Consider the following 72,089-nt stretch of genomic DNA (forward strand, 5'->3'; position numbering starts at 1 on the left):
CGGAGCACACTGGAATTGAATGGGCTTTGATCGTTTAGGTTATGTACCTATTGAATGAATGGGCTTTGTGCTCAAGAGTTTAATTTACCAATTTCATGTTGAATGGGCTTTGTGCTGAAAAGTTTAATTTACCAATTGAAATTGTAAGAGCATCCGTTATAGTGCGATATACTTCCTCCGTCCCAAGATAAGCGAAACATTGTTTTTGGAGACAGTGATATAAGGAATTAATATTTAAATAATTAAAGTGGAGAGAGTAAAGTATGAGAGAGAGAAAAGTATTAGGAGTGAATAAAAAATAAAGTAGAAGGAGGAATATGACTCATTTAAATAAAGTGGGAATACAACTCGCTTATCTTAGAATGGAGGGAGTATAGTTTTTGTTTTTGGTCTCAATGGTGGATACAGATTTTCTTATTTGAGGGTGCGATCAAAATTTAAGTGTTGCATATATTTTTCTGACACTGAGATTTTATATAGTGATGTTTCTATTTTAAGTTATACTATTATGTTATTTAAAGTGGGATATCCTAAAAAGAAAAATAACTCAAGGTGGTACACAAGAGTATTATTTAGAGTTTCAAAATTAGATTAATCTTTAACTTCTTATTAACAGTACATTTCTACAATCATAATCTAAGTCAATTTTCAGTAAGAAATTTCAGGGTATATAAAATATGAGTGACCTTTTAATATTACTATTAGAATTATTATTTAAAAGGATATTTTAGTCTTATGATTAATATTTGAGGTATTTGTGTGTATTTTTTACTTTAGGTATAAATAAAATATTTCAGTAAAAGGAATATATTTGATTAAAGGAAAATATATACAATATGGTAAGTTTAAGTAACAATCTAATTTAGTATAAAAGGAAAATATCTATTTATGTTAAATTTACACTAACGATCTAATTTTGAACATTGACGTAGTAATACTACTTAATAATAGTAGATAGTATAAAAGGGTGGTATTTATTTTAAAAATACTATCAAACTAGAGAAATGTGATTTTGTCACCCAAGCCGCCACAGATTGTAAATTAAGCCGCTGACCTCTTTATAACAACAACACATCTCGTTTTTCTGGAAGGAGATAAGCTCGATATGGATTTATACTTAATCATGACACGAACTATAGGCATCACCATATAAAAATCTTATCCAAATGCTACATTATAATTGAAAGTTATTTTAATAAATGAGGTTATACATGGGAGAAAACTAAAAAGTTACTTTAGAAAAAGATAAATTTTTTTTTTTAAAAATACGCAGGACTTTTGTTAGATTTTAATGGGTCCAACAAGTGTAAAGAATGGTTTGTAGGCCCAATGTGTTATGGTCTCACAATTTTGTTACAAATGCAAATGATATGTAGGAATTGATGAATTGGAGTATGTGTTGGATTAAAGACGATTATTATACACTTCGCATGGAAGAGCTGGAATATTGAGCATTTGTTCTTTTGTTGCAATACAATTAGCAACCTGATAGGGTTTAATTGCCTATCTTGAAGAAAAGGGGTGATTAGCGTGAATTTGAGAGAGATTGAGGGAGATATCGGTTTTCTCCAAGAGGGAGAAACCGTGTTTGAGAGAATGATAAATATTAATTTAATTCATTATGCTTCATAATAATAAAAGACTCCATACATATTTATAATATGCGTGGTACAAAAAGATCTCTATAAACTAGGAAAACAAAAAAGCAAATCAAATCCTAACCACTATGGAAAGTAAATAAAATCATAATAACTAAAAATACTAAAACATAAATAAACTAAATAAATATACGGAGACAATATCAGCTTCCTTCCGGAATAAAATAGAATATCAGGTCCCTATCACAACCTATTATTGCCTAAATCATAGGAAAATCTCACTGTCTTCCCGAAGGACTAAAGACGTGTCTCATTTTCGGGCATGGTGTTGCATTAAAAGGCGTTGACAAACGCATGTAGATTTCTATGTTTTGTCATTTATGTGGTCAATCTGGGATATCAGAAACATATGACATTCTAAAGTTTCAAATTTGACTACGAGTTGGAGGAAAAATTACTTTTTGGCTTATGGCCTATGGGTTCCACGGTGAGGAGGTGGTGCCTGAATTCCCCTTTGCACATGGACTCGTGATGGATAATTTGGGAAACATTAGAGACTCTTTGGGACCAAAGAACGCACGAAGAGGTATGTCATGTTGTCTATCGGCCGAGTTTTGTTTGGGTCAGTTGCTTGGTTTCTTGAAAATTGTTAGGCCTTGTTTAGGGCTTTAGTTTGTTATTTTGTCTTTTGAACTTTTTTTTTCCTTACTATTTGTGGTTATCACGTATATTTAAACTCTCTAAAAATGTCACTACCGTCCTGGATAATCTTTGCTTGCCTATCTTTTCGCCCTTTTTACATTAAAAGAAGGAACTAAACTAAGATTCATTTGATTTTTGCTTAATCTTTGTCGATTGTGTTAAAACAAATGTTAACATACTACTTATAAATTTTGGTTGAGCAATAAAAAAGATTTTTTAAAAAATTTGAAAAACAGTTGTTGACATAGCATTGCCAAAATTTATCCTAGGTTGTTCCAACTTCCAAGCTATAAAATTCATACATCAATCGAACAGATCTTATTATAAAAACCTCAAAAGATTAGCAATAAATTGAACATTGTTGTTTTTGCTCGTTATAGTTAAATAATTACTAGTTAATAATTAGGTTTAGAAGAAGCGGCGCCCCATTCTTTAGCTTTATAAGAAGCAACGCTTGCCCACTTTTTTTGTAACTCTTTTATTCATCCTACTCTCATGATCTCATCTTGTTCATTCTTGTTCTATCTACCATTTTATTTTATTTTATTTTTCTCTATTGTTCTAATGGAATTAATGCAATCTCTAATGTTCAAATGGTTGAATATGAAATATCTATTGTTGTCTTTCATGTCACTATTGTTCAAATGGTTGCTTTCAGTGTAATGGATGCAATCTCTATTATTCAAATAGGTGCATTCAATCCAAATGGATGCATCTCTATTGTTAAAATGGATTGCATCTGATCCAATGGATGCAATCTCTATTGTTTAAATGTTTGTATTCAATCCAATCTAATGGAATGGATGCAATATTGCATTAAATCCAATATAATCGAATGGATGCACTCTCAAATGGTTGGATTCAATTCAATTGACCCAATATCTATTGTACAAATGTTGCATTCAATCCAATGGATGGAATCTCCATTTTTCAAATGTTGCATTCTATCCAATCTAATGGAATCGGTGCAATCTCTATTGTTCAAATGTGGATTCTTCATCCATTGAATGCTTAATCCAATGGATGCAGTTTTTATTTCTTTTTTCCATATTGTTAATACTATTTTTCCATTTCATTACCGTATTATTAATACTAAATAGTCTAGTTATCTGTAAACATACATTTCTCCTTATTGGGCCGCAACTTATTTTTTCTTTTTTCATTATTTCTACATTTTCTATTGATAAATAAATTTTGTAAGAGTTTAAATCAATATGATTTTTATATTTAGTAGTAGGAAAGTTTTTGCTTAATGAGACTTGCTTGCATGACATTTCAAAAAAGAAAACCAGGGTGAATATTGCTTGAGCCCGGCCCAGACTATGTTTATATATTAATATAGGAAATAGAGAAAGGTTTTAAACTTTTAATCGTCAATTCCAGGTACAATGCAAATTAGGTCTGCCAGTTGTGTAATAATTTGATTTTATTCTCTTTTTTTTTTTATTGTGTGTTGAGGTTGTAGAGTCAACAACCAAAGTATGTTGACCAAGTGAGAAGTGTAGGTGTAGAAGAAATATTTTTCATGTTTGTCGGTGAAAGTGTTAGTAACAACCTCCGGCTTGTGCAAGATACTGTTACATTTAATATGCTTATCCTATTAAATTTCCTAAAAGGTTATTTACATTTTCTGTGCCCTGATCATTCATAAGGATGATCAATCCATAATTCTAGAATTGAAGGGGACCCGACTAAGTTTACTTTAACAATAATAGAGGAATGAGGTGATAATGAAGATATTCTGTTTGCATTTTTGGCCAACTGCTTGCAGGCCCTAGAGGTGGAAGATGACTTATAGGATTGCTTATGCAATATTCTCAGAATTTTCATTGAGAAATCTCCTTGACATTTATATCCAGTTGTCCATATTATCACGAGGAGTTTCGTCGATGAGGAAGGGTCTATTGTAGTGGAGGCTTCAAAAGCTAACATCATAGATGCAATTTTGTGGAAAGTTGTAGATGTTTTAAAGTATGAGATGCAACACCTAGCTAACTTAGCATCTCTTGCTGAATCTAATGCACCAGCTTGCCTTGAGATGGGTCGAAGACCACATACCATTGAGTATCTGTTTTCAAAGATCATTGCATTAGCAAAGTTAACAACCATTCTTATTTTAGTATTATGTAAAAACTATTCTAATATATTGTATATCTTCTTAAAACAGGATAGTGTCAGATAGGTGGGTTGCAGAAATAAAGGTCGGACTAAAAAACTTAGGAGGACATTGCTTGTTATGTTCGTTGCAGCTTCAAAATTACTTTTCCATTATGCATCATGACTTATGAAGGAAATGTAATGTATTGCAGACTGTTAGACGCCATTTGAGATGACAATGGATGGAACATATGAGAAATAGTTTATGAGAGGTTATGTGGGGAAATTAAGAAACTCTTTATTTCTCAAACTTTTCAAGTTGTACGAAATGGTACATCTTTCCCATATTTGTAGGCATCCACTTCTTATTCTAGAATTCTCCACTTCATTCTTTTATATTCTAATTATCTACATTTTTCTATAAAAATTTAGATATTTTTAGATAATATATATTCCATATTCTAAAGAATTTTACGTCTAGTTAAAAAATTCGTGCATTATCTCTCCCAAAAGCAGGTAAAACTGCCAAAAGTCAAGGCATGAAATGAGGCCCATCACTCGTTCATTATAGATTAATGTTGGATTGATGACATACATAAATTTTGAGCAATTAATTTGATTTTCATTTTTGTTTAATTTTAATAAAAGAATTTTACGTACCATATAAAATGTTGATCAAAAGTAAAAACCTGACGGATCACTAAACCCTATTTCACACCCCTCCATCTTCATTCTTCACTCGTAATCTCCCTCTCCAATCTTCTTGTGTTTGTTTTTAGAATCGTAATCTTCATCTTGCGTTTGTTTCACTTGATTGTGTATCAGATTGCCGAAATCTTATATACCTTCTCATATTGGCATCGGAGTTACCTAATCGGTGAAAGTGTCCGGGGAAAGTGGTCAACAAATTGGTTTGGTGTTTAGTTGGATGAGCCGTCAAACATATTCTTAGAATTCCTACCTGTAATGAAAAGTGAGTTAAAAACGTTAGTAAAGAGTTTGTCCTACTTTTATATGTTAGTTTTATAATAAAATGTGAATCGGAGTGAATTGTGGTTATTCCAATTCCCTTTTCCACTATCCTGAAAAATATTATAAACAGTTTCAGCATACATAACTTTTAAAATATACCAAGGATCTAAATAAATTAAAATAGGTTTTATACACAATTTCAACATAATATAAATTGATACCTTAGCAAACACATCAACTTTAATGAAGACATGTTCAACGGTCAACGATTCATGAGGGATAATCAACATTGGCCTATTGAGTTCAGCAACTAAGGCTATATAATCGATCTCTTTCAAATGTTGTTTTATACTCCCTCCGCCCGTGAAATGTTGTCCAGTTTTTCCATTTCGGCTCGTCCGCGAAATGTTGTTCACTTTGCTTTTTTTTTTTTTCTTTTTTTTGGTAAATGGTCCCCACATTCCATTAATTCATTACACTCACATTTTATTATAAAATCAATATATAAATGTGGGACCTACATTCCATTAACTTTTTCCACTCATAATAATGTTGCCAATAGTAATATTTAAATGAAAACTTAATTTCGAATTCATAATATTTTCAATCATCCTTTGTGAGTCTTACTTTGAAGATTGAACTAAAAAAACAGAGGTGTCAAAATAACGGGTTTGATCTTTTGAGTCACAATATGCTCGGCTAGACCAACCGACTTACATATCTAAAGCATATGAGGTTTAGAAACAAAATACTAATATTAAAAATGGAGTTTTGATTCATCAATTGTCTTCCTCACGTACATAACGATGTCTTTAGGTGATGCTCAAAACAACGTTGTTTCATTAAATTGAAAAAGATAAACAAGTGGAAAAATATTTATTTTAATGAACTACGTCGTTTTGAATATTGCCAATATATGATGTACTGTACAGAGATGGCAATTGAAAAAGCCGAAACCTCGCAATTTAATACTCCCTTCGCCCTGGAATATGAGTCCTATTTAGTTATGGCACAGATTTTAAAAAATGTAAAGAAAAGTGGATGAATAAGTTAGTGGAATACGGGTCTCACTTATACTCCCTCCGTCCCACGTTACTTGAGTCGTAATCCATTTTTTGTTGTCCCAAGTTACTTGAGTCATTTCTCTTTTTGGCTAAAAAAAAAAGATCTAATCACACCCACTTTATTCTTTCTTTTACTTTATTCTCACTAAATACTAGTACTTTCATAAATCTTGTGCCAAAAAGAAACGCCTCAAATAACGTGGGACGGATGGAGTATATATTAGTTTTATAATAAAACGTGAGTGAAATAAGTTAGTGGAATATAGGGCCTATTTACCGTTTATGATAAAAAGTGAAATATCACTCTTATTGTGGAACGGATGGGGTATTTCATTTCAAGTTTTACATGATCGATAATAATTTAACCAAATTTTATAATTGAAATAACCAAATTTTATACTAAGATTGAATTTTTTTTTTTCAAAGTTTATATTAATATATTTGGAACCTATTAAAATTGATGCCCTTAGACAAACCGAGTTAAATTTGATATTATAAATGGGACAAATATATAAAGTTGCTATTAAAAACAATAATGAAAGGATCAAGAAATACTACCAACAGAAAGCAACGCACTAGTAAGATATATGGAGTAGAGATTACAGAAGAATGAAAAACTAACAATTTACAAGATGCAATTTTTGTTAGCTAACAATCCCAACCATTCTAATATAATGTGGAAATATGTTAAATAACAAACGATGACAAATTTTATATAGCAAAGAAGTTTACACGATTATGCAAATAACAATCATATAACTAAAAATACATAAGTACAAACTATTTATATGTTTAACTAATAGTACAAAAAATTTAACGGCTGAACATTATGACACCCAATGGTGGTGAGCGAAATTAAGCTTGGGGTATAAGCAGCAATATTGGATGAAATATTTTGTTCCAAATCAACATGTCTTATATGTCACCGGAGCTTCAGCGTTTTTGGGGTTGATGAAAAATAGTCGATCACGAGTTGTGCGCATATATAAACCTGGTATTGCTATCAACAATTCACCTTTCACCAAGACTTTGAGCCCGCGCATTCTTGAATACTGTACGGGCATATCAAAGCTATATTCCTTTATCCAAGAATTATCATCTCCATACCTGTTCATCATCCAAATATCGATATGACGCAAATCAAAAACACGACATAAGCATAGCCGACCCTCAAAAATATATATCCGCTTGAAGATATATGCACCGCTACTATACTCACGAGGAAGAGAAAAACGGGTAAAGAGCTCAGTTTCCAAATCAAAGCAGCAAATAAAGTGATTTTCTTTCGAATCATATGTCAACCAGTGAAGATTTTCATTAAAAAATGCAGCACAATCGAAACCCAGTGAAAAAATGCCTGGATCAATTGCTTCAATGCTTCTCCACGGCCCTGTTCCTAGAGTGTATACCCAACAACTATCTTTATCAACATATACAATCTTATATTGGCCACTTGTTTTGCTCACTCCAAATCCCCAAAACGAACCATTTTTATTGTACTTAGATAGAGGAGGGAGCTCGACATGCTCACGAGTCATTGGATTGCATATAAATAGAATGTTATCCCATTGATCCCAGACTGAAAGCAAACCATTAGCTGAAGCAACTACAACACGATAGTGAGCAGTAGAAAATTGATTACGAGAAGGCGAACCGAATCGAAAAAGTGGCTTTAAGGCCTCATCGCAGACAACGTACCACATTTCCATGTCTCCATACACGAAAAACAGGCTTGGCTTCGGAGTATACGACATCCCAAAGCCATCCTCCTCAATTAGATGGCGCCATGATTTAAGAACACACTTGCACGTCATAACGCTCCTAATTGTGAGTCTTCGTAAGATCTCTACCGTAATCTCTTCCGGTATATTTTCAAACAAAACATCTCTCAATTTCGTTTCTTTTCCAGATAAACGATTCTTTTTGGCAATATTACTCATTATGCCAATTGAGTAATCAAATCTACACAAGAAAGGGATGCAATTGAGTCAATCAAATCTACACAAGAAAAGGAAACAGGCGAGGCAATAAGCACAAATTAGAATACACTATCAACAAAAAAAAATCAAATCTTTAATAGTGTAAACCATTACAAAACAAGCATTGGATTAAAAAAAAGGTGAAATCTTTAATACTTTTCATAATCAAAATAAAATGTTAAACGATTCGTTTGCCCTAATCTGCACTTTTTCATAAATCTTTGAAAAATAGATTTGTGTGAAATTATTGATGGAAAGATGATGGCTTTCAAAATAAGATTCAAAATCTCTACAAATACCAACCCTAAACTCAGAAACGAAATTAGAATACTTAAATCATATTAAATCAACTAAAAAAGAGAAGTGCCGGAGCTCACCGGAAGCCGCCGATTGAGAGAGGGAGGGAGGGAGTGGAGCGCCGATTGGGAGAGAGAAAGTAAGGCGTCTCTTTTCGTTTAGGCTAAGTAGATATTGAATAGGCTTTGTGATCAAGAGATTAATTTCATTGTTAAATTAATCTCTCCGAGCACAAAGCCCTCATTCAATATGTACATAAATCTAGGGGGAGTATTTAGATTTCGGTTTGATTTTTTGCCTAAATTAAATTAAAATTGAAAAATCGAAACTGAAAATCAAACTTCAAAAACTGAACTAAGCTGAAAAACCGAAATTAATTTCAAAAATCCAAAAAATTGAAAAAAATAAATAAATATATTAATATATGTATGTAATATATTTTATTTTATATATACTACTAATAAAAAATATATACAAAAATATAAATTAATAAAAAATATATTTAATACATATTATATAAAATATATTAAAAGAATATATAAAATATATGTAAAATATAGTATTAAAATAATTATAATATATATATAATTAGGTTTTTCAAGGTTTTTTTTCGCCGAACCGAACCGAAAACCCGAATTTTTATATTTCTAAAACCGAACCGAAACGAAAAACTGAAAAAATCGAATATTCAGTTTCCGGTTTTTTTTCTCACCCCTATTTAACAATTTAAGGGCTTTGCGTTGAAAAGTTTAATTTACTTTGTGAGAGCATTGCGATAATCCTCAAGTGTTGGGTATATTTTTTTTTCCAAAGCCTCTATCCTAGTAGCAAGGAGCTTAGAAGTATATGAGATGCCGAGTTCGAGTCCTGTTGATCTCAGTTTGTAATTTCCTCCTTCATATTGAAGTTAATTTTTAAGGAAAAAAAAAATGTTGCGTATATTTTTCGACACCGATAATTTATGCAGGGATATTGCTGTAATTGAATATTTTAATCTGATTTTGGCTTTAAAAATAAAAAAATATTAGAAAAGGAGGGGGAAAAAAAGGAAAATGGAGATAAAAAAACCAAACCTGCGTTTCATGCCAAGACTTTTGCGTTTTATGCGGAGTGGTGTGCTGTGCTAAATATAGGACTGGGGAAAAATACCGAAAAAAATGATATATCGCCCATATCGTATTGAAAAATATCGAAAAATTATCGAATTTTCGATACGATACGATATCGTATCGTAAGTTTTCGATACGATAACGATATAAATTTCCTTATATCGTGATATATCGTTTTATATCGAAAATTTTCGATATATATCAATATATATCGATATTTTATTTTCGATATATATCGATATATATCGAAATTTTCGATATATATCGATATTTAACGATATATCGAATTTCGATATATCGAAACTTTAGATACGATATTTTCGATACGATACACGATACAACGTTTTCAATACGATATATCGTATCGACCCACCCCTAGCTAAATAGAACAATTCACCACGCCGCATTGAATTTGCATCTCTTGTTGTGACTCCAAACCCTCCGGTGACCGGCCAGTTTCTCTCCGGTTCCAAATACAAGGTAATTGAATTTGAGATGTTAAAGAATTGATTTTTTTTTTGTAGAAATTTGAATTGAATTTGAGATCTATCAAATTTGATGTTAATAATTTGATTTTTGTGATTTGATCTGTTAGATGTTGGGCTATGTTTGTTTTAGTTGAATATAAGCAACTCACTGTGAATTAGGGCAAACGAGTTATTTAACCTTTCTATTTTGATTATGAATCAATGTTAAATATTTGATTTTTTTGTCCCTATGATTGTTTTGATTTGGCCAAAGACTCTGAACTTCTTGTCATGCCTATTTTTCTTTTCTTGTGAAGATTTTGATAGATTCAATTGATCCCTTTCAGATTAGGATTAATTCGCTATAAATAATAGAGTAGCTCTCCTACTATTGTTTTAAGGTATTAATGAAGATTTTGGAAGGGGATTCTGCTGAATGTGTGTCTGATTGTGGCATATCACTCAGAAGAAGTAATCGACTTGTTGCCAAAAATGATCGTTTATCGGTAAGAAAAGAGCAGAAACGGAAAGATAGGCGTGTAGCCGTAAGAGAAGAACGGAAACAAAGAGATATTTTGTTAACAACCGAGGAAGATCTGTTTGCGAATCTACCGGAAGAGATGACGATAGAGATCTTAGGAAGACTCCCCATTAGGAGTGTTATGACGTGCAAGTGTGTTCTTAAATCATGGCGCCATCTGATTGAGGGGGATGAGTTTGGGATGTTGTATACTCCCAAACCAGGCCTGACTTTCATTCATCGGGACATGAAAATGAGGTACACTGTCCGCGATGAGGCATTAAAGCCACTTTTCCGATTTGGTTTGCCTTATAAAGTTTGCCGGCCTGTTCAAATTGTTTCAGCTAATGGTTTGCTTTCGGTGTGGGAAACATACCTTACAACTATATTTATATGCAATCCAATGACTCGTGAGTATGTCGAGCTCCCTCCACTATCTAAGGACACGAATACTCGCTTTTTGGGTGGATTTGGAGTGAGCAAAACAAGTGGCCAGTATATGATTTTGTTTGTTAATGACCGTAGTTGTCATGTATACACTCTAGGAAGAGGTGCAGGGTTGTGGAGAAGCATCGTAGCACCGGCACCAGTACCAACACCAGGCATTGGTTCCCGGTATAGTGGTTATGCTGCATTTTTGAATGGAAATCTTCACTACTGGTTGGCATTTGATTCGCAAGAAAATTTCTTTATTTGTTGCTTTGATTTGGAAACTGAGCTCTCTACCGGTTTATCAGTTCCTAGTGATTATAGTGGCAATAGACATGGCAAAAGGGGGGTTTTTATTTTGGACGGTCATCTATGTTTATATTGTATTTTAGATTTGCGTACTGTCGTTATTTGGAAGATGAACATCTACGGGGATGATAATTCTTGGATTAAGGAATATAGCTTCAACTTACCCATAAAATATTCAAGCGTGTACCTGCTCAAAGTCTTGGCAAATGGTGACTTGTTGGCAGCATCTCCGGATCGACAATATTTCATCAACCCCAAAAAGAATGGAGCTCTTTCGAATGAGACATATTATCATTCTGAACGTCGTTATTCTTCCAACATTGATGTTTATACCCCAAGCTTAATTTCGCTCGCGACCATGGGGTTTCATAATGTCCAGTCGCTAAGTTTTAATTAGTCAAACATAAACTTTTCCGTTTATCTATATAATTTGTCATTATTTGTTATTTAACGAATTTTCTCATTTATATCCATTGGATTCTTGATGACGAGTTATTTCATCATTGTTGTTCGAAAAGAGTTTGAGATGAAGTTAGAGGGAATAGAAGGATCCGTGGTTTTGATCAAGCAAGGCGTTGGAAAAGGAGGGAAGTAGTGTGTCCTTGAATGGAACATTTCTTTTTAAATTTTACAAAATGGTGCTATGCATTTAACTAAGTAGAGATTTAAGAGATTTGTTTATAACCGTGATTTTTTGTATTTCATTTATAATATAAATAAAGAGACAAAATAATGGATATTACTTCGAATTTGTTTATATTCTTGAATTAGTGTGTGTGAAATTTAAAGAAGAGTTTTTGCAACTTACTAAGATATCGAGGCACATCAAGGGTATAGATATTTGTGTGTATTTTAATTTACTTTAGGTATAAATAAAATATTTTTGACAAAAGGAAAATATATATACTACCTATATTCACAAAATTTGAAAAAGGAAAATATAGTACTCCAATATGGTAATTAAGTTTGAGTAACAATCTAATTTTGTATAAAAGGAAAATGTCTATGCATGGTACACAATTGCCTTACTAAAAAAAAAGCCGTCTTAATTGATGCATTCATGTATAAACTATAAAACAACCATTGATTATTAAAACAACGTTGTTTCATTAAATTTAGAAAAGAAATAAAGGAAAAAATATTTTAATGAAACTATCTCATTTTAAGAATCATTGAAAGACTGACATTTTATAAACGGATGATACAATTGTCAGAACTTAAAACTGTGATTGAATATTCCGTTCTCAAATCTTATAAGATTTTATTATATTCGATCAAATTTATGATCTAAATTATAATTATTATATCAAAGTTTTTATCTTGAATGAGCTGCTTCGTGCAAGCCCATCAGGCTAGTTTGTGTCTTAAGTCGGGCCGGGCCGGGCCGTCCATTTTCTTTGTCCTATGAATAAATAACTCTCTACGAGAATCACAACATTTTATAAAGCAATATTTCACATTTGAATAAATACGAATTAATTTGCAATTCCATTTCATAGATTGAAATTGAACATTATGCACTAATATGCTTATTGAGAACTATAGTACTATACATACAAATTTATGATTAGTTTCTTATTAACTAAGTTCACGATTAAAAGCAGCATATACCACAACTAATATTGCAATTAGAAATGCAATTTTCTTCATAGACTTTTGTCATTTATTGTGTGATTGAGAACTATAGTACTATACATACAAATTTATGATTAGTTTCTTATTAACTAAGTTCACGATTAAAAGCAGCATATACCACAACTAATATTGCAATTAGAAATGCAATTTTCTTCATAGACTTTTGTCATTTATTGTGTGTTATTAATTGGGGATGGATGCAACTGGGGATGTCAATTCAACCCGAAACCCGTGGCCGGCCCGAACAACCCGGTAAAAATGAGCGGGTTAGGGTTGTAATTTTATTACTCGAATACAAAACGGGCTAAACGGGTTGGCCCGAACGGGTTGCGGGTCGGCCCGATGGGTTGCAACTTTTTTATTAAAAATTATATTAAGTTTTAGGTTTTTTTTTTTTATATTTTTGAATCTTCAATCTTTCTACATAATCATTATACTTTTCCACTCGATCCCACAATATCAGCTTTCAAGTTCCATCTCAATTCATTATTCCACCGTCCCATCATCTGCCACTAGTGTCTTACCACCACCAAAGCCAATCAAGACAAAATTAAGAAATAATTCATCAAAATATTAATATATTTATCATTTTAATAATGATTCATGTAAGATATGATTTTTAATTTTCACAAAGAATTAGTTACGAACAATGCCAAAATAATGACACGAACACAAGCTTTAATTTATGTTGTTGTTGATCGAGATGAAATGCTTCTTCCCAAGTATTATTGTAGAATACTATGACAATATGAAGATTTTATATGATTCTAACTAAAAAGAAAAAAAGGTATCTAAAATTTTAAAATCATTTATAGAAGAAAATTTCGATACAAGAAATTATTTTCGAAAGCTTTTAGGCCCGGATAGCCCGATGGGTTAGCCCAAAACCCGGCGGTTTAGGGTTAGGGTTGAAAATTTATAACCCGAAAAATCCATAACCCGAATAGCCCGCATCCAAATAACCCGGCAACCCGAGTGGGTTGGCCCGAACCCGAACGAGTTAGCCCAATTGACATCCCTAGATGCAACGTTAATTAACTGAGGAACAAATTATTAATTTGGTAATTACAAATGAATTTTAAAGATTCTATGCAAAACCATAATTTGATTAAAGTTTAGAAATTTAAAAAGCATATATCCCTGATAAGAAAAATATCATACTATTATAGTATCAAACATTTGTCATGTTTATTATTCGATACGAGTGCATTTGTAAAGAATAACAACATAATCTTTCCATGTAAAACAAATAGAAAGTTAGTTAAAAAATGGGATTAGAAGAAGATTTATTACTTTATTCTTAAAAAAAATGGAAAGTTGTTATAAAACGTGACTTAAATAAGATGTACTGTTTTTCTTCAATTTGTGCAACTCTCCACTCTATAAAAAGGCAACGAATGTAATCGTATCAAATATCAACCTAAAAATCCTAATCTTAAAATGGCTAAACAATTCTCAATTTTCTCTCTCTTCTTCTTTGCCTTTTAGCTCCTCGTAAGTTTACACTCTTTCTTCTTTTTTGGATAATAACATGTAATTATTGCACTTTTGTCAAGTTCTTGTTTTCCAGATTATAAATTTTAGCTAAGTATATATTGAATTATTTTAAGTTTTGCAATTATAAACTATACAGAGTAAATTATTGCATATTGGTCAAGTCTCTCGACAATGTTACTCCGCCTCGTAGGCTAATGTTTATTCTCTTTTACTTAAAAAAATTATCACTTTTTACCATATATACTAACAAAAAATTCTCTTTTCATTTACATATATTATCTCATAGCACATCATTTTCAATTAACATTGTCTTATAAAATATTATCATCAACATATTACTCTAACTGTTTTTTATTTAATGTATTGCAACGAGTGTAAAAAAATTTGTGGACAAAACATATGTCGAGCCAATCACAGTTGTGATTGACTGGACACAGCACGTGAAAAAATTGTCTGAACAGCTAAAGCTATACTGATTACGCCCATTTGGATTAATTTTTGTTGAAATTAGATGTAATCCATACTAAATATATCGATTTCATGTTTATCCATACTAACTGTTGGGAAATTTCAATGTACAGAACAGAAACAATAAGGATAATCTATCTGAAAGTCGTGATGAATCACTTTCGGATCAAATCAATTTCGGTGGTTCTACCAAACTATTTTGATCGGATAAAATTCAGAGAAATCAAAACTTTCATGTGTATTCGAGATTAGATTGAACCAAAATAATTGATCAATTCATAAACAAGATGAAGGGTTGCATCTGTTAATTTCGAAAGGTTGCATCTGTTAAATTCTTAACCGAATTTAACTGATTTTCAAACGTTTTCGAAATTTGCAAACTAGTCCTTTGACTTTCAGAAATTACATTTTCGGATGAATTTCTTATAAAGCAGCTCGACCCCAGCCAGGGACTCTGCCCCTTGGACCCCCGTTCATCTGTTATCATAATGAGTTCAAATAAGCGTGCACTCCGCACCTCCATACTTATATGATGTATCATTATGATAGTACTGATCAATCAAGTTTATTCAATTACACTAAAATATCCAACACTAACTAATTTCATTTGCAGAGGAGATCATGATGACTGACGTAGATTATTGCAAAGTATTACTATTAAGCAAAAGGTATTATGCGGTTTGCGCAGAAACACCTGGTAATAGTGACCTGTGCAACGCAAGTTGTCATGACGAAGGCAATTCGTTCGGTTACTGCCATTTCTCAAAATGTGTTTGTTATTACCAATGTTAGAATTGTAACTTCGATTTTGTAAGCCTATTTTAGGTATCATGATTTATGTACTTTGATAATAATGTTGCCAATCGTAATGTTGAAATGGAAACTTAGTTTCGAATTTCTATGTTTTCAATCACCATTTATGAGTCTTACTTGGAAGATAGGAACTAAAAAAAAGAGGTGTCAAATTGACTGGGTTCAATCTTTTGAGTCACAATATGCTCGGGCATGATTGGGTAAGACAATTTTATTTGTCTTTTTATAGTTGCGACATTTCCTACACGAAACTACAATCACATTTATTTCATAACAACAACCATTTTTACTCACGACCACTATGATGCCACATAATTGCTGATTGTGTGAGAGTGAAGAGATGTGCCATTCTTTTAATTTTGTAAATCCACGTCAAAATGTTATGTCATTAAATAATACTTCCTCCGTCCCTTACTAAGTGAGACATTTTTTTGAATGATATATACTTTTTTGAATAACTTTTTTTAAAAAAATCTTTAGATGCTGAATCAGGTATCACTCAAAGAATTTTGTGAATATTAGGGAAGATGCAAGCTGAATTAAGATGCTTGGACATTAGTAGAGGGGTGTGATAATTTCGAAATTAAGTATTATACCTCATTGCCCTCTATATGTCAAATAATAAAAAAAAAATCATGAACTCAATCTTATCATTCCTTTGATCGCAAAGCAACGTAGTATCATATTTTTACATCTAAGATGCCCATCATCTCATCTTCCATTTCATTAAAATTAGACATTAGTTTAAAATAGAAAATTTTAAACTAATACTAACCTTACACGTCATTTTATAATATGGACTCACAAATCCACTAACGCTACTTCACCGCCTTTTCCTAATCTCTTTTTTTACTTTACCAGTTATGCATTCAAACTCGTGTCATTTATATCTTTTATACTACTTTCATTCACTATAATAGTATCAAATTGATAGTATATAAAAAGCAAAATTCATATTATACTAATTTTTTATCCATATACTTTTTCATATGTTTTAAAAACCTATATGAAGTAAAGGGATATTTTTATTTTAAAGAGAATAGAATAATAAACACGATATATTTCCTTTCTTTTTTGGAGTGGAAAAAAAAACTAATTCTATTTCTTTTTTCAATTTCCCAAATTCATTCCCTATTCCATCAAAAAGGGCAAATGTCGTCATTTGTGTTGGGCCACTGGTGGGCCCACGGCATACATAACTGGCCCACCCTTCAATCCTACATTTAATGTTAATCTCTTTCAAAACAACAGACTGGAATTTATATGACAGATCAGTGGGCCCATTTAATCATTGAATGATGCTTCACAACTCCAATTTACACTCTACATAAAAATCCACGTTCTCTTTTCATCTTTTTGCTATCCCACTACATCAATTTCTTCTTTTTAAGGTGTCCAAACACCGACACTAAAAGCATATTTTAATTCATGTATTTTGATATCTTAATAGTTGAAATTGAGGTTGTATACTCAAATTAGGATCTACTTACCATCTATCTTAAAAAGTACAAGCGGAGAATAAATAGAGGACGGACAAAAATGATAAAAGTGAATAATTAATGGGGAATGAGGTTATTGCTTAATGATCAATGCTAATAACCTATTCTATGAGATTTAATACCACTTAATCGTAGCCTAGTTTTCACCGACTCATTTCACTCACATTTAATTATAAAATTAGTGAGATCTATATTTCACATACTATTTCAATCCACTTTCCTTTATCTTTTTTAAAAATTAAAATACATGTAACCAAAGTGGATAATCAATGATAGAAAGAGGGAGTTACTAATTTGGACCAGCCATCTAAAAATAAATGATGGAACGAAGACAACCGATAAAAAGTCGAAAATGATAACCTGATCTATATTAATAACGAGAAATAAACTTGATTAAAATAATACTCCTATATTAACTACAAATGGGTACTATGAATTTGAACTCAATCCAATCCAAAATTATTACATTTTTAATGGATTAACTTGACAAAAACATAAAATATAATCAGATTTAACTCAAACTTATTAATTTTGTACGTATTTTGTGTCGGTATTGAAAATTATCAGTCTTACAAAACCTCTGATTGTGTCAACATACATCTATTTATACTCCAATTGAAGAAAATGAAAGTATAGCGAATGAATTGAGAAACAAGAAATAAAATTAAACACAATAAGGAATTTTAATTGCAAGCAAATTTATGAGGCAAATAAAAGACTCTATTTAAATGGTTATTGGTGGGTCCCACTCCTGTCCTAAAATAAAACTGCTTCACCACTCTTCGACTGCTGCAGCCACTTTGCTTAGCTCTTGGATTCCAATCAAACTTATAAACTAGATTTGATGATTCTCATTGGCATCCTAAGATTCCTATTTTGGCGGGTGTAATTACACATTTAATCCTCCCGCTAATATTTCCCTCTTTTCTCCTATTCTTGATTAAATTATACCCCCTAATTAATGCTATACAGTTTAATTAAATAGCTCTGTTAAAACGTGATGTTACAAAAAGGGTATGAAATAAAACAAAATTAATGTGCTGAGCTTCCCCACTTATCCTTTTGGAGCGAGAAAGTGATTGCTTTCTTTGGTGAAGGATTAAAAAGTTGTAAAAAGATTACCTTTTTGTGTTTCACTTTCATTAAGCCTCTCTCACACTTGTTGTGAGTGTTTTTCTTGTGTAATTTGCCATAAAGCTCTAATCTTTTGCTCCCCAAGTTGTTAGGGTTTTGAAATTGCATTTGTTGTGGAATGATTTGAACACCCTTTTTGCCTTTCTTTCCAAGAACCCGGCTTGTGAGAGCTACATTGAGAGTAGAAAGTGTGAAATTGTTGCCCTTTTTAGGTACATTGTTGTGTTTTGGGAGCTATCCATTTTTTGCTCTCAAGGAAGGAGGGAGCTGCCATGGTGGTAAAACGGTGACGTTTCATTTGTTTAGATCTCCGTTTTGGCTCTGTGTTTGTTCTAGTAGTGAAAGAACACATTTTTAGTGGAATTCATTTGGGCGTATTTTGTTTTGGTAGATTACAAGATTGCTTTTTTTGGTTGTTTAGAATGAGGATATTTAGGCTTCTTGTTGTGAGTCTTTGCTGTGTCTCCTGCTTAGGGCAGCTCCCATCTCAGGACACCTTAGCACTGCTTGAGTTCAAGAAAGGAATCAAACATGATCCAACTGGTTTTGTAGTCAATTCATGGAATGATGAGTCAATTGAAAACAATGGCTGCCCTTCCTCTTGGAATGGAATCATGTGTAATGGGAATAACATTGCTGCTGTTGTTCTTGACAATTTGGGATTGTCTGCAGATGTGGATTTGGGTGTTTTCTCTAATCTCACAATGCTCGTGAAGCTTTCGATTGCGAACAATTCCATCTCCGGCAAGTTAGATCAAAGCCTAGGCGATTTCAAGCGCCTCGAGTATCTTGATGTTTCTGATAACTTGTTATCCTCTTCGTTGCCATCTGAGATTGGCAAACTTGCTAGTTTAAAGAATCTGTCTTTGGCTGGAAACAACTTCTCTGGTGCTGTTCCGGACTCAATCTCTGGCCTTGCCTCGATTAGGGTTCTAGACATGAGCCGGAATTCCCTATCCGGGCCCATACCTTCATCCTTGACGAGGCTGGAGAGTTTGGTGTATCTCAATCTGTCGTTGAACGGGTTCACAAAGGGCATCCCGAAGGGTTTGGAGCTGATGAATAAACTTGATGTGCTCGACTTACATGGGAACATGCTCGATGGCAGGGTCGATCCTCTGTTCTTGATGCTCACTAATGCTAGTCATGTTGATCTTAGTGGGAATTTACTAGTTAATGCTGCTGAGGATCAGAAGAAGTTTCTAGGAGGCATCTCACCGTCTCTTAAGTATTTGAATCTCAGCCACAACCAGATGGTAGGATCGCTCGTTGGTGGTGGCGATGCACAGGCTTTTGGGAGCTTGAAGGTCTTGGATTTGAGTTATAATCAGCTGTTTGGGGAGTTGCCTGGCTTCAACTTCGTTTACGATCTTGAAATCCTTAAACTTGGCAACAACGGGTTTTCTGGCCCCATCCCGAACAACCTTCTGAAAGGAGATTCTTTGGTTCTAATTGAGCTGGACCTAAGTGGGAATAACCTCTCAGGTACATTGTCCATCAAAGCTCGTCTTTTTTCTTTGAGAAAATTGTGAATTTTTATATGTTCATAACTTAGGTATGAATTAGTATTGTTAATTATTGTTAGATTGCAAACGAAGTAGGATATGATATTTAGGGATCTTATAACTATGTTTTGAGCTTATAAGGATCTTTTTCTTGACAAACTATTGTTTGCTTTTCGTGTTTTAGTAACTGTTTATGTTCCTATGTGTATCTAATGTTTTAGGTATGAATTTGTTGTGTTGATTATTGTTGGATTTCCAGTGAAGTAGGATATGATGTTTAAGGCTCGTTTGGTTTGCTTGATTTGATATGATAAGTTAAGATATCGTCTAGATTTTATAACTATGTTTAGAGCTTTAGGTTCTTATGTTTTATCTAATGTTTGTGTTTGCTTTTCTTGTTTAAGCAAACTGTTTATGATCTTATCCATTTAGGAAGTGATGCAAAAGCTATTGTTAATACCTTGTTTTACTTGACAGGGCCTATAAGTTTCATTACTTCGACGACATTGCACACTCTCAACCTGTCGTCTAATCACCTCTCTGGTGAGCTTCCACTGCTGACGGGAAGCTGTGCTGTGATCGACGTGTCGAGAAACAACTTCCAAGGAAATTTGACTAGGTTGGCTAAATGGGAGAACGTCGAGATCCTTGATCTGAGCCAAAACCAATTGACCGGGCCTATTCCAGAGGCGACGGCTCAGTTTCTGCGTCTGAATTACCTCAACCTGTCGCGCAATTCCCTGAATGGTTCGCTTCCTAAAGCCATCGCGCATTTTCCAAAGCTCGCCACTCTCGATCTCAGCTTCAACGGATTAGGAGGGCCTCTTTTGCCTTCCCTTTTGATGTCTGAGACTCTCGCGGAACTCCACCTGCAGGGCAATGCCTTCTCTGGAACGATCGAGTTCTCGCCTCTCTTTAACATTACTAATCTTCTTGCTATTGATCTCTCTGACAATGGGCTCAGTGGTGAGTTGCCTGATGGATTCAGTTTGATCACTGGGCTTGAAAGGCTCAACGTCGGAAGAAACAACTTCTCGGGGTCGTTGCCTAGCTCGTTTGCTAATCTCACGAGGCTAAGCTCGTTGGACATCTCCGGGAACCATTTCACCGGGCATCTGCCAGAGAACTTGTCTGATAGTCTCGTGAGCTTCAATGCTTCGTACAATGATCTCTCGGGCGTTGTCCCGGATAATCTGAGGAGGTTCCCGTTGTCTTCGTTCTACCCTGGCAACTCCGCCTTGCAGTTCCCGAATCCTCCTTCGGGACCGAGACAAGGCCAAGCTGGAAATAATCATCCGAGAACTATCGTTATCGTGGCAATCGTGGTTTCTTGTGTGGCGGCCTTGGCTATTCTGATCCTGCTCGTCGTTTTCATCCGTCACAAGCGAAAATCCAAGAGGCCGTCCCCTGTTACGACGACGAAAGACATCAGCCGCACTTCAACGAATCCATCAAGCGTAGGTGGCAGGGACCGCTCCAGTGGCTTGCTCGTTTTGGCTGGGGATCTGGCGAGATCGAGGAAAGGGTCGTCGTCGGAGATACTCGACCCTGAGGAGAAACTGGCGGCAGTAACCGGTTTCTCCCCATCGAAGACCAGCCCCTTCTCGTGGTCCCCTGAATCCGGTGATTCGTACACTATGGAGAGCCTCTCGAAATTAGAAGCCGGATCTCCCGACCGCCTGGCGGGAGAGCTGTACTTTCTCGACGACACTGTCTCGTTCACTGCTGAGGAGCTGTCCCGAGCCCCAGCGGAAGTCCTTGGACGGAGCAGCCACGGGACGTCCTACAAAGCGACTCTCGAGAACGGGATGCTCTTGACCGTGAAGTGGTTGAGGGAAGGAGTTGCTAAGCAGAGGAAGGAGTTTGCTAGAGAAGCAAAGAAGTTTTCCAACATCAGACATCCAAATGTGGTGGGGCTGAGAGGGTACTACTGGGGCCCCACGCAACACGAAAAGCTCATCCTTTCAGACTACATTTCCCCCGGAGGCCTCGCGAGCTTCCTCTACGGTATCTCCTAGCCTCGATTTTCAATGAATTTACTGTCTTATGTATTCGTAATGTGTGTTTGGCGTGGATGTGGTTCGTGTGGTTGCATCGTAAATTTATGAACCACACTAGATTTTATGCAGTGTTATTTTGTGTGTTAAATGGAGATAGAATGAAGTAATTTTTTTTCAGAAAATGGGGTATCTTCGTTAGGACAAAAGTGGACTATCTTCGTTGGAACAATCTTTGTTGGGACGGTGGGAGTAATTTTTTTTTCATAATTGTAATGGAATGAATGAGCATAGAATTTTAAAACATCATTGAATCATCATATATTTTGGCTGATTTTTGGACATTTGATTGTTGCTTATGCACAATGTGAAGTAGTAATTCTCTGTCTGTGTTTCCAACTGTTATACGTTTTCAACGAACCGACCATTTGCAGATCGGCCGGGAAGGAAGGGGCCGCCCTTGACGTGGGCTCAGAGGCTCAAGATAGCAGTAGACGTTGCACGTGGCCTGAACTATCTCCATTTCGACCGAGCCATGCCTCACGGCAACCTCAAAGCAGCAAACGTATTACTCGAAGGGCCCGACCTCAACGCCCGTGTAGCCGACTTCTGCCTGCACCGTCTCATGACCCAATCGGGCACCATTGAGCAGATCCTCGATGCCGGTGTTCTAGGTTACCGGGCGCCAGAGCTCGTCGCATCAAAGAAGCCCCTCCCGTCGTTCAAATCAGACGTCTATGCGTTCGGAGTCATAATGCTGGAACTCCTAACCGGGAAGTGCGCTGGCGATGTCGCCTCCGGTGCGGATGGGGGAGTCGGGCTGACGGATTGGGTCCGGTTCAAGGTGGCGGAAGGGCGGGGATCGGACTGCTTCGATGCAGCACTGGTGGCGGAGATGAGCATCCCGGCTACGGATAAAGGGATGAAAGAGTTGCTCGGGATCGCCCTCCGGTGCATCAGGCCAGTGTCGGAGAGGCCGGGTATCAAGACAGTGTATGAAGATCTCTCCTCCATTTAGGTTTTGGTAGTTCTTGTTTTAGTTATCAAGTGTGAATTAAGTATCTCATTTTTATCTCTTTTTTGAATAGTGGAAGTAGAAAAGTAGTGTTATTTTTGCTTCTTTTGCAGCCATTATCGTATATTGGGACATATCTTGATGTATACCGGCCTTTTTTCGAATTCCGACGGCTCGTCGGGAAATTCCGTGATCGAATTTTAAAAAATTATTTGACTTTATAATGAAAATGAGTGAAAAAATTAGGCCAAACGTGTGTTCTATTTTTATACTCTATAATTTAATATGTTAACTTAAAGGGTATGGAATTAGATATGTTTCAATGATTACGTGGATGATACTTTTGTGATCTCGAATAAAAATTATAGGACAATTGTAGTAATTTCATGCATTTATCTACATTTACGTTATCTCCCTCTAGCACATCTCAATTTATCTAGTTTTCTCCATTTTCTAAGTTCGATTTTTCTAATTTCTCTCACATCATTTTATTCCACGCATCCATTTATTTGGATTTATTTTATCTTATGATTAACATATTAGCAAAATTAGCTTTATTTTGACAAAATTTTACATACATTGTTATATATAGATAATCATGCAATGCAATAACACCATACCACCATTCCTAGTCAATCATTTGTACACATGGAGGGGTTGTCATTTTAACACAAACCTATATACAGATAATTATGCAATGCCATTATTTATCTATATTTATGTATTATTAATAATAATAATAATAATAATAATAATAATAATAATAATAATAATAATAATAATAATAATAATAATAATAAATATGAGACTAACAATATCAAGAAAAACACGAAAAATATTATATATTATAATAGTATCAAACTTTTGTCATGTTTATACGTTTGTAACGAAGAACAACATAATCTCTCCAGGTAAAACAAAACAGAAAGTTGTTAAAAGAAGAAGATTTATTACTTTATTTTTCCATGTAAAAAAAATGGAAAGTTGTTATGAAACGTGACTAAAATAAGCATCATTGTTTTTCTTCAATTTGTGCAATTCTTCACTCTATAAAAAAGCTAAGAATGTAACCATATCAAATATCAACCTAAAAATCATATCAAATATCAACCTAAAAATCCTACTCTCAAAATGGCTAAACAATTCTCAATTCTCTCTCTCTTTCTTCTCTGCCTTTTAGCTTCTCGTAAGTTTACACTCTTTCTTCTTTTTTGGATAATAGTAACATGTAACTATTGCATTTTTGTCAAGTTCTATTATAAATTTTAATCAAGTAGTATATCTTGAATTTATTCTGAATTTTGCAATTATAAATTATTGCATATTGGTCAAGTCTCTCGACAATTTTGTTCCGTCTCGTAGATTAATGTATATTCTCTTTTACTCAAAATAATTATCAATTTTTACCATATATACTCACAAAAAATTCTCTTTTCATTTACATATATTATCTCAATAACACATCATTTTCAATTTACAAACATTATCTCATAAAGTATTACTATCAACATATTTCTATAACTGAGTTTTTTATTTAAAGTATTGCAACGAGTGTCGAACCAATCACAGTTTTAATTGATTGGACACACCACGAGACAAAATTTGTCTGAATACTGAGCATGCCCATTTGGACAATTTTTGAAGGAATTAGACGTAACCCAAATACAATATGACTAGATATATCGATTTCATGTTTATCTATGCTAACTAATTTCATTTGCAGAGGAGATCATGATGATTGAAGCAGCTAATTACTGCCAAGTATTAAGCAAGTTGTATCAGGGGGTTTGCGCTGAAGTACTTGCTACTAGGGACCTGTGTGCGGCAGAGTGTCATGAAGAAGGCTATTTTTATGGTGACTGCGTTGACTCAAAATGTATTTGTTTTTACGAATGTTAGAATTGCAACTTCGATTTTATAAGCCAACTTTAGGCATCATGATTTATGTACTTTGATATAATCATGTTGCCAATAATAATGTTGAAATGGAAACTTAATTTCGAATTTATGATATTTTTATTGGACGCACGGAAAATGAAAGTGTCCTTATTTTTTGGGACGGAGAGAGTAATTTATGAAATAATATTCCCTCCATCCCATAAAAACAATGACATTTTTCATTTTGAGATGTCCCATAAGAATATCCTCTTCTATTTTAATACTCCCTCCGTTTCGCCATAGTTGAGGCGAAACTTTTCGGCACGGAGTTTTAGAAATGAATCTTGGGTGTGTAAAATAAATAGATAAAAAAGTAAGAGAGAAGAAAAGATAGAGAGAATAAAGTATAAAGTGAATAAAATAGAGAGAATAAAATAAGAGAGAATAAAGTAAGATAGAGAAAAAAGTTACCATATAAGGAAATGACTCAATTATGAAGAAACTTTCCGAAATAGTAAAATGACTCAACTATAGTGAAACTGAGGGAGTAACTATTTTCACTTTATAAGATGTATACCATTCTCCACTAACAATACTATAGTTACTTTTTCTTGTTATTTCTCTCTTACTTTACCATTTGTGTTTTAATTCCCGTGCCATCCCATATTTCCATATTTTTGTGGGATAGAGAGAGTGATAATTATTATTAATTATTATTATGTGATTCATAATTTAAATAACTATATATGAATTATTTAATAAATTAATGATAATAATTTTGATATTCATAATAACAATTATAAATAATATAATTGTTACTATTAAGTCTTATTTATAGTTATTTTTATATCTAAATTAAGTATGATTCATAATTTTAAATTATTTAAAAAAATTAGTAATTAATTATTATTAATAATAATAGTTGTATAAAGTTATCTACATCCCATTAAATATCTAATCATACAACAAAGAAAAAGAATATCTAAGATTATGATTACTTTTCTAATTTGATTAAAATTCAAAATAAATATAAAATTTTAAATTTAAGGAATCAAATTTCTTTTCTTCACAAATTTAGCAATTAAACATAACCACAATGATTGTGTGATGCTCATTTAATGAGATGATATCAATGTGGATTAAAGTAGAGCCCAAGTCGGTTTTCATGTCGCAGGGATTTGCGAATCGCATTTTGGACATTTACATTATTTCTCTCTCATCTCAATTTATCTATAATTTTTATCCCTTCTTCTTTTCTCCATTTTCTAAATTTAATTTCTCACATTATTTTATTCCACGCATCCATTTTATTTGGATTTATTTTATCTAATCATAAATATATCAACAAAATTAGCTTTATTTTACAAAATTTTACACACATTATTATATATAGATAATCACGCAACGCGATATTTTGTTACGTTTACATCATTTTTTTAGAATTCTTCTATTCTCTGTTTTCTCCATATTTTTATTTTTGATTCCTCTAATTCCTTCCTCATCATTTATTCGATGCATCTATTTTATTTAGATTTATTTTATCTTATCAATAATATATCAACCGAATTAGTTTTATTTTTCAAAATTTTACATACATTATAATAAAATTTTATATACATTATGATATACAGATAATTATGCAATGACATATTATAACTATATTTATGCATTATTATTATATATGAGACTAACAATATTATAAATTCCACCAAAGAGTCGCGGCTTTTGGAAACGGCAACATACATAACGGCTATTCCCACACTTTTTGACGATCATCAAATTAATATTTCAATCTTTTTAATCTCTCTACTTTCATAGTTTTCTGAATCATCCAAGAATTCATTGAAAGAAACCAATTTTGTTGATATTATTGAGTGAAAAAGGGTGTCAAGAACTACTTATTGAAGGAAATGGCGATGTCGAGTAGCAGTTGCGTTGATCGTCACAACAACGCTGACTCTTTTCACCCGAGAGGCTTCTTGACGCCGCCACCGACATGGAAGAATAGCCGGCTGTGGCCGGAGATGACGAGGTCGGAGCCACAACAGAAGAGAGATCTGTTTCATGTCATTCACAAGATCCCGGCCGGCGACTCGCCTTATGTTAGAGCCAAACATGTTCAGGTTGGTTGATTTTGTTGTTTTCTGGCTTCTTATTATGTTTTGTTTATTTATCTTCGTTACCGAAAATAAACAGTGAAATTTTACTGTGGAAATTATGGTGATAAGAATTTTTCTGAAATGGCTTCTGTAATTGCAGCTTGTGGACAAGGATCCTTGCAGGGCGATTTCGCTGTTCTGGCAAGCGATAAACGCTGGTGATCGAGTCGACAGTGCTCTCAAAGACATGGCGGTTGTCATGAAACAGTTGAATCGCTCGGATGAAGCCATCGAGGCCATCAAGTCCTTTCGCCACCTATCTCCTCCCGACTCTCAGGAGGCGCTCGACAACATATTGGTTGAACTCTACAAGGTAAACTGTTATACAAGTGTACTTTTTTTCTTCTGAAATTTGGAAATTGGTAGTCTGAGCATCAAAGTCTCGTAAACGCAGCAAGCCAGAAGGGTGGAGGAAGAGATCGAACTGCTACAGTATAAACTGAAGCAACTGGAAGAGGGAATGGCCTTTTCTGGGAGGAAAACAAAGATTGCAAGGTCTCAAGGAAAGAAGAAGGTTCTGGTCACAGTTCAGAAGGAGTATTCGAGGTTTGTATGTTCTTCGATTCTTTAGTTCGTGAACATGCTCGTACGATTCTTCTTCACTACCTTGTAACTTTGACAACATAACTGCAGGTTGCTGGGAAATTTAGCTTGGGCCTACATGCAAAAGAAAGATTTCAAGTCTGCTGAAGAAAATTACAGGTAATGTGTATCGAGTTTTCGTATTTAGATCTTGCAGACCGCTGAGGGTGTATCGTGTAAAACTGTAAACGTGTATGCAGAAAAGCACTATCGTTTGATGCGGACAAGAATAAGCAGTGTAACTTGGCAGTATGCTTGATGCACACGAACAAGTTGGCAGAAGCCAGGTTTCTCCTCGAAGGGATACCATCCGAGAATGGCGCTGTCGATGAATCTCACGTTAAGTCAATGGAGCGTGCCTCTGAGATTCTGGTCGAGTTTGAGTCACAGCACGTTACAAAACAGATGGAGCAGTGGGGCGGTAGGTTCGTTTCTCAGAGACGTTCAAATGATAGCAATGGAACGATGTCGTCTCTACTGCCTTCATCAGGGGATATGAGCAAAGGAGCATCTACTGGTTTTGCTTACGAGAAGAGGGCGAACCATTATGAGCCTAAAGTTTCACTCACTCAGCCAAGAAGATGCGAGGGAGATGGAGATCAAGGAAAGGCCGTTTTGGTAGAAAATGTGAAGGGAAACTATTGCCGGAAACTGTCATTCGGATCATCCCCCAGTAGTGAATCAGTGCTGTCATTTGCAAGCCCGGATATGTTGCCACAGGTTCTGGAAGATAATGGAAAAGTAGAAGATATCTCAGTCAAGAATCGAGCGCCTGAGATTTCAAGACGCGAGCAGCAGCACGGGAAGAGCTGGGCTAATGTGGCGGAAGAAATCTATCAGAAAACTTCATCATCAGATGAGTTTTCTGTTTCTGCTGCTTCAGTGGATCAAGAAGGGTTCAGTGATGAGAATGTTTACTCCAACATAATTTCCAAGGCGCGTGAATTGATGGGAGCGATAGAACTTGGAGAGGGATATCGGACTCAGCCAGAGAAAACCACAATGTCAAAGAACCAACCACTGAGGCGTTCTCTGTGTTTCGATCAGAACCACAACCCCGACTCACCAAATGTCCGGTGTGCTTCACCATTGACTACCAAAGCCGGATATCTCGGTTTTGGGAATTCCCAAAACCGGAGGAGGCTGCAGGTTTTCCAGGATATAACGGCTGTTCCTAGTCACTGAGATCATGTTCGAAAAAGGGCCTAGTTTTGAATTCTCTTCTGAGTTTTATTCAGCAGCAAATACTTGTACTATAGTTGTAAAACATGTGAAAATAGTAGTAGTAACATTTTTTTAATTGAAAAATGAACAGAAATTTAAAGGCCGTTCACTTGAGCCCGACAAATTGCGTCCCACGTGATTATGCAAGAAAGAAATATTCCAAGAAACAAAAAAGAGAGAACTGTACACAGGAACAGCAAAAAACATTCATAAAATCACACACAACATGAAGAAACACAAATCATATCATATACATATGGACAAATAAATCTAGGCATATTCCTAAGGTTTAGTAAACAACAATCAAGCCACACTAATAAAAATTCAAGGACCATGAGATTTGGACATACCATGGGAACTCATGAAACACATCAAGCAACATCCTCCTCCTCTTCTTCATCTTCGTACTCCTCATCATCGGCCGTTGCATCCTGGTACTGCTGATACTCTGCCACGAGATCGTTCATGTTGCTTTCAGCCTCGGTAAACTCCATTTCATCCATCCCTTCGCCAGTGTACCAATGCAAGAAAGCCTTGCGCCTGAACATTGCTGTGAACTGCTCGCTCACGCGCCTGAACATCTCCTGGATCGAGGTGGAGTTGCCAATGAAGGTGGAAGCCATTTTCAGACCCGTGGGAGGGATGTCGCAGACGCTGGACTTTACGTTGTTGGGGATCCACTCGACAAAATAGGACGAGTTCTTGTTCTGCACGTTGATCATCTGCTCGTCGACTTCTTTGGTGCTCATCTTGCCACGGAACATGGCTGAGGCGGTCAAGTAACGCCCGTGGCGTGGGTCTGCAGCGCACATCATGTTCTTTGCGTCCCACATCTGCTGAGTGAGTTCGGGTACTGTGAGAGCCCTGTACTGCTGGGAGCCTCGGGAGGTCAATGGTGCAAATCCAACCATGAAGAAGTGAAGCCGTGGGAAGGGGATAAGGTTGACAGCCAGTTTCCTGAGATCAGAATTGAGTTGGCCTGGGAAACGGAGACAGCATGTGATGCCACTCATGGTGGCGGAGATAAGGTGGTTGAGGTCGCCAACTGCAATACAACGGCCATAATCACTTGCATCAGAAATACTGCCTGCTAAATCATACTTCTACACATTAAATGATCACCAAAATAAGCAAACTTACAGGAAGGAGTGGAAAGCTTAAGGGTACGGAAGCAGATATCGTAGAGAGCCTCGTTATCCAAAACCATACACTCATCTGCATTCTCAACGAGCTGATGAACAGACAACGTGGCATTGTATGGCTCCACAACCGTGTCGGATACCTTTGGAGATGGAAACACGGAGAATGTCAACATCATCCTGTCCGGATACTCCTCCCTGATTTTGGAGATGAGAAGTGTTCCCATTCCGGATCCCGTGCCCCCACCCAACGAATGACACACTTGAAATCCTATTGAGGAAATATCATAGCAATGTCACAATCCAACAGAATATCATTGAATTTGGAATTTGTTGCAATTGATACAATATTATGGTGAAATCTGGCATATTCAAAATTATATATGAAGTTCAATTAAATGCTACCTATATCTCTGCATCACTGAGTGTATGTAAATTCAGATCAGCAAAATACGGAATTCCATAGCAACAAATCAACACACTACACTAAAATTAGGCAAAATCAACCATCAAAACCAGACTTAATACAACAATTAATTACTTCTAAACAGAGACAAACAGCAGATCTAAAGAAGAAATATGGAATTCCATAGCAACAAATCCACACACTACACTGAAATTAGGCAAAACCAAACATCAAAACAGACTGAATACAACAATTATATACTGGCAAACATGATTTAATGAGAAAAACAGCAGATCTAACGAAGAAATATTGGAATTCCATAGCAACAAATCCACACACTACACTAAAATTAGGCAAAATCAAACATCATAACAGACTGAATACAACAATTAATCACTGTTAAACATGATTTAACGAGAAAAACAACAGATCTAACTAAGAAAAAAAAATCGAGAAGCAAACCTTGCAAGCAGTCACAATTCTCGGCCTCCTTGCGCACGACGTCGAGAACGGAGTCGATGAGCTCGGCTCCCTCGGTATAGTGACCTTTCGCCCAATTATTTCCGGCGCCGGACTGGCCGAAGACGAAATTGTCGGGGCGGAAGATCTGGCCGTAGGGGCCGGATCTGACGGAATCCATGGTGCCGGGCTCGAGGTCCATGAGGACGGCGCGTGGGACGTAGCGGCCGCCGCTGGCCTCGTTGAAGTAGACGTTGACGCGCTCGAGCTGGAGGTCGGATTCGCCGCTGTAGCGGCCGGTTTGGTCGATGCCGTGCTCGGCGCAGATCACCTCCCAGAATTTGGCGCCGATCTGGTTGCCGCATTGGCCGCCCTGGATGTGGAGGATTTCTCTCATTTTTGCTTGATTTGAGATTTAGGGGGTGGATTTGCTTCCTTTCTTAGAATTTTGAGCTGAATTCGACTTTGAATGGAAATGGTGGAACAGTGGAACTGAAAATGGAGGTTGCTGGAAATAGACTGACTGAGCCATTTGGATTTTAATATTTTAATATTCATTTTATCCTAGAAAATTCTAGTATTCACTTTTATCAAGAAGAATGTTTTGTTTTGATTTTCAAGAAATGTTTTGTTTATTCAAGAAATGAGGATTGAAAAATATAGAAAATTAGTTTTGTTTTTATATGTATTTATTAGTGAAATAAGCTGATATTACTTAGTTTTGTTTTTACATGTATTTATTAGGGAAATAAGGTGAGACTTAATAGGTTAGATTGTTATTCCCTCCGTCCCCGATTAAGAGTCACACTTTTACATTTTGGTCTGTCCCTAATAAAAAGTCACATTTCATTTTTACTATAAATAGTAAGTAGGTCTCACATTCCACTAATTCAATTCACTCATATTTTATTATAAAATCAATATAAAAAATAGATCTCACATTGCACTAACTTTTTCAACCAACTTTTCTTTACATTTCTTAAAACTCGTGTCCGGTCAAAGTGTGACTCCTAATCGGAGACGAATGGAGTATTTGATATGTACCTATATAAGCACCGGTGTTCTTAGAGCTTTTGGCTCTCTTTTTCTTAGAAAAAAGTGAAATGTGAATATTATTGACATATAAATTGAAATGAAAGAGCCAAACTCTTAGATCTTCTAGCTTCTTATTATTGAATTTTATTTGGATCCTAATATTATTTGAATCGTTTACGGAATAATATCCACATTTACCTTTTTTTTTCATTTTGGATGATTAGTCACCCTGCACTACACTATCATTATTCTCAGGTTTGTGTTAAAATGACAACCCCTCTTAAAGTGACACCGTGATACCACTTATACAACAATATTATAAACGTTACACAACAATTTTACAAACACTACACAACAATCTATCTTATTCTCGTATTCTAAAAGTATTAAACAAATATACTATAAAAACGATATGCGCAAATACACTTAATTTTTCACATATTATTCTAAAATTCTCACCAATGCATTACTACGTCATTGAACTTCTCAATTTTGGAACTTGTGAAAATTCCCATTTAATTGAAAACTATTCATTTATAATCAATTGCAACAATGTAACTTCATCATCTTATTATGTACCAAATCTTACAACAATAGTCTCATTCCTCATTCATTTCATAACAAATGTAACTTCCCTAAAATAAATTAGGAGCCCAATGGGCTCAAATCAAATTCGGGCTGTGGCTAGATTTGGGCCTGATTAAAACGGGCCCAATCTCACCCGACCCAAATACCCCATGACGTGCGTGTATTCACACCTGTCAAAATATTAACAACGCAATTAGCCTTAAATATCACCAAATAAAAATTTTCTCAATCCCATCCATTTTTGAAGCAGAAAGGGGGAAATCAAAGATTCAAAGTTTCTCCCTTTCTGCAAAAACTCATCATCAAATCTCTCCATTTCAAATCAAGGGTTTTTGGATGATTTATGCAGACATCATCTGCATTTCCGAATCAATTCATTGAATAAAAATTCGGAATCCAAATCCGATCGATTTCGCCTGCAACGATGCCTTTCCCATGGAAGAAGGTGAAGAGCTCCCGAATTTCCCGATTGGTTAAGATTCCACCGGAGATTCCGCCGGAGATGGAGATCGCCTCCGCCTCCGCCAAGAGGAAATCGAGGAAGGCGAAGATCAAATCGAAGATGAGGAAAATCGTGCCGAAGAAGCTCAGGAGCGGGAAAAGGGATCATGATTTCGGCATTGCTTGCGACGAGGAGGGCGAGGCGATGATCGACGTTAACGGAAGCGCGTCATCGTCGGCTTCCGACAACGGAGAAAGAGAAGGAGAAGGAGACGGGGGCGGCTCGGTTTGCTCTGATCGAGAATTGATCGAGGAATCGGATGGCAATGGCTGCAGCGAGATCTCCGAGCCTGTGGCGGCTCGGAGATCGAACATGATGCTCTGTCTCGTCGCTCTGGCCGGCCTCGTTGGAGGCCGGCCGTTCGCGCTTGTCCTAACGTTGTTTTGCCTCTTGGTGTTCAAGTTAGGACAAGGTGTTCCTGTGATGGTGAGGAACAAGGTGTGAAGCTTTGTTTGTTTTTGACTTTTTTCTTTGATTGATACTCTATTTTTTTATTTTTATCTTCGTTGACTTTTTTTTTAATGATAAATAAATATAAATTTAAAGGATGGTTGAGCTAACTCATGCATATGATGCATCTCTATTGACTTTTTTGTTTCTTGTGGAGAAGACCCTCACTAATTGGAGTAAGATATGGGTATTAGTACTTTTGTACAAGAAAATTAATTTTTTACAGGAGAATTCTAGTTTTAAAATTTATAAAATAATAAAAATAGAAAGAAATAGTGAGAAATATTATTAGTAATGAGACACGTCTTATTAGAAAGAGAAACATTTTTCGTGGATATAGTTAGTATTTCTATCTACTAATTATGGATATGCGTTCTTGTTTGTGTTAATGAAGGGAGTAGTACTTACAATACTTTCTGCATCCTATAAGAGTACGCACTATTCTTTTTAACTAAGTTTCACAAGAGTATGCAATTTTTTAATTTTGAAAACTATTGAGTTGAGATCAATTCTCCATTAATAATTTCTTTATTACTTTCTTTTTCTTTATGTATCGCATACTTTACTAATTGTGCATTAAAATTCGTGCACAACTAACCGTGTACACTCTTGTGGGGTAGAGAGTAATACTCCCTCCGTCCCAAGATAAGTGAACACAAACTTTTTGGCACGGAATTTAAGAAAATGAGGTTTTGTTAGTAAAGTGGAAAGTGAATAAAACAAGAGAGTTAATAAAGTAGAGAGAATTCCAAAAAACGAAATGCCTCACTTATCTTGGGACGTCCCAAAAAAGAATGTGAGTCGTTTATCTTGGGACAAAGGAAGTATTTACTATGCTTCTATGCATTCATATGATTGTTAATTTGCTGATAAGAATTTTGTGGCTTTGTGTTCAACTAGCTATGAATCTAATATAAGAGTATGGTTAGTACTGCCAGAGTGTTGTGGCTATTGAATTTGTGGAAAGAGTGGTCATAGTTTGATACATCAAAGCAATGTCTTTTTATGTGATTGACCTACTTTTGTGCTTAATTTATTTTGCATTCTAATTTAGCATAATTAATTTTCTATTATTCAAATTTATTGTTTTACCACCTCTTGTTCGATCCCAAAATATACAATTGTCACTGTATGTTTCCATGGTAATTGAATATTAGGGACAATAATAAATTTGCTGTGTTTATAAAATAATATGAACATCGATCATGCTTTAATTTACACATGAGTGCTCAAAGTTTTTGCATATAATTACTTGTTGTTTACAGTCAATACCAATAATATATTATTTATCTACTCAAAAAACGTAGTGCGTTTAATTTGGTGAAATATGATGATCTTCAACGATTTCCAGCATCATTGTCTACACAATCTTCAATTAATAACATGAACCTCAAACCCATTTTTATATACATCACATTAGAAATTAGTTTTGCTCTAACCATTAAATTCAAACTTTACACAATTTTTGAATATGTCATAAATTTTTTGCGGCAGCACCATAACTAGTAGTAGTATTATTCCATAGAAAAAATCCAAAAATAAATTAGATTTGACATGGGATTAGATAAGTTTTGTATACTAAAACTCATTTTTGGTGTTATATCATTTAACTAAAAATTGGGCTAAATAGCTTTTTCATATGAAAGCCCAACTCATTTTGGATTATAAATATTTAAATACCCTAATTTTTCCATATAAAATGCGCAACTCATTCTTCACTCTCTACCGAATCAAGCAATTATTATTTCGATTTCGACAGATCGCTAGCTGAGTTAGCTGAATTCGAGCAATTATTTAATTTGCAGGATTTAAATTTCGAGAATTAATTAGGTAGGTGCTGATGAATTTCGATCAATTCGACTACTATTTCAATTTACTTGTCTTTTTATATTGATTACTAATAGTTCTTCATTTATGTTGTGACAACTCTTATTCTTATATTTGTTTATTTGTGCTGAATCCCCTTACTTAAATGACTGCTTGTTTATGTAATGTGTTGATTCAATAGATAATTGATTAAATTTCTTGAGAAAAAGTTGTTCTTTTTTTTATAGATATAAATTGATGAAGGTTACTAAACATTAGTATAGGATGATGAATAAAAGCGCCCCTACTGCCGTGAGAAGAAGTAAAAGAATATTGCTGCAGAAGGAAGGCTTTTTGACAAATATACCACAAGATATCATTAGAAAGATCTTGGGAAGACTTCCGATTATACGCATTATGAGGTGCAAGTGTGTTTGTAAATCATGGCGCAGTCTGATTGAAGGGGGTGACTTTGCGTTGGAGTATACTCCACAACCAGGCCTGGCTTTCGTTCATCGAGAAACGGGGTATGTAGTTTGCGATGAAGGCTGCAAGCCACTTTGCCAGTTCGACTTTCGCCCCCCTCAGAATCAAGATTTATCTCGTACAGTAGTTGGTTCAGTTAATGGTTTGATTTTGGTGCAGTATGGCAGTGTTGTTAGTTTTTGCGTATGCAATCCAATCACAAGTGAATATATCGAGCTCCCTCGTCAGCCTATACGTAGCTGCATATTTGGATTTGGCGTGAGCAAATTAAGTGGGCAATACAAGATTTTGTGTAGCGATAAATATGGATCATGTCATGTATACACTCTAGGAAGAGGAGTAGGGTCGTGGAGGAGCATTGGAACCGCAATAGGCAGCCCTAGACTACCTCCGGAAAATGCTGCATTTTTAAATGGAAATCTTCACTGGTTGACATGGGATCCGAAGGGGAGTCCCTTGGTTTGTTGCTTGGATCTTGAAACCGAGCTCTTTACTAGCTTTTCTGTCCCTCCCTGTGAACACATTAATTATGATGATAGATTCTGGCTATACAAAATTGGCGAATATCGGCTATGTGTTTTGGAGGGTCAGCTATGTTTATGCGATATTTTTCATCGCAGTGTTGTAATCTGGCAGATGAACAACTACAGGGATGCGAATTCTTGGATAAATGTATATACCATCAGTCATATCCATGACGCTATTTTACCGCTCAAAGTTTTTGCAAATGGTAACTTGTTATTTATCGAGTGTAGAAATGGTCGACTATATATCCACTCCAAAAACAGCGATAGTCTTGTGAGAAATGCTTATCTTCGGCGATCTAAGTATTATTTTTCCAACATCATCACCTATTTCCCAAGCTTTCTCTCGTTTACAGCTATGGGGATTAGCGATGTTCAGTCATTAATTTTTTATTAAGCTACATGTATAGATTCCTATTAAGTACACTACTTTATCTCTCTTCTACTTTATTCTTTATTTATCTTTTACTATTTACAGTACAATTTAATTCAATAAACACATCTCATTAAAAGATAAATTCATGTTTTGACAGGGGACAATATATGTTATAATGTAAAATTGAATGAAAAATAGTCAGAATATTATTAGTACAAAAATATGACACATCTCATTAAAAGAGAAATTTACTGTCTAGATAGAGATAAGTTTTGGTGGATGAACCGAAAATGGAGATATTTTTTAACTGTGGATATAATCATCTATTAGTTCGTGCTTAATTTAATTTGCATTCTAATTCAGCATAAATTAATAGTTTACTACTCTCTTATACCATAAAAATAGTCTTATACGTGGATAACACGAGTTTTAAGAGAATTTAATAAAGAAAGGGAGATTGAAGAAAAGTGAATTAATATAAGAGAGATGTCAGAAATTAAATGTGAATAAAGTATGATAGAAACTTTTCATTATGAGAAATACCACTATTTTTTGTACACATTTCAAAATGACAGAAGGAGACTATTTTCTATGAAGAGTATTATTCAATAAACTTGATTAATTTACTATTCCTTCCGGCCCAATTTAGGAGTCCCGGTAACTTTTGCACACCCATTTTGTAAAAATCATAATAAATAGTTAAAGTGGAGAAATGGTAAAAATAAGAGAGAATAATGTTGTTAAGACTCTACTCAGCATTATTCTCTCTCTAATTTTACCATTTCTTTATTTTAACTATTTATTATAATTTTTACAAAACGTGTGTGCAAAAGTGACCTGGACTCCTAAAGTGGGACGGTGGGAGTATTATTAAATTTATTGCTTCACCTCCTGTGTTTCGATTCTAAAATATACAATTGTCAGTTTCAAAAACTCTACTTTTTTTTATCAAACTATTTATATTTATTTATTCCACAAACACTGCGCTTTATTTCCAATATATCATTAATATTAGAATTGTCGACCGGATATTAGTTTAATATTATCTATTTTGGATCAAGCCCGTACGTGTACGAGTAACCCAACAAACATGTTAACTCATATGAAAGCCCAACTAATTTCGGATTATAAACAAACATGTTAACTCATATGAAAGCCCAACTAATTTCGGATTATAAATACAATAGTCTAATCCTTATGAATATCCCAACTTCTTATTCTCTCTACCGAATCTTAATTAGGTCATGAGTGCTAAGTTTGCTGAATTCGAGCAATTCTTTTGCCGATTTCGAAAATTAATTAGGTAAGTGCTGATGAATTTCGAGCAATTTTCTATTTTTTTTTGTTAAAATAGTCTTTTTTTGGGTTCTTCATTTATGTCTTGTTAAATTTGTTTATTTGTGCTGAATCCCCCAACTAAATTGACTGGTTGTTTATGTTATGTCTTGATTCATTAGATAAATGATTTAATTTGTTTTCAATTTTTTGTTATAGATATAGATTGGGGATGTATTCATGTCCTTACACTAAATATTTATAAAACACAAAATACTTGTCGTTCATTGGCTCTTGTGATCTAACAGTTAGATTAATGCAACGTGTCATCCAATAATGTAGATTTTTAGCCTAATAATGTAGCTCGGATAATAATGCACTTAGTATTTTAGTCTGATAATGTAGATTGGTAAGTGGAAACAAATGTTCTTACGTAGCTTCCCTACTGCAGTTATGTATGGATGAAGATCTCCACAACTGCCCTCAGAAGGAGGAGTAAAAGATTGCTGCATGAGCAAGATTTGTTGACAAATCTACCGCAAGAGATGACGAGAGAGATCTTTAGAAGACTTCCGATTAAATGCATTATGAAGTGCAATTGTGTTTGCAAATCATGGCGCAATTTGATAAAAGGTGGCGACTTTGAGATGTGGTATACTCCGCAACCAGGCCTGGCTTTTGTTCATCGAGACATCGGGTTTGCAGTCTGCGACGAGGCCTACAAGCCACTTTGCCACTTCAGCTTTCCTCCTCTCAAAGAAGATTCAACTACTAGTCTCCTTTGTGTCGTAGTTGGTTCAGCTAATGGTTTGATTTTGGTTTGGAATGGAACTGATGCTAGGCTTTTCGTATGCAATCCAATTACAAGTGAATATATCAAGCTCCCTCTTCCGTATATGACTAGCCACATATTTGGATTTGGCGTGAGCAAATTAAGTGGACAATACAAGATTTTATGTGGCGCTCATGTATACACTCTAGGAAGAGAAGGAGGGTGTTGGAGAAGCATTGCTGCGGCAATAGGCCGCCCTCGACTGCCGTGGGAAAATGCAGTATTTTTCAATGGAAATCTTCACTGGTTGACAATTGATTATAAGGAGAATGGAATTCCCTTGGTTTGTTGCTTTGATCTTGAAACCGAGTTGTTTACCAGCTTTTTTCTTCCTCCTCGAGATCACATTACTAATTATGATGATGGATACTTGTTATATTTGAATGGCGAATATCGGCTATGTGTCTTGGATGGTCGGTTATGTTTATGCGATAAATTACGACGTGGTCACACTGTTATCTGGAAGATGGACACCTACGGGGATGCGAATTCTTGGGTAAAGGCATACACGGTTAGTGATATCCATGGAATTATTTTCCCGCTCAAAGTTTTTGCAAATGGTGACTTGTTGTTTTCCGCCTGAAAATGATCAACTATATATCTACTCCAAAAACACCGAGCGTTATGTGAAAAATGCTCATCTTCGCCTATATAAAACTTATTTATCCAACATCATCACTTATATCCCAAGCTTTCTCTCGCTCACAGCTATGGGGATTCCTAATGTTCAATCGTTAAGTGTTTGTTAATCAACATGTATAGATATTTATATTTTCAAAGATTCTGGTACAATTTTTTATTAGATCGTTATTTACTAAATGATTAATTTTACGTTTACCATTTTTTCATCTTATCGTAAATTTGTGTGCACATTGGTTGATATTGAAACTTATTTAATTTTATGTTTGGTTACATTTGTTGTTTTTAAACTCCATATAATGCTATTGTTTCTCATTTCATAAAAAATTAATGTGAAGAAAATAAAATAAGCCATGATCGAACAGATGTGTAACTAGTAGTACTCCCTTCGTTCATGAATAGAAGTCCTATTTTTTTATTTTGATCCGTCCATAAATAGAAGTTCTGGTTCATAATAACTACTACTATAAATAAGAAAGATGCCCCATATTCCACTGACTAATTCCACTTAAATACTTAAATAAAATAAATATATATATAAAGTGGAGCCCATATTCCGCTATCATTCTTCTAATCCACGTCTCTAAATATTTCGTTAAAAAGAAATGAGACTCCTATTCGCGGACAGGGAGGAGTCGTTGATCGTGTGATTGAGACTGAACCGAAATTGGGCTAAATAATTTTCCATATGAAAGCCCAACTCATTCTTTTTAGTTTTTACCATAGCCTACTCATGCCGAATCATGCAATTATTTGGATTTCGACCGAATCTTAATTAGATTCATTAGATAAATATGCAAATTTCTTTAGATAAAGTTGTTCGTTTTGTTAAAGATATAGATTGGTAGGAATAAATAAATATTCTTACACAGTTTAGCTTGCCTCCTCCTCACAAACAAGATTCAACTACTGCTTGTGAACGTTCAGTAGTTGGTTCAATTAATGGTTTGCTCTTGGTGCGGGATGGATGGGAAAAATTGAATGAAATTCTCGTATATGCAATCCAATTACAAGTGAATATATCGAGCTCCCATGTCGGCCTACACATTGCTGCGTATATGGATTTGGAGTTAGCAAATTAAGTGGGCAGTACAAGATTTTATGTGGCGATTATTGTGCATCGTGTTACGTATACATTCTAGGAAGAGGAGGAGGGTCGTGGAGAAGCATTGGAGCGGCAATAGGCCGCCCTAGATTTCCCCGGGAAAATGCTGTATTTCTGAATGGAAATCCTCACTGGTTGACATCTGATCCGGAGGGAAATCCCTTGATTTGTTGCTTTGATCTTGAAACTGAATTATTCACCAGTTATTCCCTACCTCCTCGTTATTATAGTAATAATCATAGATATCTATTATATATGAATGGGGAATATCGGTTATGTGTTTTGGAGAGTCGGCTATGTTTATGTGATATTATAGTACTACCTCCGTCCCTCAAAATTTGCTACACTTTGATCCGACACGGGTTTTAAGAAATGTAATGGAAAGTGAGTTGAAAATGTTGGTGGGATGTGGGTCCTACTTTTAAAGTACTCCCTCCGTCCGCGAATAGGAGTCCCGGTTGAGTTGGGTGTGAGTTTTAAGAAAAGTTTGAGTGTAATAATTAAAGTGTGTGATAGTGGAATGTGGGACCCATTTATATTATTATTTGCTTTATTCTTTGGAATAATGAAATCTAACATCAAGAGAGAGAGTGAGAAATTGCAATCAAAGTGGATTAAAATTAATTGCAGCTTCTAAATTAAGGGAACAATGAGATCATTTTTTATACTCCCAAGATAAAATGTCTAACCGGGACTCCTAATGGCGGACAGATGAAAATCGCCAACCGGGACTCCTATTCGCGGACGGAGGGAGTATTAGTTTTATAATAAAATGTGAGTAGGAATGAGTTAGTGGAATATGGGGTCCACTACCAAAAATGGTAAAAGTGAAGTGTATCAAATTTTTAGGGACGGACCAAAATGGCAATATGTATCAAATTTTCAGGGACAGAGGTAGTAACTCGTTTTATTATAATCTAGAGGATGAACAACTACGGGGATGCAAATTCTTGGGTAAATGCATTTGTTATCCGACCAGATATTTGTGAAGTTGTTTTTCCACTCAAAGTTTCTGCAAATGGTGACTTGTTGTTTACGGTGAATATATATAACAAACTATTTACCTACTCTGTGAACACTAGGCGTATTGTGAGATGTGGTCTTCTTCACCGATCTCCCTTTTATTCTTCCAACATCGTCTGTAATATCCCAAGCTTTCTCTCGCTCAAAAATATGAGGATTCACAATGTTTAGACGTTACGTTTTTATTAGGAAAACATATACTCCCTCCGTCGTCCCCGAATAAGTGTTACTAATTTTCATATTGGTCCGTCCCCAATTAAGAGTATCACTTCATTTTTATCATAAATGGTAAGTAGGTCCTACATTTCACTAACTCATTTCACTCATATTTTATTATAAAACCAATATAAAAAGTGGGTCCCACATTCCACTAACTTTTTCAACCAACTTTTCTTTAAATTTCTTAAAACTCGTGTTCGGTCAAAGTGTTACTCCTAATGCGGGAGGAGTTTATTATATTCTTGTAATATTTTTAGTTGTGACAGTGACGTTATATTATAATACTATTAATTTTTATTTCAATATATCCTTATTCGTAAAATGATTAAATTTTATGTTAATCACATGTTATTTAACCATATTTTTAAGTGAACCTCCAATAAAATCATTATATATATGCAAGATTTGGTTCAAAAAGGCAATGAACGTAGTTTCTTGTATAAATATTCGACAGAGTATCCATATTTTTAAAAAAAGACACGTCATTAGAAATTGTATCTAAATTTTTTCTCATGAATACTATTCCCTCTGTACCATGGTAGTGGAGACGCTTCTTTTCGGTACACAATTTAAAAGAAATTGTGTTAAATGAGTTATGTAAAGAAAAAATAAAGTAAGAAATAAAAAGATAGAGAGATGAAAAAAGAATAAAGTAAGGAAGAACCAACGGGTCGCAGCGTGACAGTGCTGAGCTATGGTGACCTTGAGGTCACGAATTCAAACCAAAAAAATATGGATAAAGCAAGAGAGAAGTAAAGTAAAAGTGAAGAAATGATAAAATGACGCCACTATTGTTGAAACCAGGGTGTATATACTATCAAGATATTTTTCCAAATAACATTAGAATCATCAATAATTTGGAAAACAAATTCATCAAATGAAACAGAGTTAGAGTAATAAAGTATGAATAAAGTTATTCTTAATTAATCTTTAATTAATTTAAACTATTTAATCAAATAAACCTATCAGTATTTAGTTCAAAAAGTAAACTAGTTTAATAAAGGGGCAATGCCAAAATCTTTTTTTTTCCATGAAATTTTAAAAATGGTCTATAAAATCATAAACTTTATGAGCGAATTACCCATGCCAGTCTTAATCGTGGCATACAATTATAAAAACAAATTCGTAATTCTTATAAATATTATAACCAATCTTTTCCGGAGCAGCAATCAGTAAGACTGAATCAGATTGAGTTGCCGTAGAGTTGCAGCAATCTTTTGTTGATTTTGAAGCCCAATTATTTAATAATTTAAATATTAAAGGTGATTGCGAAAATGACATATGAGAGGGCAGAGAGGCACTTTGACAAAATTTTAATTGATCACTTGATGTATTGTTTCATTATTTTTAGACAGTTTTTCCCTTCTTTTACTTTTTTGTATTAAGGGGTATTTTGGTATATCTAAACTATTTATTTCTCATTTTTTAAATTTATGTATGAATAGGTTATTTAGCATTGAGCGAACTGAAAAAATGTTATCTAGATAATATAAATGCCTAATGGGAACAGAATATATTTGTGTGCATATAATTTATGAACTCAATATAACAATAACCATTTTATAAAAAGAGAAGCATTGGGCTTTGCTAAGACCATCTCCAATCATATTCCAAAAATGAGTTTTGGTGTAGAAATATTCTCCAACCATACACTAAACTCAAACCTATTTTTTATATATTTTTTTTGAAACAATGCCAAATATGGTGTTACTGCAAAAATTTTGTGAAACAAAAACTCAAAAATGGTGTAAATTTTGAAATTAATGTAAATAGTTGGAATAAACTACTTTTTGGTGTGACGTACACTCAAAAATGAGTTTGAGTTTGATGTAAATAGTTGGAGATGGTCTGATGTCTTACTAAATTGGGCTAATTAATATTTTGCATGAAAGCCCATTGGATCCTAATTACCTAAATTGCCTCTGTTTTCATATTAAAGCCCAACTCATTCTTCACCCTACCCCATGCCGAATTAACAATTATTTAGATTCAAACCAAATTTTAATTAGATTCATCATATAAATTAGCAAACTTGTTTCTATTAGTTATAAATATCGATCGGTAATAGGAAACATTTGTTCTTACACCGTTTCCCAATCGAAATAGGACTAATCGGTAGTTATAAATACAATTAGAAGAATAACTTTTTTCTTATTTCTTCTTATTGATCATGAAGGCCATTAAGTCTGATTGTCGAATGATGAATCAAAGCGCCCCTATTGCTCTCAGAAGAAGTAAAAGGTTGATGCAGAAGAAAGATTTCTTGACAAATCTACCGCAAGAGATTACGATAGAGATCTTGCAAAGACTCTCTATTAGTAACATTATAACGTGCACGCGTGTTTGTAAATCATGGTGTGATCTGATAGAAGGGAGTGACTTTGCAACGTCGTATACTGTGAAACCAGGCTTCGCTTTCGTGCATCGAACCAAGGGGTACGCTGTCTGCGACGAGGCTTGCAAGCCACTTCGCCGGTTCAACTTCCCTCCTCAAATTGAAGCTAAAACCCTCGGTTGCTATCGCGCAGTAGTTGGTTCAATTAATGGTTTGCTTTTGGTGTGGGATGGATCGAGTAGATGTAACGAAATTCTTTTCGTATGCAATCCAATTACTGGTGAATATATTGAGCTTCCTAGTCTGCATTTGCAAGGCAGCGTATTCGGATTTGGAGTTAGCAGATTAAGTGGGCAATACAAGATTTTATGTTGTAATTACTATAGGTCTTGTCATGTGTACACTCTAGGACAAGGAGGAGGGTCGTGGAGAAGCGTTGGAGCGGCGATAGGACACCCTAAACTCCCTCAGGATAATGCTGCATTTCTTAACGGAAATCTTCACTGGTTGACATGTGATAATGTCGAGGGGAATCCCTTGGTATGTTGCTTTGATCTTGAAACCGAACTGTTTACCAGTTTTTCTCTTCCTCCTCGTAATTATGTTGGCCAACTTAGTTATTTTGTGTATACGCATGGTGAATATCGGTTATGTGTTTTGGAAGGTCGACTATGTTTATGCGACATTTTAGTAAGTGGTAGTGTTGTTATCTGGTGGATGAACAGCTATGGAGATGCAAATTCTTGGGTAAAGGCATTTATTGTCAACCGACCAGATATCCGTGATGTTGTTTTTCCGCTTAAAGTTTTTGCAGATGGTGACTTGTTGTTTACGGCGAAAACAGATAATAAACTTTTTACCTATTCCAGTAACACTAGGAATCTTGTGAGATATGGTATTCTTCGCCGATATACATTTTATTCTTCCAACATTATCAGTTATACCCCAAGCTTTCTCTCTCTCACAAAAATGGGGATTTACAATGTTCAGTCATTATATTTTTATTAGGCAAACATATATATGTAGGTTCTTATAATTTCATAGATTCTTGTACCTTCTTTTGTTCCAATAGTGGTGTTACATGTTTTTAATTTGTATTTCATTGGATCCTTATTTATAAAATGTTTATTTTTTCTGTTAGTCATCTGTTACCTAACCATTTTTTCTGTTAACCTCCAATGCCGAGCTAAATCTTATTTTTCTAACATCATCACCTATATCCCAAGCTTTCTCTCGTTCACAGCTATGGGAATTAGCAATGTTTGATCATTAAGTTTTTATTAAATAACATGTATTAATTCCTATATTTTCACAGATTTCGGTACAATTTTTTGTTATTATAGGCATCTTATATGTATATTTATTTCAACAAATCAATATTAATTTTTCTGCTAATCATGTTTTATTTACAACTTTTCAGTAATACTCCTTCCGTCCATGAAATATTGTCCAAATTTAACTCGGTGCGGGTTTTAAAAATGTGAAGAAAAAGTGATACCAAAATGGCAAAATTGGACAACATTTAATGGACGGATGAAGTACTTTTTTAACATGATTACTCTTTTTTTTTTCTTTTTCTTTTACCTCTGTAACTTTTAGTTTCATGTGGAGATTAGGTCACAAGTGTTGAGTTTGCTGAATTCGAGAAATTTTCTTATGAATACCCAACTTATTCTTCTCTCCACCGAATCTTAATTAGGTCACAAGTGTTGAGTTTGCTGAATTCGAGCAATTCTTTTGCAGATTTCGAGAATTAATTACGTAGGTGCTGATGAAATCGAAACAAAATGTATAATAACGGGAATTGCAATTGCCAGAAATTGACTAAATTCGAAGCAATCTTAGAAAAATAAAAGATCCAATCGAAATTGGGATTAAAATCTGAATTTAAGGTGTAATCTCATGAATTTAAGTTAGAAATTAGGTTAAGTTAGATTTGGGAAGTAAAAAAAAAAATATATTTTCCATGTCAATGCCACGTCAGAAAATTAGTCCACGTGGCGACCTACACTACCAGAAAACCCGACATGGGAAAATGGCAACGACTATATAGTTCGTGACATTACACGAACCTTATAAAGTTTTTGGGAAAAAACATTAATTATTGGAAAGTTCATGACTTTAAAAGCAATTACTCCTAAACTTTTTAATATATATCAAAGCCCAACTCGTTTCGGATTATAAATACTTTAATAGTCTAATTTATCATATAAATAGTCCAACTTATTCTTCTCTCTACCGAATCTTAATTAGGTCATAAGGGCTGAGTTTGCTGAATTCGAGCAATTCTTTTGCAGATTTCGAGAATTAATTAGGTAGGTGCGGATGAATTTCGAGCAATTCTCAATATTTTTTTTTGTTAAAATTGTCTTTTTTTGGTTAATCATTTATGTCATGACTCGTGAGGACTTTAATCCCCTCTCTAATGAAAGGAGAATCGATGGTAATTAAACTATTGTCTTGTTAACTTATTTATTTGTGCAACTAAATTCACTGGTTGTTTATGTTATGTGATGATTTATTAGGTAAATGATCAAATTTGTTATAGATAGAGAGATTGGTAAGAGGAACAAAAATGTTCATGCACAGTCTTCCGGAGGAGATGACGAGAGAGATCCTTAGAAGACTTCCGATTAGAAGCATTATGAGGTGCAAGTGTGTTTGTAAATCATGGCGCAATATGATAGAAAGGGGTGACCTTCAGATGTTGTATACTCCCCAACCAAGCTTGGCTTTCGTTCATCGAGACATAGGGTTTGCTGTCTGCGATGAGGCCTACAAGCCACTTTGCCACTTCGGCTTTCCTCCTCTCAAAAAAGTTTCAACTAATAGTCGCCTTTGTGTCGTAGTTGGTTCAGCTAATGGTCTGATTTTGGTGTGGAATGTAATTGATTCCAGGTTTTGCGTATGCAATCCAATTACAAGTGAATATATCAAGCTCCCTCGTCAGTCTACGGGTAGATACGTATTTGGATTTGGCGTGAGCAAATTAAGTGGACAATACAAGATTTTATGTGGCGCTCATGTATATACTCTAGGAAGAGAAGGAGGGTGTTGGAGAAGCATTGTTGGGGCAACAGGCCACCCTAGACTGCTTTGGGAAAATGCAGTATTATTCAACGGAAATCTTCACTGGTTGACAACTGATTCTAAGGAGAATTTCTTGGTTTGTTGCTTTGATCTAGAAACCGAGCTCTGTACCAGCTATTCTCTCCCTCCTCGTGATCATGATAATGGATACCTGTTATTTTTGAATGGCGAATATCGGCTATGTGTCTTGGATGGTCGGTTATGTTTATGCGATATTTTACGACGTCGTAATGTTGTTATATGGCAGATGAACACCTACGGGGATGCGAATTCTTGGGTAAAGGCATATACTGTCAGTGATATCCATGGAATTATTTTCCCGCTTAAAGTGTTTGCAAATGGTGACTTGTTGTTTTCCAAGTCTACAAATGATCAACTATATATCTACTCCAAAAACACCGAGCGTTTTGTGAATAATGCTCATCTTCGCCTATATAAATCTTATTTATCCAACATCATCACTTATATCCCAAGCTTTCTCTCGCTCACGGCTATGGGGATTCCTAATGTTCAATCATTAAGTTTTTATTAAGCAACATGTATAGATATTTATATTTTTAAAGATTCTGGTACAATTTTTTGTTCTAAACCTTATATATTTTAATTTTTCATTTTATTAGATCGTTATTTACTAAATGATTAATTTTACGTTTACCTTTTTTTCATCGTATCATACATTTGTGTGCATATTGGTGGATTTTGAAACTTACTTAATTTTACGTTTGGTTATATTTGTTGTTTTTAAATTCCATATAATGCTATTGTTTCTCATTTCATAAAAAAATTAATGTGAAGAAAATAAAATACACCACGATCGGACGAATGTGTAACTAGTACTTCCTTCGTCCAGGAAAAGAAGTCCTGCTTTTCCATTTTGATCCGTCCGCAAATTGTAGTTCTGGTTTATAATTACTACTACTATAAATAAATAGTAAAGAGATCCCACATTCCACTAACTTATCTCACTCACATACTCTCTTAAGACTAATATATACATGTGAGACCTATATTCCACTAATTTTTTTCATCCACTTTTCTAAATATTTCTTAAAACCGTTGCTGGAAAGAAATGAGATTCTTATTCGCGGACATAGGAGTAATTGTATGATTGAGGCTGAAGTGAAATTGGGCTAAATAATTTTTTCATATGAAAGCCCAACTCATTCTTTTCACCATAGCCTACCCATGCTGAGTCAAGCAATTATTTGGATTTCTGAGCCAAGCAGAATCGGAAAAATGGCTCGCATGCATGGTCGCAGACATCATATCCCGTGTCTTCATGTCCGAAAGCCAGGCATGGTTTCGGAATATACGACGTTAAAAAGTCATCTTCCAAGTATGTTAATCCATATTTCTTGCGTTAGAATCTATACATATATAAAAAACGAGTTTTGGCCTTAATTTGAATATTTATGAAATCTGGGTATAAATTTGAACATTTATAAATTTTGGGTATAAATTTGAATATTTATAAATTTTAAGCATAATTTAAACATAATTAGTCAATACAGTTACACTCTATTTAAAAAAAAAAAGGTTATTACCGTTACTAGCTTAAATTGATATGGGAATATTTTACTAATAATTATCAAATTCGGTAGATGACGTTTTATGTTATAATTCCAAAAGTAATCAAATATTGAATTTTAATTTAAAGCTTTTATGATTGTGCCAATGGACGGTTTTCAATTGAATAATACTAAATGATTTACAATCGTTACAAACTTATATTTATAGGTAATATTTACATTTATGATAATAATTTCATAGGGTTTGTAACATCCAAAATAGTAGGACTCTTCAATATTGTTCTATAAGTATGTAGCATGGGCAAGATTATAATTCACTTTCTTTCTTACCTTTCCTCAGTGCATCAAAATATTCTGCAAAAATAAGAATTTGATGCGGTATGGTGCAATATTTTGTCAGTCATTCGATGCGGTTCGTATGTGTTTATGAATTCATTCAACGTGGAGACAACTCCAATGTAATCTCATTGGAATGTATTTTCCACGACCGTGTGGTATGTGTTTCGTTTTTTATCTTATTGCATTTTTTAGCTATTTATCTAAAACTATTAATTGTTTATTTTTTTCCATGTAGGGCACTAGGATTCAAATCATGTTTAAAACAATTGATCTAATCAAGCAGATCATGAATTCGCAATTACTATGTGCTCTAGAACACGGATATCTGAAGTCAACGACTCCAAGTTTTCAAGATTTATGTATACATTTAAAACAAATGATCTAATCAAGCAGATAAAAAAACTGATGAAGAGCCACTCTTTAGTACTCCCCATTTTAGTACTACTGTTGCAATTGTATTAATATTTATTATTGTTATTATTATTTGTGTATTAACATTGTCTTAAAAAGGATGCACTGTTTGGCACTTTATAAATATCTCTAAATTATAATATCATTATTTATTTTTTAACATTGTTGTTGCTTCTATTTTTTATAGATATTATTCGAGCAATTGTTGACTCTGGAAAGATTATTACACATGACAATTCTCAATTTATATAGATTAAATTGTTTTTTTTTCTTTTGTGTTCCAACATTTTGTTTTTGTTGATTTATCTAAAGTTGTGTTAATATAATTTATGTATATTGTTTTGCATACGATGCCATGCATAAGTTCTTTGTTCTTATGGGATGCATTTCTTTTGGAATAAAGAACCATTGGGGAAATCATCTTAAAACCAAAAGACCAAAATTTTTATGTTGTTGAAAGGGTAGAATAATAAGATTCTTAAAGATGTATGCTGCTTATGTTGTCTTTCAAGGTTTAATATTCTCTAAAGACTTCAAATGTGTTCATTATTTGAAAAATATTCTTTTATATTGTTGAGTTCACCTTTATGGGAGGTTGGATTGATAATAGATTAAACACGGGTTAGTTACTGTTTGTGTTTCGATTACATGATCAATAAAGTCTTTAACATTGTTAATGATATTATTTATTTAATTTTTATGTTTGTCTCTATTTATTTTTTATTTTATAAATATTATTTACTTTTATAAAATTTTATAATTTTATTTGTAATTTATAAATCTTGTATAATTTTATCTTTTATAATTTTATTTATTTAATTGGCCTTTTAATTTTATGTAAATAAAATTCAATGGGTCGTGCAATGCACGGGGGTTGATACTAGTTGTCTATAAATCTCCACTCATTATTAATAAAAATAGCACATTAGAGAAAATGAGATGAAGAAAAACCTAATCCTATGTAATTTGGAAGATGAAATAAATATCAACAATTACATAATATTTTAGCTAAAGGAATCCTATAATATCTCAACTGGTAACAAATACTAAATCACCTAAATCTGCAAGATAGAAACGGATATTCTAAATAAAAGAAACAAACTTTGACTAATTCTACTTACAGTAAATTTCACTATTTTTGTGATTTTGTGATTTTTCCAAGTGCACCGATGATTTTCTAGAATTAAACTTCTCTAAGAGGGAGATTCACTTGAAAAAGAAAATGAAAATAACTAATGTATTACTACATCTAAAATCACTTTTAAATAGTAGTAATAAATAAAAAAAATATTTAAAGATTACAATTATAAATATTTAGAGATTACAAATATAAATTGTGAACGAAGGGAGTACCAACACGATAATCAAGTAGAAGTTTCATTTTTTTTGGCAATAATCAAAGCCCAACTCGTTTCGGATTATAAATACTTAAATAGTCTAATTTATCATATGAGTTACTCAATTACCCAACTTATTCTTCTCTCTACCGAATCTTAATTAGGTCATGAGTGCTAAGTTTGCTAAATTCGATCAATTCTTTTGCAGATTTCCAGAATTAATTAGGTAGGTGCTCTGATGAATTTCGAGCAGTTTTTTTTTTTTTTGGTTAAAATAGTCTTTTTTTTGGTTCTTCATTTATGTCTTGTTGTTAATCTGTTTATTTGTGCAACTAAATTGACTGGTTGTTTATGTTATGCGTTGATTCATTAGATAAATGATTAAATTTATTTTCAATTTTTTGTTATAGATGTAGATTGACGAAGATCTCCACTACTGCCCTCAGAAGGAAAAAAAGATTGCTGCAGAAGCCAGATTTGTTGACAAATCTACCGCAAGATATGACGATAGAGATCATTAGAAGACTTCCGATTAGATGCATTATGAGGTGCAAGTGTGTTTGTAAATCATGGCGCAATTTAATAAAAGGTGGCGACTTTGAGATGTTGTGGGCTCCGCAACCAGGCCTGGCTTTCGTTCATCGAGACATAGGGTTTGCAGTCTGCGATGAGGCCTACAAGCCACTTTGCCACTTCGGCTTTCCTCCTCTCAAAAAAGATTCAACTACTAGTAGCCTTAGTGTCGTAGTTGGTTCAGCTAATGGTTTGATTTTGGTGTGGAATGTAATTGACGCTAGGCTTTGCGTATGCAATCCAATTACAAGTGAATATATCAAGCTCCCTCTTCAGCCTTCGGTTAGCTTTGTATTTGGATTTGGCGTGAGCAAATTAAGTGGACAATACAAGATTTTACGTGGCTCTCATGTATACACTCTAGGAAGAGGAGGGTGTTGGAGAAGCATTGTTGGGGCAATAGGCTGCCCTCGACTGCCCTGGGCAAATGCAGTATTTTTCAATGGAAATCTTCACTGGTTGACATTTAATTCTAAGGAGAATAGAATCCCCTTGGTTTGTTGTTTTGATCTTGAAATTGAGCTGTTTACCAGCTTTTTTCTTCCTCCTCGCGATCACATTAATTATGATGATGGATACTGGTTATATTTGAATAGAAAATCTCGGCTATGTGTCTTGGATGGTCGGTTATGTTTCTGCGATATTTTACAACGTGGTCATGTTGTTATCTGGAAGATGGACACCTACGGAGATGCGAATTCTTGGGTAAAGGCATACACGGTCAGTGATATCCATGAAATTATTTTCCCGCTCAAAGTTTTTGCAAATGGTGGCTTGTTGTTTTCCAAGTCTACAAATGATCAACTATATATCTACTCCGAAAACACCGAGCTTCATGTGAAAAAAGCTTGTCTTTGCCGATATAATAAATCTTATTTATCCAACATCATCACTTATATCCCAAGCTTTCTCTCGCTCACAGCTATGGGGATTCCTAATGTTCAATCGTTAAGTGTTTGTTAATCAACATGTATAGATATTTATATTTTCAAAGATTCTGGTACAATTTTTTGTTCTAAACCTTATTTATAATTTTTATTTCATTTCATTAGATCGTTATTTACTTTAGTGTTTAATTTTTCTGCTAATCATCTGTTATTTACCATTTTTTCATACTTTCGAAATTTGATAGTGTATTATAGTACATTCAAGTGGATTATAGTACTGTATATAGAAAGATAAACCTCCAAATAAATCATTACTCCTCTATCCCGCCTTAGGAGTCCTGGTTGAGATAAACTAATAAAAAATTGTACAAAGTAAATAAAAAAAGTGTTAAAAGTGAGTCCCAACATCAACTACAACATTTATTTATTATACAATCAATTAAAAGTGGGTCTCAACATCCACTACAATATTTATTTATTATACGCTCAAATACTTTCTTAAAACATGTGCCCGACTCAACCGGGACTACTAAAGCTGGACGGAGGGAGTATATGATTTTGGGCGGTGTGTTACCTACAATTTCTTATACACTTAATGGAATGTGTATCTTACTTTTATATAGTATCAATTTTATAATAAAATATGTATGAAATGTGGGGTATATTAACAAAAGTAGTAAAAAGTAAGGGTGTCAATTAATTGGGGACGGAGGGAGTAATTAAATTACCGTGCATGGAGTGTGTTGTGAGATATAGTCTTCTTCGCCCATGTCCTGGCCTTATTAATTTTCCATCACTGTCTTTTATATCCTAAGCTTTTTCTGGCTAAGAACTATGCCAAAAATGTTACTCTATTTATAGTAGAGAACCAAAAACATACCCCTCCTTCTATCACCAAGTTCTATCACCAAGTGAGACATTTTATTTTAGCATGGAATTTAAGAAAATATCGATTTTGTTCGTTAAATGAAGGAGAATAAAGTAATAGATGAAGTAAAGTAAAAGAGAGTGTGACAAAAAAGGAAATGACTCATTTAATTTAACTTGTGATATTCCAAAAATGAATATGAATCCTAATCAATATTTGTGTGCACGTTGGTTGATTTTGAAACTTATTTTATGTTTGGTTGTAAATAAACTGTACATTTGTTATTTTTAAACTTAAACTTCATATAATGCTATTGTTTCTCATTTCATAAAAATAATTGATAATTGAAAATTAGTCCAAAGAAAATAAAATGGACCACGATCTGACCGACGTGTCACTTAATGAGACTAAACTAAAATTGAGCTAATTAATTTTTTCCTATGAAAGCCCAACTCATTTTGGTTTTTTTTTTTTATATATGAAAGCCCAACTCATGCTTTTCACCATAGCCTATCCCATGTCGAATTAATCAATTATTTGAATTTCGACCGAATATTAATTAGATTCATTAGATGAATATGCAAATTTCTTTAGATAAAGCTGTTCGTTTTGTTAAAGATATAAATTGGTAAGAAAAAACAAATATACTGACACAGTTTCCCGTTCGAAATAGGACTAATTGGTTGTTATAAATAGAATCAGAAGAATTGTTATTGATGAAGATCATTAAGCCTCGAATGATGAATAAAAGCGCCCCAATTGCTCTCAGAAGAAGTAAAAGATTGATGCAAAAGAAAGATATATTGACAAATCTACCGCAAGAGATGATGATAGAGATCTTGAGAAGACTCCCGATTAGAAGCATTATAACGTGCACGCATGTTTGTGAATCATGGCATAATCTGATAAAAGGGAGTGACTTTGCAATGTCGTATAATCCGAAACCAGGCTTTGCTTTCGTGCATCGATCCAAGGGGTACGCTGTCTGCGACGAGGCTTGCAAACCACTTCGCCGGTTCAACTTCCCTCCTCAAATTGAAGTCACAACCCTCGGTTGCTATCGCACAGTAGTTGGTTCAGCTAATGGTTTGCTTTTGGCGTGGGATGGATCGAGTAGATGTAATGAAATTCTTTTTGTATGCAATCCAATTACTGGTGAATATATTGAGCTTCCTATGCTGCCTACACAAGGCAGCGTTTTCGGATTTGGAGTTAGCAGATTAAGTGGGCAGTACAAGATTTTATGTGGTAATTATTATACGTCTTGTCATGTGTACACTCTAGGAAAAGGAGGAGGGTCGTGGAGAAGAATTGGAGCGGCGATAGGACACCCTAGACCCCTTCAGGATAAAGCTGTATTTCTTAACGGAAATCTTCACTGGTTGACATGTGATAATGTGAATGGGAATTTCCTAATTTGTTGCTTTGATCTTGAAACCGAACTCTTTACCAGTTTTTCTCTTCCTCGTAATTATGGTGACCATCTTAAATATTTTTTATATAAGAATAGAGAATATCGGTTATGTGTTTTGGATGGTCGACTATGTTTATGCGACATTTCAGCAAGTGGCAGTGTTGTTATCTGGTGGTTGAACAACTATGGGGATGCGAATTCTTGGGTAAAGACATTTATGGTCAACCGACCAGATATCCATGATATTATTTTTCCGCTAAAAGTTTTTGAAAATGGTGACTTGTTGTTTACGGTTAAAAGAGATTATTTTAAACTATTTACCTATTCAAGGAACACTAGGAATCTTGTGAGATATGGTATTCTTTGCCGATCTCCTTTTCATTCTTCCAACGTAGTCAGTTATATCCCAAGCTTTCTCTTGCTCAAAAATATGGGTTTTCACAATGTTCAGTCATTATATTTTTATTAGGGAAACATATATATGTAGGTTCCTATAATTTCATAGATTCTTGTACTTTTTTTGTTCCAATAGTGGTGTTACATATTTTAAATTTTTATTTCATTGAATCCTTATTTATAAAATGATTAATTTTTCGGTTTTTAATCATCTGTTATTTAACCATTGTTTTCTGTTAACCTCCAATTAAATCAGCATTCGATTTGGCGTTGTGTTTACCTACAATTTCTAATGTGGCTTTTTGTTTGTGTTCCAGAACACTATGTTAAATAAAATGAAAAGGTATGAATTGAATTATTCTTAATAACTTACCATAGTTAATTTAAACTGCTTAATTGATTAAACCCATCGATATTTAGTTCAAAAAGCTAATTAAATTTAATAAAGGGAAATACCATTTGAGCAAGAATCTAGTTTATTCTTGCAAATTTTAAAATTGATCTATAAAATCATGAGAAATTTAAAATGATGTGCAAATTTCACAACCTGAAACTAAAATTGGGCTACTAAATTTGATGATTTAGAGGCCCAACAATTTAAGAATATAAATACTAAATAGCTTATTCATCTTTAAAACCCTAACCTTTCCCCTGTCTTCCCTTTGCAACTATTCGAAATATAATTAGGTAGGTAATGCTTTGCTGAATTCTACCAATTATTTTTGCAATGAGAGTTTAAATTTCGAAAATTAATTAGGCAATTGCTGATGAATTGATGGATTGTAAATAGTTTTTTGATATGAAGATAAAGGAGATGGTGCATGTGTATTTGCTCTTGAATTTAACAATTGTTAGATTTAAATATCAAACTTATTCTTGGTTGTTAAATTATTTGGTGAATTCTGTAATTAATTTGAATTATGGCTGTTTTGTTTATGTGCTATTGATTATGTAAATTGACAATTTATTGTTGTTGTTAAATTTGTTTATTTGCCTTCTTCCTATGTTCTAATTTATGTAAATAAATTAATGGGGTCATATTCTAATGCTTATAACACCATAATCTAAAATCAAGACCAAATCTCCACCCTTAGATTTTAAAATGAGTGGATGAGATTAAATCTTACGAATCTCAATAAATAGTAGACAAAATATCAACAAAAGGGTAATATCGTCATTATGTTATTATATGATAATTTTCGTGAATGTTTTTTATATCAATATAGTGTATTACAAAGATCATCAATATGACATAAGAATATCAACACTAGTACAAGAAAATATCTTTACATGGTTTTATTGAGATATTTACAAGGTTTTATTGAAATTTTTTGATGTATTTGTTGATAAAAATCTGGTTATCAACCTTTACGAAAACTAAAATAATATCAAATTTCAACATCCGAATGTCGTCGGAACATATGCAAATGATATCTCGTTGGAATCCTTATAAAATTATCTTTAATTTGATATATTTTTTGCGAAAAAATAATTTAAATCGAGAGAGTTACGTAAATTTAAAGTTTTAAGATGATTTTAATGAGAGGGAATTGACATTAATACCCTCTAATTTTATTTCTTAATTTTCTTACTTAAAAATACAATCCATGTGACATTATTTCAGCCACTAGATTCTAATCTAATGACTTTAGCAATTGATCACTCCCCTAAATTAATGTATATAGATTGGTACCGATGAAGATCACTAGAAACCCTCTTACTGCACTAAGAAGAAGTAAAAGACTGTTGCAGAACAAAGGTTTGTTGACAAATCTTCCGCAACAGATGACGAGAGAGATCCTCAGAAAACTTTCGATTAGAAGCATTATAAGGTGCAAGTGAGTTTGCAAATCAAGGTGTAATCTGATGGAGGGGGTGACTTTAAGAGGTCTTATACTCCGGAACCCTGCCTAGCTTTCGTTAACCGGGAGAAGGGTTTCGCAGTGTGCGATGAGGATTATGAGCCACTTTTCTGGTTTAACTTGCCTCCTTTCCATCATGCCCACAGTCGTGTTGTAATTGATTATGCTAATGGTTTGATTTTGTTGAGGGATGGATGCGCTAATACTTTATTCATATGTAATCCGTAATTGATTCGGCTAATGGTTTGATTTTGTTGAGGGATGGATGCGCTAATACTTTATTCATATTTAATCCATTGATTCGTTAGTATGTCGAGCTTCCTCATCTGCCTTTGTGCACACACAGTTGCACTTTTGGATTTGGAGTGAGCAAATTAACCGGGAAATATAAGATTGTATGTAGCGATCAAATTAGGTCGTATTATGTATACACTCTAGGAGAAGAAGGGTCGTGGAAAAGCATCGCAGCAGCACCACCACGAGGCAATAAAAGCATTATAGTGCCTCGATGTTACACTGCGTATATGAAAGGCTTGTTTCGATATGATTACGAGGAAATATTCCGTAGTTGTTGTGTTCTCACCTTAGAGCACCGGGAGATTATGCTGTATTTTTTAACGGAAATGTTCATTGGTTAGGATATGATTCGGACTTTGTTAGTTGCTTCGACCTTGAAACAGAGCTATTTACTAAATTTTCTCTTCCGGATTATAATGGCAGCAAATATGACAATTATCGGCTATGTGTTATGGAGGGACAGCTATATTTTTGCAATATTGTAGGGAATGATAATACTCTTGTTGTTATTTGATGGATGGACAACTATGGAGATGATTATACTTAGGGTAATGTATATACGTCCTTCAAAGGATGAACTGGATATGGACTGCTCAAAGTTTTGGCAAATGATGACTTGTTCTTCGCATCGGATTGTACAGCCACGGTATTTATCAACTACAAAAATACTGAAGGTCCTTTAGATTCTTCTAAGACTAAATATTATTTTCTTAAACGACCTACATATTATTATTCTAACATTGTTATTTATACCCCAAGTTTTTTTTCGCTCAAAACTATGGGGATTCATAATGTTCAAACGTTAGATTTTTATTAGGCAAAATATATCTATTATTTTCAATACTTCCATAGATTCTTGTACTATCTATCATTTTCGAGATAAGAGGATAACATGTTATAGTTCGTTGAAGAAGACCAAATGTTTCAATGTCTTCTGTGTTTTTGGGAGTAAATAAATAGTCGATCATCAGTATATTCTGTGAACATCAAGTCACCATTTTCCAAAATTTTGAGTGGCAAAACACTATTTGGGATATATGGTTGAGCACTTACACCAATATACGGTTGTTGGTTGAAGGTATCTGGACCATTGAACTATTGAAGCTTTGAAAAAATAATAGATCACAAAAAACCGATTATTTATTTACTGGTTCAACCTATGCATAGCAGTGTATTTGGATTTGGCGTGAGCAGGAAATACAAGATTTTGTGCAGCGATAGATTTGGGTCATGTCATGTATACACTCTAGGAACAGGAGTAGGGTCGTGGAGAAGCATTGGAACATCAATAGGCTACCCTAGAGTGCCTTGGGAAAATGCAGCATTTGTAAATGGAAATCTTCACTTGTTGACATGTGATCGGGAGAGGAAACACTTGGTTTGTTGCTTTGATCCTGAGCTCTTGACCAGCTTTTCTGTCCCTCCCCGTGATCACATTAAATATGATGATAAAAGCTGGCTATACATATATGGCCAATATCGGCTATGTGTTTTGGAGGGACAACTATGTTTATGCGATATTTTTCATCATCTTCGTGTTGTAATCTGGCGGATGAACAACTACAGGGATGCAAATTCTTGGGTAGAGGCATATACCATCAGTCCTATCCAAGAAGTTATTTTACCGCTCAGAGTTTTTGCAAATGGTGACTTGTTATTTACTGAGTGTAGAGATGAACGACTATATATCTACTCCCAAAACAACAAACATCTTATGAGAAAGGCTCATCTTTGCCGAGCTGAATTTTATTTTCCAAACATCATCACCTATATCCCAAGCTTTCTCTCGTTCACAGCTATGAGAATTATCAATGTTCAATCATTAAGTTTTTATTAAATAACATGTATTAAGTCCTATATTTTCACAGATTTCGGTACAATTTTTTGTTATTATTGGCATCTTATATGTATATTTATTTCAACAAATCAATATTAATTTTTCTGCTAATCATGTTTTATTTACCTCTTTTCAGTAGTACTCCTTCCGTCCATGAAATATTGTCCAAATTTAACTCGTTGCGGGTTTTAGGAAATGTGAAGAAAAAGTTATACAAAAATGGCAAAATTGGACAACATCTAAAGGACGGATGAAGTACTTTTTTAACATGATTACTCTTTTTTTTTTCTTTTTTATTTTTACCTCTGTAACTTTTAGTTTCATGTGGAGACCTTCGTTATTTGGAAGCAAATTATATTACTTCTCCTGTTTGCCATTCATAGTCTCATTTTGAATTGTCATGTACTTTAAGAAATTATTTGACTTTGTGTAAAAGAAAGAAATGAAAATAAATTAGTTGAATATGGCTCCATTTATATTTTTTGTATTCCAAAAACAACCCCACTTTATTTCTAATATGTCATTAAAATTAGAATCGTGAACTGCATATTCGTTTAATATTATCTACTTTGAGTCAAGTCCGCATGTGGCGTGAGTAACCCAACAAACATGTTAACTAAAAAGGGGTTAATAAACTTTTTCATATGAAAGCCCAACCCATTTCGGATTATAAATACTTAAATACTCTAATTTTTCATATGAATACCCAACTTATTCTTCTCTCCACCGAATCTTAATTAGGTCACAAGTGTTGAGTTTGCTGAATTCGAGCAATTCTTTTGCAGATTTCGAGAATTAATTACGTAGGTGCTGATGAAATCGAAACAAAATGTATAATAATGGGAATTGCAATTGCCAGAAATTGACTAAATTCGAAGCAATCTTAGAAAAATAAAAGATCCAATCGAAATTGGGATTAAAATCTGAATTTAAGGTGTAATCTCATGAATTTAAGTTGAAATTAGGTTAAGTTAGATTTGGGAAGTAAAAAAATATATATATTTTCCATGTCATTGCCACGTCAGAAAAAAGTCCACGTGGCGATCTACACTGCCGGAAAACCCGACATGGGAAAACAGCAACGACTATAAAGTTCGTGACATTACACGAACCTTTTATAGTTTTTGGGAAAAAACCGTAATTCTTGGAAAGTTCATTACTTTAAAAGCAATTACCCCTAAACTTTTTAATATATATCAAAGCCCAACTCGTTTCGGATTATAAATACTTTAATAGTCTAATTTATCATATAAATAGTCCAACTTATTCTTCTCTCTACCGAATCTTAATTAGGTCATAAGGGCTGAGTTTGCTGAATTCGAGCAATTCTTTTGCAGAGTTCGAGAATTAATTAGGTAGGTGCTGATGAATTTCGAGCAATTCTCAATATTTTTTTTGTTAAAATTGTCTTTTTTTGGTTAATCATTTATGTCATGACTCGTGAGGACTTTAATCCCCTCTCTAATGATAGGAGAATCGATGGTAATTAAACTATTGTCTTGTTAAATTATTTATTTGTGCAACTAAATTCACTGGTTGTTTATGTTATGTGATGATTTATTAGATAAATGATCAAATTTGTTATAGATAGAGAGATTGGTAAGAGGAACAAAAATGTTCATGCACAGTCTTCCGGAGGAGATGACGAGAGAGATCCTTAGAAGACTTCCGATTAGAAGCATTATGAGGTGCAAGTGTGTTTGTAAATCATGGCGCAATATGATAGAAAGGGGTGACCTTGAGATGTTGTATACTCCCCAACCAAGCTTGGCTTTCGTTCATCGAGACATAGGGTTTGCTGTCTGCGATGAGGCCTACAAGCCACTTTGCCACTTCGGCTTTCCTCCTATCAAAAAAGATTCAACTACTAGTCTCCTTTGTGTCGTAGTTGGTTCAGCTAATGGTTTGATTTTGGTGTGGAATGTAATTGATTCCAGGCTTTGCGTATGCAATCCAATTACAAGTGAATATATCAAGCTCCCTCGTCAGTATACGGTTAGCTACGTGTTTGGATTTGGCTTGAGCAAATTAAGTGGACAATACAAGATTTTATGCGGCGCTCATGTATACACTCTAGGAAGAGAAGGAGGGTGTTGGAGAAGCATTGTTGGGGCAACAGGTCACCCTCGACTGCTTTGGGAAAATGCAGTATTTTTCAACGGAAATCTTCACTGGTTGACAACTGATTCTAAGGAGAATTTCTTGGTTTGTTGCTTTGATCTTGAAACTGAGCTCTGTACCAGCTTTTCTCTCCCTCCTCGTGATCATGATGATGGATACCTGTTATTTTTCAATGGTGAATATCGGCTATGTGTCTTGGATGGTCGGTTATGTTTATGCGATATTTTACGAGGTCGTCATGCTGTTATCTGGCAGATGAACACTTACGGGGATGCGAATTCTTGGGTAAAGGCATATACGGTCAGTGATATCCATGGAATTATTTTCCCGCTTAAAGTGTTTGCAAATGGTGACTTGTTGTTTTCAGAGTCTAAAGATGATCAACTATATATCTACTCCAAAAACACTGAGCGTTATGTGAAAAATGCTCATCTTTGCCGATATAAATCTTATTTTTCCAACATCATCACTTATATCCCAAGCTTTCTCTCGCTCACGGCTATGGAGATTCCTAATGTTCATTCATTAAGTTTTTATTAATCAACATGTATAGATATTTATATTTTCAAAGATTCTGGTACAATTTTTTTGTTCTAAACCCTATATATTTTCATTTTTCATTTTATTAGATCGTTATTTACTAAATGATTAATTTTACGTTTACCGTTTTTTTTATCGTATCATAAATTTGTGTGCATATTGGTTGATTTTCAAACTTATTTAATTTTACGTTTGGTTACATTTGTTGTTTTTAAACTCCATATAATGCTATTGTTTCTCACTTCATAAAAAAATAATGTGAAGAAATTAAAATACGCCACGATTGGACGAATGTGTAACTAGTACTCCTTCATTCAGGAATAAAAGTCCCATTTTTCCATTTTGATCCTTTAAATAGAAGTTCCGGGTTCATAATTACTACTATAAATAGGAAAGAGACTTCACATTCCACTATCTCATCTCATTCATATACTTATTTAAAACTAGAGTAAAAATAAATTAACAAAAATTGTATATACAAAATGCCCCTAAAATTTAAACCGGTTTTTTCATTAACTATTTTCCCTTTACTTAATTGCCCGTTTGCTATATTTGCAAAGTTAAATCAATATCAAATTACATTGATTATATATAGAAATGAAGTATGAAAATATTAAATACGGTCACTTCAAAAAAAGGTGCCTTTTTTTTTAGAGAAATAGCATAAATTGAGATTACACTAAGAAATTGGATGATAACTCTATTATTTGGCTAAAGCATTAGGAAATAACATTTCGTTGGATGGCAAAAGAATTAAGAATATAATAATAGAATAATTAAATGAAAAGTACTATTATTATTTTGTTGGACGATGACACTAAGAAATTAAGTATATTATATGCACGTAGTCATTTTTATAACTTAAACTTTTACGAATTATTTGATAATAAATTATTTGAATATAAAATACTATTATTACTTTTTTGGATGATAACACTGATAAATTAAGTATAGATATGCATATAGTCATTTTTATTAATTATAATTATAAAATTAATTTAATAATAAAATAATTTGATATGAATGACTATGATTATTCCGGTTGATGGTACACTAAGAAATTAAGTATATATACACATATAGCCATTTTTGTATTTATTTTAAAAATAAAATAATTAGATGTGAATGTCTATGATTAAATTGTTGGACAATGACACTAAAGAAACTAAGTATATATATATATATACATAATATATGTATATATATATACATAATATGTATATATATATATATATATATATATATATATATATAGAGTCCTATTATCCACAAATCCACTCTTAAAGACCGAACCACCGAACCCTACCAAATTAGGGCTTTTAGATCAAGTTTTTTATGGATAAGATACAAAAATTTATAAATTATTTTCGCCTTCATCACGAGCCTATTTTAATTTATCTGAAGGTAAATAAGTCATACTAATATGTTACGAAGATTTAACTTCGTTCCAGAATATATTACTTCATTCTAGTAGGTTTTTACTTCATTCTAGTAGGTTTTTACTTCATTCCAGTACGTAAATGTGGTTTCACCATCGCGTGCCGTTCTTTCTCTCTACAATATCTATCACCAACGCCATGACGCTAATATGGTTTAATAAACACATGGAATAATGTAATAAATTATTGGAATGAAGTATGTGTAGAAGCATTTGAAGTACGGAATGAAGTAATAAACCTATATAATGAAGTAAAATGGGTTTGTAATGAAGCCGAAAAAATTTTCACAGCAGCACATCTCATCAAAAAAACTAGATCTAATGGCCCATATTTGGTCTCTAGTTCGGTCTTTAAAATTGGTTCGACATTGATCACAACTATATATATATATATATATATATATATATATATATATATATATGAAGAGCTGGGAGAAATGTTCTTGTGTGTATGTAATAATATTCAGACTTCTCAGATCTTGAGAATCCGCTAGATCACAGGGTCTAGGAACTCAGAGAACCCTTGAAACCCTCGGTCGTTGGGCACACAATCATTCTAGTAGGTTTTTACTTCATTCTAGTAGGTTTTTACTTCATTCCAGTACGTAAATGTGGTTTCACCATCGGGTGCCGTTCTTTCTCTCTACAATATCTATCACCAACGCCATGACGCTAATATGGTTTAATAAACACATGCAATAATGTAATAAATTATTGGAATGAAGTATGTGTAGAAGCATTTGAAGTACAGAGTGAAGTAATAAACCTATATAATGAAGTAAAATGGGTTTGTAATGAAGCCGAAAAAATTTTCACAGCAGCACATCTCATCAAAAAAACTAGATCTAATGGCCCAGATTTGATCTCTAGTTCGGTCTTTAAAATTGGTTCGACATTGATCACAACTCTATATATATATATATATATATATATGAAGAGCTGGGAGAAATGTTCTTGTGTGTATGTAATAATATTCAGACTTCTCAGATCCTGAGAATCCGCTAGATCACAGGGTCTAGGAACTCAGAGAACCCTTGAAACCCTCGGTCGTTGGGCACACAATCTTTTCCTACCTTTCAAAACCCTCAACCCACTGTACTAAAAAAAGAACTAGTATAAGGAAGTAGGGATCGAATCCCACAGAGATGGAGGCGTAAGTAAACATGCAAGAGAACTTGGACACTTGTTTTGGCTGCTGCCATGCATTTTGTGGGGTTGAGACTTAACTACTAGACTGGGGAAATGTAATAATCTACTCTAACAGCTAGACATAGGTAACATAACTGAAACATGAATGACGAAAAATAAGATGCGAACAAGATAACATTCCAGCGATAACATATTACTAGACCTGATGAACAACTTTTCCTAAAAATGCCTAGACAGAGGAAACACAGATCGTGGGGACCATTTCCCAAATTAGCAAAGTACGAATAAAAAGCTGCAAAATAACTAACTAAAGGCTCAACTAACAACTAGCTTCATCTTCTCTAACGATCTTTGATCACAAAATGCAGAGAAAATAGAGTAAATTTATAACACAGAGCAGAGCAAGCTGAATTAAACCATCAAACTACGATTAACTACTAAAATTAAGCAGATCTACTATTGCTAGACGAGGTAAATGAGAAAACAGAAACTAAACATCAAAACCATGCAGAAATGAACAGATCCAAACATTGGACGCTTCATCTGCTCCGGATCCAAGCCATCCACAACATACCACATCAATTTCCATCTCCGATCACACATATCCAACCAGATTCAAACGATCAACTACGATCTCTACACGATTCAACTATAAAACTCAGATCAATTGCTAAAAGCATCCAAAGTAAACAGAAAAACAGTAATAACAAGAAATGAAACCATAGCAACAACTTCCATAGCTAATCTAGTGTAGATTCAACATAAATTTAACAAAATAAGGCCGAGCTTCGAACTGCGAAGTCTCGGGAAATTCAGAATGGAAACTTAAAGTAGAAACTAAATTGTATCTTCGCCTCGCATGGAGACGGTGTTACACCAATTGATTCTCGAACCTTGAACCGTAAAAACCCCCCAAACCGATCTCCCAAGTGTGTGTATAGAGTGTGAGAAAACTGAGCTAAGAGCTAAATGGATGATGATGGATCCCCTTTATGTAAGCCGCGTGCTCTTATTTATAAGGAGTGGAGCTTCTAGATTCTTTCTTGTAATCCACATTCTGCCCTTTTTCCAAGATGCTCCTCCGTCTAGTGAATTTCCTTCTTTCGGCTCACTTCCTCTGCCAGCCTCTTTTCTTCCTGGATCTGGCGTTTTCTCTACACACCTGGCTTACAAAACCTTGTTAGACCCGGGAAATTGCAGAATTTAACCTCATAACCAATGCATGAAATTAGCCTTATCAATATGCATGTAGTCACGTTTATAACTTATAATTATAAGAATTTAAAAATACTATTAATATTTCATTGGATAATAAAACTAAGAAATTAAGTAAGAAATCATGTAGTCATTCATAACTTGGAATTTTCAGAATTATTTATGATAAAATAATAGGATGTAAATGACTATGATAATTTTGTTTGATGGTAACACTAAGAAGTCAAGTTTATATGTATTTAGTCATTATCATAATTTAGAAATTTAAAAATTATGTAATAATAAAATAATTGGATATGAATGACTATGAATAAATTGTTGAATCACAACAATAAGAAATTAAGTACGTATGTATATAGACGTTTTTATAACTTAGAATTTTAAGAATCATTTGATTATAAAATAATTGTAAGCGAAATACATTATTATGGAAATTTAGTAAATACGCATCTAGTCATTTTTTATATAATATGAAAATTTTAAAATTATTTAATAATATAAAAAAATACTGTATAAATTGGATGCGAAAGACTATGATTATTTCGTGTGATGATAATACTAAGAAATTAAGGAATCAAATAAACACATGAACTTAAAAATTGAGGAATCAGATTACTTTTCAGACAGAATCTTGTCAACCAAACAATAAAGAAATTAAGCATATATCCATGTAGTATTTTTTATAAATTAGAATTATCCAGAATTATTATTAAGTATTACTCGCTCCGTCCCATAAAAATTATATTTTCTCTCTCCGTTTAACACACAAAACAAAACCTCTTAAAATCTCGTGTCGTGCCATAAGTGTGACATCTTTTGTGGGACGGAGGGAGTACTTTTTTGGATGATAACACTAAGAAATCAAGTATATATAGATGTAGTTCTTTTTATAACTAGATAATTGAATGTGAATGATGATTATTATTTTGTTGGATGATAATCATAAGAAATTAAGTATAAAAATATATATAGTCATTTTTTATAACTCAGAATTTTTATAGAATAGTTTATAATACATAACTGAATGCAAATGATTATGATTATTTTGTTGGATGATAACACTGAGAAATTAAGTTTATATATATGTACTTGTTTTTAAAACAGTTGAATTTTAAGAATTATTTAATAATAAATAATTAAATGAGTATGAGTATAACTATTTCATTGGATAATACACTATTATATACACATGCAATCATTTTTATAGTTGAATTTTAAAAATTATAAATAATTGGAAGAGAATGATTATGATTATTTCGTTGATAATACTGAGAAATTAAGTATATACACATGCATTTTTTCTATAACTTAGAATTTTGATTTAATAACAACATAATTGGATACGAATGATTATTATTATTATTATTATTATTATTATTATTATTATTATTATTATTATTTTGTTGAATGATAATATTAAAAGAAAAATTAAGTATATATGCATATAGTCGTAGGGGAGTGATCAATTGCTAACTAATTAGCAATCCCAAACTAAGACTAAATCTTAGCTATTAGATTAGAAGATCTAGTGGTTGAAATAATGCCATATGTATTATATTTTTAATTAAGAAAATTAATAAATAAAATTAGAGGGTATAATGTCAATTCCCTCCCATTAAAATCATCTTAAAACTTTAAATTTACGTAACTCTTTCGATTTAAGTTATTTTTTCGCAAAGAATATATTAAATTAAAGATAATTTTATAAGGATTCCAACGAGATCTCAATTGCATATGTTCCGACGACGTTCGGATGATGAAATTTGATATTTTTTATTTTAGTTTTCGTAAATGTTGATAACCAGATATTTATCAACAAATACATCCAAAATCTCAATAAAACCATGTAAAAATCTCAATAAATATGTGTTGATATTTTTTTGTACTAGTGTTGATATTCTTATGTCATATTATTGATATTTGTAATACACTATATTTATATAAAAAAACATTCACGAAAATTATTATATGATAACATAATGACGATATTACCCTTTTGTTGATATTGTGTCTACTATTTATTGAGATTCGTAAAATTTAATCTCATCCACTCATTTTAAAATCTAAAGGTGGATATTTGATCCTGGTTTTGGATTAGGGTGCTATAAGCATTAGAATATAACCCTTCGTATTTGTAATTTAAAATTTTAAAAGTTATTGCATAATAAATAATTTGATGTCAATTGCTATTAGATGAATAAATTTAAAAATTACTAGTATTTTATCAAATTTTACGCACAGGTAAATAATAAATAAACTTTTGTATTAGTTTTGAATATTAAATAAAATTCAGCATTGAGGTAGGTCAATTCAAATCCTTTGTATTTTGCAAATTTGCAAATTTGAAGGGATGAGTTTAAACTTTGATTAAATGGTAAAGAAATATACTCATTCTAGGAGGAATGATTTATGTAACGGTTAATCTACATATTTAATTACTAGTGTGATATAGTAAATCATTCCTTAAATGTACATATGTTGATTGAAAACTTAATCTTTCCTAAATGATCAATAAAAGGGTAAGTATATAATACATTATTTTAATTAATAATTATAAATGCAAAATAGCTAAAATGTCCAATTTTGTATATACAATTTTTGTTAATTTAACACAACCCTTTTAAAACTAATATATACAAGTGGGATTCATATTCCACTAACTTTCTTCCATCCAGTTTTTAAAATTTTTTTTAAAGCCGGTGCTTGCTGGAAAGAAATAAGACTCTTATTCGAGGATGGAGGAGTAATTGTGCGATTGAGACATAACTAAAATTGGGCTGAATAATTTTTTCATATGAAAGCCCAATCATTCTTACCCATGCCGAATCAAGCAATTATTTGGATTTCGACCGAATCTTAATTAGATTCATTATATAAATACGCAAATTTCTTTAGATAATGCTGTTTGTTTTGTTAAAGATATAGATTGGTAAGAACAAACAAATATTCCTACACCGTTTCCAGTTCGAATAGGCCGCTGTATATTAATTTAATATTATTTGTTTTGGATCAAGCCCGTAGTGTGAGTAACCCAACAAGCATGTTAACTAAAAAGGGGCTAATAAACTTTTTCATATGAAAGCCCAACTAATTTCGGATTAATATTACTAAAATAGTCTAATGTTTCATATGAATATATGAATATCCCAACTTCTTCTTCTCTCTACCGAATCTTAATCAGGTCATGAGTGCTAAGCTTGCTGGATTCGAGCAATTCTTTTGCAGATTTCGAGAATTAATTAGGTAGGTGCTGATGAATTTTGAGCAATTTTCTATTTGTGTCTTTTTTTTGTTAAAATAGTCTTTTTTTTTTTGGTTCTTCATTTATGTCTTGTTGTTAAATTTGTTTATTTGACTGGTTGTTTATGTTATGTGTTGATTCATTAGATAAATGATTAAATTTGTTTCCAATTTTTTCTTGTTATAGATGTAGATTGATGAAGATCTCCACTACTGCCCTTAGATGGAGTAAATGATTGCTGCAGAAGCAAGATTTGTTGACAAATCTACCGCAAGAGATGACGATAGAGATCCTTAGAAGACTTCCGATTAGATGCATTATGAGGTGCAATTGTGTTTGCAAATAATGGCGCAATTTGATAAAAGTTGGTGACTTTGAGAAGTTGTATACTCCGCAACCAGGCCTTGCTTTCGTTCATCGAGACATGGGGTTTGAAGTCTGCGATGAGGCCTGCGAGCCACTTCGCCACTTCGACTTTCCTCGCCCTCGCAAAAAAGATTCAACTACTAGTCTCCTTCGTGTCGTAGTTGGTTCAACTAATGGTTTGATTTTGGTGTTGAATGGAATCGATGCGCGGCTTTGCGTATGCAATCCAATTACAAGTGAATATAACAAGCTCCTCTTCAGCCCGTAGACCATCTTAATCAATCCATTAATCATTAGGACTTCACTTATGCTAACTAATAATCACAAGATTATGTAATCAAAATATGAAATTCTAATGTCTTAAAATACAAAACTTCAAATTTAGCACATTCCAATGGAATCAATCAGATTTAAACCAAAATCTCATAATCATCACCTTAGTTAATTGTTACTAATTGGAATGAACGGACACAATGAAATGCATGATCCATGACGTGGAAAATGTATAAATACCAAATGATTAAAGAAAGATTAATAATTCTAATAAATATCTAATGAAATACAAAAATTAAAATACAGAAGAATCCGTAGAAACAAAAAACTAGTTCAAAAATCTATTGCAGTACAATAATATGTTTGGCCTAATAAAAATTTGATAACCCTGCATTGTCAATACCCATGCTTTTGAGAGAAAGAAAGGTTGGGGTATAAATGGTGATATTGGAAAAATAACAATATAGAGATCGTTGAAGACGACCAAATGTCTCAACACCATCCGTACTTCTGTCGTAGATAAATAGTCGTTTATCAGTATTTACTGTGAACAACAAGTCACCATTTTCCAATACTTTGAGTGGCAAAACATAATTCGGGATATTTGGTCGTCCGCTTTCACTCATATATGGTTGTTGGTCAAAGGTATATTCCTTTACCCAAGAGTTCGCATCTCCATAGTTGATCATCTTCCAAATAACAACATGCAAATTATCTGAAATGTCGCATAAACATAGCGAATCCTCCAAAACGAATAGCCTATGTCCACAATATCTGCGGTGGCCATTACAACGATCAACTTTAGGAGGACGAGAAAAACGGGTAAAGACCTCGGTTTCAAGATCAAAGCAACACACCACGTCAGGAAAAGATGCCAACCAGTGAAGATTTCCGTTAAAAAACTTATCATCACCGTCATCACACTGTCTAGGTGGTTCAACTTTTTCCGCAATGCTTCTCAACATCCCTTCTCCTTCTCCTCCTACAGTGTATATATGAAGTGGCCTCCAATGATCGCCTAATAAAATCTTATACTGCCCACTTAATTTACTCACTCCAAATCCGAAAATATAATTGTGTACGGGCAAACCAGAAAGCTTGATATATTCACGAGTCATTGGATTGACCAGGCAAAGAATAAATTCATCAAAACGGCCTTTATCCCACACTAAAATCAAACCATTGACTGAATCAAACGTAACGCAATTAAGATTGTGAGTAAAACCTGATTGTACCAAGCGGAATCGGAAAAGTGGCTCGCACGCATCGTCGCAGACCGCATATCCCGTGTCTTCATGTCCGAAAGCCAGGCATGGTTTCGGAATATACGACGTTGAAAAGTCATCCCCTTCTATCAGATCGCTCCATGATTTGCAAACAAACTTGCACCGCATAACGCTTCTAATCGGAAGCCTTCCGAGGATGTTAATCCATATTTCTTGCGGTAGAATTGTCGATAAATCTTCTTTCATTGTTACCTAAAATAGTACATTAGCGAGAATGAAATGAAGAAAAACCTAATCCTGTGTAATTTGGAAGATGAAATAAATATCAACAATTACATAATATTTAAGCAAAAGGAATCCTATAATATCTCAACTAGTTATGAATACTAAATCACCTAAATAATACTACCACTAAATCTGCAAGATAGAAACGGAAATCCTAAATAAAAGAAACAAACTCTGACTAATTCAACTTACAGTAAATTTCACTATTTTTTAACGTAAACCGATTCTGAATCTAAGAACAGCCTGCAAATTTAATCCATAATTCTTGCAGTAGAATTGTCAAAAAAATCTTGCTTCATTATTATAAGTAAAATCTCAACTTTTTTCTTTTTCCTTATGCTTTGTTCACGGTTTATGTAAAGGATCCGATTCCAAATTCAAAAAGGAAAATCAGTATAGAAGGATCTTATAAAATTTTTAGTGATTCAACTATAAAAGATTTATACTAAATTAAAAACTAAAATCCAAAACAAATATAAGAGATTATAATTATTAATTTTTTTGCATAGCTTTGATTTTACTAAATTTAATCAGCGTGTAGTTTCATTTGTGTGGATAGAAATGAAATAAAATTGAAATGCTAACAGTGAAAGTGGAAGAAATTGTAGGTTTACATATGCGTTATGATTTTTTTGTTAGATTTATTAGGCGATCTATGCCTTGTTTATCTTAAATTATTCAAAATTCTGAACTTGAATTTTTGAATACATATAGTCTCTATTAAATAAATATTACCGATTCTACAAGTACCTATGAAGATAAAGTTATGAGAATTATTCTTTTAAAAATTTAACTATACTTTAGTTAATTAAATGAATTTGAGGCTATGATCAATAGAGAGTTTGCTAGTAAGATTTGACTGGGCCACCCAAAATTAATTGAATTGGGCTGGCTTAAAATTAAGAATATATTCAAGTGGGCCAAAGAATATAGGCCACGCACATTTCTTAGCTAGGATATCACGTGGAAATTTTAACCATTCAATTAATAAAGTACAAATGGATTAAAAATTTAAAATATATAATAACCTATTCAAAGAAAATATAGTATAAAAATATAATAAAGTAAAAAACCTATGAATATATTTTACCTAACGAAAACTTAATGACCGAACATCGTCAATCCCCATGCTTTTGAGGGAAAGAAAACTCGGGGTATAGGTTGTAATGTTGGCAAAGTAATAAATATCCAGATATCGTTGAAGAAAACCATATTGCACAAGAGCTCTTGTGTTTTTTGAGTAGATA

General features: G+C 33.6%; 6 protein-coding genes across 6 annotated transcripts; 5 read left to right on the top strand and 1 right to left on the bottom strand.

The window, feature by feature from the left end:
• The first annotated feature begins 10,692 nt into the window (after positions 1-10,692).
• On the top strand, positions 10,693-11,940 carry LOC125195481 (putative F-box protein At1g32420). The gene has a single exon (XM_048093626.1). It carries the CDS (start codon positions 10,693-10,695, stop codon positions 11,938-11,940), a length of 1,248 nt encoding a protein of 415 aa, XP_047949583.1.
• Positions 11,941-18,580: 6,640 nt separating this feature from the next.
• On the top strand, positions 18,581-23,252 carry LOC125191966 (LRR receptor-like serine/threonine-protein kinase GHR1). Its single transcript, XM_048089410.1, has 3 exons — positions 18,581-20,074; positions 20,572-22,101; positions 22,526-23,252. Exons 1-3 carry the CDS (start codon positions 19,012-19,014, stop codon positions 23,107-23,109), a joined length of 3,177 nt encoding a protein of 1,058 aa, XP_047945367.1. The 5' UTR covers positions 18,581-19,011; the 3' UTR covers positions 23,110-23,252.
• Positions 23,253-26,894: 3,642 nt separating this feature from the next.
• On the top strand, positions 26,895-29,048 carry LOC125195482 (protein POLLENLESS 3-like). Its single transcript, XM_048093627.1, has 5 exons — positions 26,895-27,107; positions 27,244-27,456; positions 27,538-27,689; positions 27,777-27,845; positions 27,926-29,048. The coding sequence occupies exons 1-5, from the start codon at positions 26,895-26,897 to the stop codon at positions 28,908-28,910; spliced, it is 1,632 nt and encodes a 543-aa protein (XP_047949584.1). The 3' UTR covers positions 28,911-29,048.
• A 128-nt stretch (positions 29,049-29,176) lies between these two features.
• LOC125192351 (tubulin beta chain-like) lies at positions 29,177-31,431 on the bottom strand. The gene is made up of 3 exons (XM_048089893.1): positions 30,957-31,431; positions 30,090-30,359; positions 29,177-29,994 (listed from the first exon to the last, which is right to left on the bottom strand). Exons 1-3 carry the CDS (start codon positions 31,348-31,350, stop codon positions 29,321-29,323), a joined length of 1,338 nt encoding a protein of 445 aa, XP_047945850.1. The 5' UTR covers positions 31,351-31,431; the 3' UTR covers positions 29,177-29,320.
• Positions 31,432-38,540: 7,109 nt separating this feature from the next.
• Positions 38,541-39,410, top strand: LOC125195483 (putative F-box protein At1g33530). The gene has a single exon (XM_048093628.1). It carries the CDS (start codon positions 38,541-38,543, stop codon positions 39,408-39,410), a length of 870 nt encoding a protein of 289 aa, XP_047949585.1.
• A 21,192-nt stretch (positions 39,411-60,602) lies between these two features.
• LOC125195484 (putative F-box protein At1g33530) lies at positions 60,603-61,649 on the top strand. Its single transcript, XM_048093629.1, has one exon. The coding sequence runs from the start codon at positions 60,603-60,605 to the stop codon at positions 61,647-61,649; it is 1,047 nt and encodes a 348-aa protein (XP_047949586.1).
• The last annotated feature ends 10,440 nt before the right edge of the window (positions 61,650-72,089 follow it).

The sequence above is a fragment of the Salvia hispanica genome, chromosome 6, assembly GCF_023119035.1.
Source record: "Salvia hispanica cultivar TCC Black 2014 chromosome 6, UniMelb_Shisp_WGS_1.0, whole genome shotgun sequence".
Lineage (NCBI taxonomy): Eukaryota > Viridiplantae > Streptophyta > Magnoliopsida > Lamiales > Lamiaceae > Salvia > Salvia hispanica.

Bases quoted from the DNA above. Each gene is read 5' to 3' on its own strand.
- LOC125195481 (XM_048093626.1), top strand. From the start codon at position 10,693: ATGAAGATTTTGGAAGGGGATTCTGCTGAATGTGTGTCTGATTGTGGC.
- LOC125191966 (XM_048089410.1), top strand. From the start codon at position 19,012: ATGAGGATATTTAGGCTTCTTGTTGTGAGTCTTTGCTGTGTCTCCTGC. The intron at 20,075-20,571 runs GTACATTGTCCA...TTTACTTGACAG, and splicing joins AAGTGGGAATAACCTCTCAG to GGCCTATAAGTTTCATTACT. The intron at 22,102-22,525 runs GTATCTCCTAGC...GACCATTTGCAG, and splicing joins CCTCGCGAGCTTCCTCTACG to ATCGGCCGGGAAGGAAGGGG.
- LOC125195482 (XM_048093627.1), top strand. From the start codon at position 26,895: ATGGCGATGTCGAGTAGCAGTTGCGTTGATCGTCACAACAACGCTGAC. The intron at 27,690-27,776 runs GTTTGTATGTTC...ACATAACTGCAG, and splicing joins GTTCAGAAGGAGTATTCGAG to GTTGCTGGGAAATTTAGCTT. The intron at 27,846-27,925 runs GTAATGTGTATC...ACGTGTATGCAG, and splicing joins TCTGCTGAAGAAAATTACAG to AAAAGCACTATCGTTTGATG.
- LOC125192351 (XM_048089893.1), bottom strand. From the start codon at position 31,350: ATGAGAGAAATCCTCCACATCCAGGGCGGCCAATGCGGCAACCAGATC. The intron at 30,360-30,956 runs GTTTGCTTCTCG...TTTCCTCAATAG, and splicing joins GAATTGTGACTGCTTGCAAG to GATTTCAAGTGTGTCATTCG. The intron at 29,995-30,089 runs GTAAGTTTGCTT...GTTGTATTGCAG, and splicing joins TAAGCTTTCCACTCCTTCCT to TTGGCGACCTCAACCACCTT.
- LOC125195483 (XM_048093628.1), top strand. From the start codon at position 38,541: ATGACGAGAGAGATCTTTAGAAGACTTCCGATTAAATGCATTATGAAG.
- LOC125195484 (XM_048093629.1), top strand. From the start codon at position 60,603: ATGTTCATGCACAGTCTTCCGGAGGAGATGACGAGAGAGATCCTTAGA.